Source organism: Crinia signifera, chromosome 12 (assembly GCF_055691185.1).
Source record: "Crinia signifera chromosome 12, ASM5569118v1, whole genome shotgun sequence".
In the NCBI taxonomy this organism is placed as follows: domain Eukaryota; kingdom Metazoa; phylum Chordata; class Amphibia; order Anura; family Myobatrachidae; genus Crinia; species Crinia signifera.
Window position 1 is genome coordinate 14,296,516 of NC_139228.1, and position 72,089 is coordinate 14,368,604.

The 72,089-nt window shown below is 41.3% G+C and overlaps 3 protein-coding genes across 5 annotated transcripts in view; all 3 read left to right on the top strand.

Annotated features, from left to right (window-relative positions):
- The first annotated feature begins 4,842 nt into the window (after positions 1-4,842).
- On the top strand, positions 4,843-5,778 carry LOC146050347 (olfactory receptor 5V1-like). The gene has a single exon (XM_083167300.1). The coding sequence runs from the start codon at positions 4,843-4,845 to the stop codon at positions 5,776-5,778; it is 936 nt and encodes a 311-aa protein (XP_083023426.1).
- Positions 5,779-6,616: 838 nt separating this feature from the next.
- On the top strand, positions 6,617-23,930 carry LOC146049684 (uncharacterized). Of its 3 annotated transcripts, none has more exons than XM_083166250.1 (6): positions 6,617-6,764; positions 11,956-12,006; positions 16,335-16,369; positions 18,103-18,273; positions 20,344-20,444; positions 22,828-23,930. In XM_083166250.1, exons 1-6 carry the CDS (start codon positions 6,686-6,688, stop codon positions 22,856-22,858), a joined length of 468 nt encoding a protein of 155 aa, XP_083022376.1. In that variant the 5' UTR covers positions 6,617-6,685; the 3' UTR covers positions 22,859-23,930. The 3 variants fall into 3 exon arrangements, with proteins under 3 accessions (XP_083022376.1, XP_083022377.1, XP_083022378.1); XM_083166251.1 differs by having other exon boundaries at positions 23,770-23,930; XM_083166252.1 differs by lacking the exon at positions 20,344-20,444.
- A 45,859-nt stretch (positions 23,931-69,789) lies between these two features.
- The window catches only part of ANP32E (acidic nuclear phosphoprotein 32 family member E), a 12,944-nt gene continuing 10,644 nt past the window's right edge, over positions 69,790-72,089 (top strand). Inside the window, exon 1 of the mRNA XM_083167258.1 lies at positions 69,790-70,063. Within this exon, the coding sequence (XP_083023384.1) occupies positions 70,010-70,063 (54 nt within the window). The 5' untranslated portion in view covers positions 69,790-70,009. The remainder of the gene's footprint in view (positions 70,064-72,089) is intronic.

The window sequence follows — 72,089 nt, forward strand, 5'->3', positions numbered from 1 at the left end:
GAAACGGCCCTTGACACAAAAAAGGTTCCCTACCCCTGGAATAAAGCAATAGCAGCAGTGGGACGTCTGGTCGCTGAAAGACCTGGACTAGACCTAGCCCACACCCAGGGCGGTGAGAATCTCTTGACTCACTCTGCACCTGAAAACTATGCTGGACTATCCTACTCCGCTGTGGCTGTGCTGGAAATACAACATAAACATGGCAGTAACAATAAAATTAAGTGACACATTATTGTTATAAAGTATCCAGCTCACCACGAGTAGTGCCAGAGGACACCGAGGTGCTGGAACAAATCCATATTGCTCCGGTGCTGAGGCAGCTGCACGGAAAAGCATCATCCGTTGCCAATGCCCCTTCCACTGCAAATAAGTTGCTGGGAAAGATTGCACTGAAGGTCAGCGAAAGTGCAGATATGTGAACTGATTTTACAGGGGGGCGGTCGTATGAAACCCCCTTGGTACTCTAGATCTTCTTCCAGGTGAAAGAGGCAAGGCTCCAGCCACTAACACCACAAGTACAGATGGAGCGCGGCTTGTCTAGCGGGGGTCTGGTGGTCGGATCACCAACCGCCGGAAGGGGAAATGCTTGCACGTCCTCTCTTAGGACAGAGCTCTCCCCCCCCCCCCCCGCTCTGAAGCTGAGATGCGCAGGGTTCCCGTCCCCCACCACAAAACTGGGGCGCGCGTGCATGTGAGGCGCTCTCCATTGGGCGGGGACATTCTGGCAATCCCCGGTGCTAAACGAGAGGTGCTCCACCTGTAACTAACACTACAGTCAATTAACACCACCGGCAAATAATACCGCCAACAACTAACACCACCAGCAACTAACACTCTCGGCAACTTGCGCCACCGGCAACTCATATCTCTGGCAATTAACATCAACAGCAGGTCCTACGATAAAGCTTCAAATATGTTTCTTTTGTTTGTTGGCTTGGTAAATATGTGGAGACGATAATAGGGCACTTATGAAGAAGGGGCCCATTTCTTAAAACATGCAGAAACTATTACAAACAAATGGCTAAATGAAACACCCTCTGGCGCAGCAGCCAATTTCATCTCAACACCTGATGGTGAGACACCAACATACAGAAACAACAATTTCAGACAGAGACACACTGGTGCTTATAAAATTAAATATTACTTCCCTAATAGGTCCTCATAGACAAAGTTCTCATATAGATGTGTACACGAAAAAGAAAAATGTGGGTGTAGGAAAGCCTATCAAGGTATCTTTAAGTGCGATCGTACCCCAACTCACAATATGCAACTCACCGTATTTACGCTCCATCTTTGCCTTGGTTTATTCAGGCGGGCTATTGTGTATTTTATTAAGAATATGCATGTATTCAACATTGTTGCATATATATTTATGATGTATAATGTTAGATGAATAATATTTAAACAGGAAGCAGGAAGTAGAATAACTTCCTGTCTATAGGGTATATAAATCCATGCCCTCTCAGCACTCTGCACACCTTGATAAAGATCCTGGAAGGATTAAAATGCATAGGTAAGCAGAGGAGGAAGAAAGCTTTGGATCCAGACTGAGGGACTGTGGCTCTTTGTCAGATGCACTGGAAAAAGAAGTCTAGAGACGACTCAAAGGGAACCCGACAAGGCTTTTTGGGGCACACTTATAAACGATATGGATATGATATGGTGTCTATATATTAATCTTTGTCAGATGCACCTGGGAATGCGATTCTTGACAACAATCCAGGTTGTAGACTTTGCATAACACCTGCCCTATCTAAAAGTCTAGAGGCCATTGCGATATCCTCACTATTCTTTCATTTTATGTTTTATCCTGTTTGTTGAAGAAAGTAAGTGTATTAAAAAGATCGTTTTGACCCTATATCGTGTGGCCTCAAAAATACCTTTATGGGAACGTCAATCCATGCTTAGGAGTGAGTTGTGGTATGCACCATATACCCATTTCTGTTGGTCTTAAAAGATACCTTTATATGAAAGTCCTGCACCTGCATATTGTGAGTTGGGGTACGATCGCACTTAAAGATACCTTGATAGGCTTTCCTACACCAACATTTAATGTGAGCCGGGTACGCACTCCAATCTCCTGATTTTACTTGGTGAAAGGGGAATCAACACAGCCTCTAAATCCAGCAGCACGGGTGCAGATAAAGAAGGACATTGTGTCTCTGTCTGAAATTGTTGTTTCTGTATGCAGAAACTATTGTTCTCACAGATGATAAATCAGGCAGATGATAAATCAGGCTGATGTTCATTATTCCTGATTTTCCGGTTAATAGATCATTACATTTTCCCGGAAGAAATCCATTTGTGAAATATATTGTGGGTGAAAAATAAATAAATAAAGGGAAAATTATATTTACTGCTCTGGTGGTTTTTATTTTTGAATAGAGTGGTATAGGAATTCCCCTTTGCTTAGAGCACACAAACCCAAGAAGAGGAACATGAGAAATGTGTCTTTTGTTTATGCAGAGTATAAGGGGAAACGAAACAGGATTGCTATCACAGGCACGCGACCAGATCATGCCTTTATGAAGCAGAAAATGCTCTCACAAACAGTTATTGCGCTTAGATGCGGCTGATACTACACATGTAAGAACAATTTTAATCTGAATGGGACATGGCTAACCAAATGGGCATAGCCCTTTATACCACCGGGCAAGCCGTACGATCTCACTGGGCGCCTGCTGCAAATTTGCACAAGGGTGATCAGGTCTGAATCGGGCCCATTAGCCACTGGTGACCACCATCGACATGCGGCGTCTACCTCTGAATTAGACCCTAAGTTCATACACATGTTCTTACACATACAACTTCTTGGTTTTCTGTGCAATACGAGGAATCACCTAGTGTCCATTTAGCCAATGTCTCCATTAATAAAGATGTGTAAAAATGTATTGTGGATTCTTCAGCTTCCTTCCCTGTGATAGTGTGTAAGCATCATTAAAGCTAATCCTTCCATATCACCCTGCCCCATCATTTCTATGTACGGACCCTTATAGCAGCCTGTATTATGGACTCTCAATCTAATTTTTCCCCATGTGCTTTCTTATTCGGTTGGGGTCCCCGCTCCACTCCCAAAATAAACTAATTGAAGTGTTTGTGCTTAATGTACTATGGATACCAGCAGGAACACAACTAAATTCAATGTCTCTGCAGCCCCTCATTGTCTCTCCAGTAACTCAGTGTCTCCGCATCCCCTCATTCTCTCCAGTACCTCAGTGTCTCTGCAGCCCCTCATTGTCTCTCCAGTAACTCAGTGTCTCCGCATCCCCTCATTGTCTCTCCAGTACCTCAGTGTCTCTGCAGCCCCTCATTGTCTCTCCAGTACCTCAGTGTCTCTGCAGCCCCTCATTGTCTCTCCAGTACCTCAGTGTCTCCACATCCCCTCATTGTCTCTCCAGTACCTCAGTGTCTCCGCATCCCCTCATTGTCTCTCCAGTACCTCAGTGTCTCCGCATCCCCTCATTGTCTCTCCAGTACCTCAGTGTCTCTGCATCCTTTCATTGTCTCTCCAGTACCTCAGTGTCTCTGCAGCCCCTCATTGTCTCTCCAGTACCTCAGTGTCTCTGCATCCCCTCATTGTCTCTCCAGTACCTCAGTGTCTCTGCATCCACTCATTGTCTCTCCAGTACCTCAGTGTCTCTGCAGATTTTCTCACCTCTCAGAACTCCACCATGGGGAACTTCTGACTTTGCTAGGGTCATCTGCTTTCTCTCGGCACACACCTGCAATCAGTTATCTGAGGATTAAAACTGTTATGTTTCTTATTCTCCTTCCTGCATCCTGTCATAGAATGCATAGAATGTAGACCTCTAACAGTCTTCTGGCATCTGGACACATGTGCTCCTCATAGGAGAATATTTCTCTGCACTTCCACAGTTTCTCCATCACACACCACACTCCTTCCCGATCCCATTTATTGCCACCCTTTTATCCCCAGAGGTGGTGCGTCTTATTAGCCTCTAATAGGTAAATGTCACACTGCTGTCTTGCTTTATCAGACAGGCAACTCTTCCTTCCAGTTCAGTTTCCACCATTGGTATGCGCTAATTCCTGCTGGGTTGGCTTACACTGTATGTATCGGGGGCGTTTTAACAACAAGGCTTTTTAAAAAGGCCACATCCATAATTTTACCCTACTGTGACATTAATTAATAAAGAACATTAGGCAATTGTAATTTATTTTAAGGAACCCTTCAGGGCCAAAAGATCGGAGTTAAGGACTGTAAAACTTTGGGTTAGATAGGATCAACACGCCCCCCCCCCCCCCCCCACACACACACACACACACACACACACACACACACACCCCTCACAATCAACAAATATGTTTTTTACAAAATGGGATGCGGTTAACATCCTGGAAGATGGGATGCCGGTATTCAGAATACAGATTACAAGTATCCCTGTCATAAGCATGCGGAGTGGGTAAGCATTAGGCTGAGGAGGGGGGGGGGGTTAGGTTTTGGCACCAGTGGGGGACATAGGGTCAGGCTGTGGGGGGGAGGGGTAGGTTTAGGCTGTGGAGAGGGAGAGTTAGACACTTAAAAGGGGGGTTGGCTGCAAGGCCGGGGTATAGGCTGAAGTAAGGGAGGGTTTTGGAAGAGCAAGCAAAAGGTAAGTATAGTTACCTGAAAATTGTTGGGATCCCCTGCATCTGGATGCCGGTGTCGGTATTCTGCCCTACTGCCGGTCATCTCTGTTTTTTAACAAATAATATTAGTTAAAGTGATGAACCATTTACCTTGATGGGATAACTGAAAACAGCTGAGTAAAGTCTGAGCCAAAACAAAAAAAATATTCAAAAGTTTCCCAAACTTCCTGTCCATGCAGTTGCAGAAGAGTAATGGAACAAGCTAACCAGACTTCTGTGAGCACATTCGTCCTCCTTGGCCTCTCCAGGATCCCACACCTTCAGGCTCTATACTTCCTGCTCTTCCTAGGGATATATACCATCACCCTCACAGGAAATGTTCTCCTGATTGTAGTGGTGAGAGCCGACAGCCAGCTGCACACACCGATGTACTTCTTCCTCAGCAACTTGTCATTCATCGACATCTGTTTCTCCTCCACTATTGTACCCAAACTACTTGTAAATACCTTATCTCAGGACAGAAGCATTTCCTTCTTAGGATGTGCTTCCCAGATGTATTTTTCCTTAGCCTTGGGAGCAACAGAATGCATAGTATTAGCTGTCATGGCCTACGACAGATATGTGGCCATCTGCAACCCCCTTCGTTATCAGATTATCATGAACAAGACATTGTGCTTTTGCCTGGCTGCTGCTGCCTGGACTGTGAGCTTCCTCAACTCTGTGATCCACGCCACACTCACCTTCCAGCTGCCTTTCTGCAGGTCCAACCTGGTCAATCACTTCTTCTGCGAGATGCCTCCCCTCTTCCGGCTCTCCTGCAGAGACACATTATTCAACGAGGTCGCAGTGTATATCTCCGGTGGACTAATTGCACTTTGCTCATTCGTGTTGACCATTATTTCTTATATTCACATCATTTCTAACATCTTGAAGATCCGCTCTGGCAAAGGGAGGTACAAAGCCTTCTCCACGTGTGCCTCACATATAACTGTGGTTTCTCTCTACTACGGAACTATTATGTTTATGTACCTGCGTCCCCGGCACAGTTACTCCCCAGATCGGGACAGAGCAGTGTCCATACTCTACACGGTGGTGACGCCAATGCTGAACCCCATCATCTACAGTATAAGGAACAAAGATGTGAAAGGAAGTCTGAAGAAGAAATTGTATCCAACGGTATATAAATAGTCTCCGCAAGAAAAATGCAAGACTACTGCGGCCATGTCCAAGTCTGTGCTCACAATTCAAGGTGGAGTCATATAATGTGGAACCATTTGTTACACAACTTACCACTATTGTGTCAAGGTGCAGGAGTTCCCCAGCTCAGGTCAAAGCTATGCCAACTTTTCTGATTGGATGTTACCTGTCATTAATTTAATGCTGTATTCCTATGTATTGGTGGACTGCTTTTCATTAACGTGTTATTTGATTTAAAAAAGGTTATATATAATGCTATAACAGTTATAGTGCTACCAACATAGAATGATTGTCCCTATATACAATACTATAATTAAGAAAACACCAAGTATACAATATAAAAATGTTTTTCATCCAAATACTTATGTAACACGATCATAAGGGATATCCAAATACCCATGATCATTGATGATTGCAGCCCCCAGGCTTCTTGTGTCAACTTATTGGGGATTTTGATTCACCTGCCTCAGGCAGGTGAACTGAGACCCCCCACAGCAGCTGAAAACACACATACGCAGAATGGTACATTATGCCGATCATTGGAAAACTGCGAGTTTTATTGTTATGTGATCCAATCGGAATGAAAAGTAATAAATATAATATTTTTCTAATCATGTAAGAGTAACTTCTGTAACTAAATACACAAATGCAGGGGACTATCAGGCTAATGCTGAATGAACAATGTGTTGTGCCGGATAGTTTACATTGTGTGATTTAGTGGTCCCTGAAGACTCATTTGTACAGTGGTCTGGCATTCGGTCAGAAAAGGCAGGCTTTTTATAGAGGTAGATCCCAATGTTGTACTGTAAAAGGCAGAGGCTCAGCTGTTTCCTGGGCTGACATGCAGAAGTGAAGCCGCGTGTCTACAGACTGTACTGCAGAACGGCCAGTGTTACAGATGAGACGCACATCCTGGGCTAACTGCTGCTTCCAAATGTTACTTCTTCTAGCGTCGGTTCTGCTGCAGATCCTCACAGGTAATGCTGTTATTTATGTATGTATTGATGTATGTGATTAGATTTATTTGCAATATTTAAGTAAATAAATGCAAGGAACATAACTGGGTCATTGAGAGGAGAATGCTACAAGAATTGATTTATTTCACAGAGAACTTAAAATTCACTCATTTTATCATGCGATGCGGACAATTCAATAAAGGTCAACATACTCTAGGTCGATGTTGACACCAAAAAATTTACATTTTAATACTTTATATAGTGCGCCCTGCAAATACAGTCCCTTTTTCTTTTGTCATATACAGTACTCGATCCACACCCCATTAAAATATCAAATTTTAACATGCAGGCACTATTGGTGGATTTATGGAATAATTAGGGCGATGTGATGATTGATCAAAAGAAAATATCCCTAAAAGGAATGGGATCATTCGTCAGACTGCATTTAGGTCTACAGTCATTAGGTCGACCCCACTAGGTCGACTGGCAGGAAGGTCGACCTGACTTAAGGTCGACATGGGCCAAGGTCGACATGACTTAAGGTCGAATTTGCATAAAGGTCGACATGAGGAAGGTCGACTGGTCATAAGGTCGACATGGGTTTTTCACTGTTTTTTGATCCGAATGTCGACACAGTCGACATGGACACAGTTGGCAATGAGAATCGGACCCTCGCTTCGCTCGCAATGCTTCGGGCACGGTGCCTCGCTGCGCTCGGCACACTATTTTATTCTCCCACCACGCCCTAGTGGATGGTAGGGCATGAAATACCGCCTGTCGGCACAAAAAACAGTGAAAAACCCATGTCGACCTTATGACCAGTCGACCTTCCATGTTTTAACACAGTATTAAAAGAGCTAGTATTGCTTTTGATCCATTTTGTTAATATGGGGGAAATGTATGTAGCAATTAAAAGAGTGCAGACCAATCAGCTATTATTAAGTGCATTCTATAAAATATAGGTAGCAGCTGATTGGTTGTCATGGGCAACTTCTCTAATCTTTTCACTGTTTCATAAATTCCCCCTCCCATGTATCTTATCTCTTCATCTATTATGATCTCTATATAGTTTTAGTCTATGTTGTCAGAAAACAGGCTACAGCGGTCACAAGAAATATGACTTATGTTTGGTTTAGGGGGATTGGTACAGTGTGAGTTGCACCCTGCCCAATTTAGCAAATTGCATGCCACAAAAGTGAGCTGAAATAATGAACAATGTATCGGGTCTCTATCAGCACCTGTTAGCCGTTAGCGGAACTGAAAGACTAGTTTTATGTGTTCGTTTTTTTTATTATGATTGTGCTGTTTGTATGCCATTCTGTCAATACAGCAGCCAAAAGATTATGCATGGGGACTTACAGTAGCTGTTGTATAGTATATTACCAAAATCTCTCAGCTATGTGTATTTAACAATAATGCCATGATTTCCTTTAATTTCTGTTTTCGTGTAAGGGAACAGGAATTTGTGAACATATAACCAATATTCTACACCCACTGAGATGGGAAAACTGCCACTCTGGCAATCCAAATATTCCTCAATAGGTTGTTACCCACTCAGCATGGGGCAGGTAGTTTTCAGAGGCAAGGCACAGATTTTTGAGGTTTCAGCAGCAGACCTACGACTGGTTTACTTTATGGCAATAGGAACCAATGCTTTTCCCAGCTAAGTGGGAACCAGCACCATAGTATGGCAGTAATGTGCCCCCCTTCACCCATATACGTGACATCATGAAAAGGGGGCTTCTGTGGCAGAAGAGTGCCATGGAGTTTGGGTAGAGCAGCTCTCGGAAGGGCTTCCGTGGCGGAAGAGTACTGTTGCAGACAACGGGTAAGCCAATACTAGCTCCACTGGAACAGTAAAAGTACCACCCCCCTGGTTCCCACCTAGGACTTGTGTAAGGGTTTTTTCTTTTTGGCACTCTATGCAAAACTTCAGCTCACTGCTCCCAATACCAGCCACACACCATACCAACATTCCAGAACCTCAGGTGAAAGTGTGGAGATGGCCTCTTAGAATTTCAACACCTGCCATTTGCATTAAGTTCAGCAAGGATGCCTCTCTCCGAGTCATCCTGAACTCTGGAGCCCCTAGGAAAACTGCCTATAGCTGCCTAATGGTAGAGCCAGTCTCATTCCCACCCCTAGTTGTGGCCCTGGTGGAAACCAGATGAGACTGTCCAACCTGGTCAGATTGCAAACCTAACAGCTCTCTAGAACTGGTTGTGGGGCTGTGCTGCCTGGTTTTTATACAACCAATATAGAATTGCTTCCCTTAAATGCGCCTTCTTTCCTTTCCACACACCCTCATATTCACAGTAGTGCCACACAAACGCAAATACCTGGGTGTCATTATACCCTCAGAACTCTTGCCTGTACACTCTCAATTTTACACCAGTGATTAAAAGACTTTGCGACCAGTTAACCCACTGGAAAGGGGTCGTGTTGTAGTGATTAAAAGTATCATCTTTCCTAAAATCTCAGACCCTCTCCAGATGCTTCCCAATCACTCTTACTGTTGCTGATATGTTATGCTGTACCCAAGCCTTTTCCAAGTTCATTTGGAAATCCCAAAAACCTAGAATGGCCCGGATCCGCACCTTTTTTTACCTACATTTAAAGGGGATCTTGGTGTACTCAACATTTCGATTTATAGCTGATTGGCAGCTACATACTGAATGTTATTCCAATAGGGGCCAAATTGCACTCTCTTACCCATATGCTTCAGTAGATTTATTGCACACCCTGAAGTCACAACTTCCCCAGCCAATTATCTACAACAGTCTTTTCTGGGATACATATAATGCATATTTTTTCAAAAAATAAATCATTATAACGAAACCCATACTCTTCCTCGCATATTCCTTTATGGGGAAACCCTACTCTCCCCCCCCCCCCCCCTTTTAAAACTCGAAATTTAGAAATTGGTATCTAAAGGGTATTATATCTATAAAAATGTATTCAACCCTGGAGGCCATGTCCTGACATTCACTGCTCTTCAGGAAAAATTCCAACTTCCACGCTCCCAGTTTTACATATATTTACAAGCCCGTCATTATATCCAATCTTTAGATACTCCTCTCCACTGTTCGCTACCATCTCCTTTGTAAAATTTGTTATCTTTATTGCCATCTGGTTGATGATTCTCCCATTAGTTGGGACAGCATTGCCAGGAAGTGGCTGCTTGAGATTCCGGAGTTACCCGAATTTAAATTCTTACTGTCACCCATTATCAGAATACTCCCTTGTCTCAAATCTGCCCGTTTACAAGAAGTTCATATCAGAATCCTGAACCGAACTTAAAATTCACCTGCCCACAGACAACATTTTGTGCCTTCAGATGCAGGGAATTGTGTTAAGTTTGGCCAAACTAATGCTTCTCTATCTCATAATATTTCGTATAGTGGTAAGGGGAATAGATTTTGAAACAAAATCCTTACTTCTCTTAATTCCACCTTCCACCTCGGGCTCACCAGGAAAGCCACACCTGTTATTTGCGGATTTCTCTGATTAGGGTCTTGGTGTGGCCTTATTGCATTGGAAGCCACTCCTCACTGTTTTGGTGACAGTGGCCAAGCCTTCTATTTAAACAATGGATTCATAAATATTCACCTACACTAGGGGAATGAAAGTTGGTGGTCCTAGAGGTGTTATACCATGAGAAATGTGTGGCTACATATAACATTTAGTCAGAGGTTAAACGTTTCTCGAAAAAATAGGAGGCTTAAGCCTACTCGGGACTCAATATGGAAAGTATTTGAACACACTAAATGGTTCTTGCTTAAACAAATCACTTAGGCCCTTATTCTGATTGACGCGGACTTTACCGCATACTTTCGGATCGCGTCTTTACGGCGTCTGCGCATGCGTGGCGAACGCAACGCGCATGTGCCACGCCTTGACTCCGTACCAGTTCGGCCAAATCCCGTACAAAACTGTTCCCCGCAATCATTCGGGAAATATGGGCGTATTATGGGCGTCATGCGGAATGTCACATGGGCGTAGTTTCAAAGTGGGCAAAACGGGGCGGAAACATGGGCGGACACGGGGGAGTACACTTATGTTGGGGGGCGTACATTCGGATAGCACTCCGAATGCACGCGATCAAAAAGGGAAGAAATGTGCGGTGTCCACAAGTGTACTATTGCTTTGCGGACACCACTCGTTCATGCGGTAGGCGAACGTACGCCTAATGACTACAAGCATTAACACCTGAACCCAATAGAATCTACTCCTTTACTCATTACTCACTAATAGGCCGCTTGTCAGTGCTTTAATTGAAACCATTGCTGCTTCAAGGAACCCTTACTAAACACCCACATATCCTGTACTTGTCAGACACTTTAAAACTGCTAACAATGGACATGACAGAATATTAATACTAGCAATACACATGTGTATTCGACATGTTCCAAATAAGCAGTTTTTTATGAGGATAGGTAATTGAATAAGTGGGTCATGTGATGTCTTGCAGAAGATACTTAATAGTGGGTTGTTTGGCGTAAATACTCCGCTTACGGGCGGTAGCACCGCTTGGCTCCCGGTCGGATGCGGTATTTCCGAGCATACTCTGTAATACTCTGTAATACCGTGCAGAATCGGAGTGTTTCTCCCGCACACGCATGGTTTGTATGTCGTCCGTAAACACGCCCTGTTCTTAAAGAGTGAGTCCGTCCGAATGCGGAGGACACGCGGGCGTTTCTACGGACGATGGCCGCATGCGGCAAAACACCGTAGCGTGCGGACCGCTCCGTAAGAATGCGGGAATATCCGCACCAACCAGAATAAGGGCCATAATCTTAATGTGCTTATATATTTTATTTGTATGTGCTCCATATGTACCATACTGTTTATTGGAGCACTGCTTCTAGTTTCTTTCCTGTTTTTCATTATTTTCCTTTTCTTATTTGTCTCTAGGTGCGTACACACGTACAGCTTTTCTGTCTGATTTATTTGGTGCGAACAAAAACCTGGAAATGTATTTGTTTGTTATTTTTATAAAAACTCACAGCAACTAGTTTTGATCAATATGTCAGGATACCTCCTAATTGATTTTATCTGTGTAATACTGGATTGTTTCTTGACATGTTTTTTGTCCTTAAACTTATGTACTCTCTTTTACCTGATTTATAGATTTAAAAAAAATCTAATAAGCTGACAACGTGTATTTAATTGATTACATCATTCACAGTTTTTGAAATGTATCTTTTTGTAGTGAGCTGTGATGAGGAGCTGGAATCTACAACACCAACCTATTTTACTATGGGTAACTGTCATTTCCATACCAGAATAAGGCAACATTCATGTTTGTACACAATCACTGATGTTCACAGAATGGAGCGATTATCAGCAGACTGAACCATGTTTCAAGATGCCGCGGAGATCCTGCTCTCACTGAGGATTTCATGGAGAAGTAATTGGCAGGAAATGATTCAGGAGGATCTTGCATATAGGTTGGGATTGTGTATGAAATTAGAAATGAGTGCTGTGGCAGCAGCTTCACTTGCTAACATTGACAGTTCCGTAGCCTAGAAAATCAGTATTGGGAGGACTGGCATAAGTTCAGTCAGTCCTCCCTTCTCTGCATTGGACTACCAGTGACATCATCAGATCCACCGTGCTACACATACTGCACAAAGAGCGGGTGATGACACCAGGTCCCAGGCTGAAGGAAATGTGAGTGCAGGGAATAAAGCTGGGAGAGATAGGGCACAAAGCATGGCCATAGCTAGACATTTTGTTGCCCTGTGCCAGAAAGAGAATTGGTCCATCTCTTCATATATATGAAACAGGGATAGTGTATGCCACAGGTGGACACCAAATAAAGAGGCATGACTTTATGGGGAAGGCGCATGGCCACATAAAAGTACCAAATCACATTACACCTGATCATGCTGTAGTGTCCATTATTCACATTAAACCGTGCAGTACTTCCTTAATACACATTAAACCAGACAGTAAAGACTCTAATCCTCATTCATCATCCTTTCTCCTCCACATTTCTCCTCTTTCTCATCCTCATAATTCCTCCATATTTCTCCTCTTCATCATTATTATTTCTCCTCTTCATCATCATCATTCCTCCACTAAATTCCTCCCGATCATTCCTCCTGCATATTCATCCTCTTCATCATCATCATTCCTCCTCCACATTTCTCCTTATCATCATCATCATTCCTTCTCCATAGTCCTCCTCTTCATCATCATTGCTCCTTCATACTTCTCCTTCATCATCATCATTCCTCCTCTATATTCCTCCTCTTAACCATTGTTCCTCCTCTTCATCACAATCATCCTCCTCCACATCATCCCTTCTCTTCATCATAATCACTTCTCCATATTCATCATAATCATTTATTGTCAACATTCCTCCTCATCGTCATTCCTCCTCCACATTCCTCATCATCATTCCTCGTCTTCATCATATTTTCTTCTACAAATTCTTCCCCATCATCCCTCCTCCTCATCATTCCTCCTAATACACATTTTCATCATCATTCCTCCTCCACATTCCTCCTTTTTATAATCCTCATAATTCTTCTTCCATATTCCTCTTCGTCATCATCATCCTCCTCTTCATCATTTCTCCCCCATATTCCTTCTCTTCATAATTCCTCCTCTTTACCATGGTTTCTCCTCCATATTCCTCCTACACATTCCTCATCATCATACCTCCTCTTTATCATCATCATTCCTCTTCCAAATTCCTCCTCATCATTCCTCCTCCACATTCCTCCTCATCATCATCCCTACTCCACATTCCTCCTCATCATCATCCCTACTCCACATTCCTCCTCATCATCATCCCTCCTCTATATCATAAACATTCCTACACCATATTCCTCCTCTTCATCATCACTCCTCGTCTCTATTCCTCCTCTTCATCATCATTCCTCTTCTTCACAATTGTTCCTGCTTCCTATTCCTCCTCAGTGCCCCTCCTCATCATCATTCCTCATAATTTATAATTGACATTCCTCCTCTTCATCATCCCTTCTCCATATTCCTCCTCATTGTCATCCCTCCTGTTCATCATCTTTTCTTCTTTAAATTCCTCCATATTCATCATCATTCCTTTGTACGGCGCTGCAAAACACTTGTGACACATATAAATAAAATTATAATAATAATCATTCCTCCTCCACTTTCCTCTTCATCATTCCTCCTCCATACTCCTCCTCATCATCATCGTTACTCCTAATAAACATTTTGCCACAGTAAAGCCACTAATCCTAATTCCTTATCATCATTCCTCATTTTCATTATCATTCATCTTCATATTCCTCATCATCATCATTCATTTACGACATTCCTCCTCACAAACATCCCTCCTCTAGTTTCCTCCTTTTCATCATCATTCCTCCTCCACATTCCTCCCCATCTTTCCTACAACATATTCCTCTTCATCATCATTCCTCCTTCACACTCTTCCAAATTCCTCCTCATCATAATTCATCCTCCACCTTCCTTCTCTTTATCATTATTCCTTCCCATCATCATCATTCTTTTTCTTCATCATTATTCACAAGCAGATGTAATCTATGCCTCCTCCCAGGTCAGATTATCATAAAATAACAGACTGTAGAGTAAAGAAGACAAGATGTCCCCCAAATTACTTTAAAACAGAGATTGACTACTTAAGTTTGCTAAATTACATCTGTCTCCTTTTGGAATCAGTCTAAAAAAAATCCCCAAAAAATAAATAAAAAGCAAATAGAAAGATACCTACAATTAATGTAGCACTTATTTCTGCTGCACTTGTTGGACATTGCTTCATGATGGCTGCCTTATCACATCAGTGTCACTGTATCAGAAGGAAGTCTATGATAGATAATACCCTCTACTGGAAATAGTAGGTTTCCTCCACAAGCACCTCCGATACTGTACTACTGCAGCAGACAAACCCCTCCATGTATGTGCCCCGCGATAGTCATTGGTGAATTCATTATCTATGGTTGCCATTGATCACCATGGTTTCAACCAGCATTACTGTTCTTTTAGTGAATGGCCTTCTGGCCCATCATAGCCTGGGAGTGGGATTTCACAGGTTTCGGGGGCAGAGCTACTCTCAGTGGGCGGTATTCAATGAGGCTGATTCGCCAGGTTTTTATGGCGATTTTGTGCTGTAAGGCGAATTTCTGACTAAAACGGTGAATCACCCTAATAAATGACCAGATGGCGAATACATTTCAAGGTTTTTTTCGCCATGATTCACCGAGTAGCAATCGCTATCTTTTTATGGTGAAGTGGAAGGTGAACTTTTAAAATAAAGTGTTTTGTTTTTTACAATTGGTGTCAAAAAATATGGAATTTTATTCTGAGGAGGGGCATGCTATTTTTTATTTTTTTTACACAGACCAGCCTGCAGGGGGCCGGAGCCGAGCCGCTCATTAAATATTCATATATTCACTTCACCCGATCATTACATATTCATGATCGGGTGTAGTGAATATACCCGGTCCCCTGCTGGCACCCCCGGGGGCAGCCTGTGCTGCCTGACACCCGGGGAGCCCACCTCCCCCCCCCACAAACGTTCTGGGGCAGGCAGGGAGACTTCCATCTCCCTGCCTGCCACCGTCCTCAGGCTCCCTGCAGCATCCGCCGCAGGAGCTCAAATTCGCCGGTCAGCGAATCCTAAACAGGATTCGCTGCACGTCGCCGGTATTCACATTGAATACCGCCCAGTGTCTCACACCTTGCAAAAATAAAATAAATATTGTGCGCAATCGATGGAGGGAAACCATCTGTCGATGGCAACAACATTCTACATCGTTCATAAACCATTGATGATTGATGGATCATCCATATCACCCTAGTTAGAACCCAGACACAAAGGACAGGGGGGGGGACAGAACAATGTGGCAGATATATCGGCGCAATGTGCTGTATGTACGGGCAATCCACCGCACAACCGTGCCCTCGCTGCTCAGACCGGCAGTGGGTGACAGCAGAACTGGGTGGGTGGGGTAAATGCTCAGTAAGTTGAGACATCAGTCATGACTGATCGGGAAGCGTATATGCAGAACAAACTGCCCGATCTGTTTAGAGATATATCTGCAGATCTGGCTTACTGATGTGAGGCCCTTCATGTTACTGATAACTGGCTGACACGATAGATGAACCGCATTTAGTACTGGGGATGTGGGCAAATCCAGGGAAGTGTTGCCATGCCCCCTCTATAAGAAATGAAAACTAGAGCCAGCAGCTGCACAGAGGAAAACATGTCCCTCTTAGCAGCTGACTCAGGTCAGGGTCCCCGTCGGGCAGCTACAACAATTCTAGGATCTGGAAATTAGTAACCCCCACTGATGACTCTAATGTTTTCCAGGGATTGGATAAAGAACAACAACTACCTCAGAGAAAAGTTTTCTTTTCCCTTCATTTTAGCTCTTAGTATGCTGTTGCACATACATATATAGTGTACATATCAATACAATACAGTACCCACACAACCAATAATCATTACATGCTTTAGTTGATATGAAATCAAATATATTCTTTAAAGACATTTATTTATTACAGAATAAGTCTAAGGGTTGGGGATCTCAATCTCATGAATATATGACAGGAAACTGCTTCTCTTGTTGCTTTCAGATTATTCTGATTTTGAAGTGATAAGGCACGATGTGGTGAGTAATGCATTATGTTCTCTTCTGTATTTCACTTCATGTCCCTCAGCCCACTATAGGCAGTGCCCAGAAAGAACAGGCCACCTGACCAGCATGCCCTTATCATAGAGCAACACCAGCGCAGTGACGTGTTCGGCTGAAACTACCAAAGTTGTCCATACTGTATTTCAGTTTGGACAGTTTTGATGGTGTTTACCATAATGGGCCTGATTCTGAGTCGATATTTGCATGAATAATCAATGTTTTTCAACATGACCTAAAAAAAATTATTGAGCCGCACAGTATATGAGCAATGTACTGGAAATGTATTGGGGGTTCCTGAGCTATGACAGGGAGGCGGATAGTCACACCCATAGAGATGGGAGTGTCGTATAACTGATTGTAAACGTGTAATCGCTCACCCTGGAGGTCATTCTCTGAAGGCGATTCTGCACCAATCTAGGGCAGGTACAAGTCTCAATGGTACGTCCAATGGCAGTCTGTAAAGATGTTGTTTACAGAACATATAAGCAAATTTAAAAGTGTTCACAAAAAGGATAGCTCCTTCTACCACGGCTGTAACTAGGTATGGGCAAAGGCTCTGTGGGCACAACCATTCTTCTGACTTGGTATGGTTTGGCACACTACAGCCAATAGCGTGGCAGAAGTACCCCTACAGCCAATAGCGTGGCAGAAGTACCTCTACAGCGACTCAGACTCTGGAGACTTCTGTAGTTTGCAGGTGCCTACGACCCCGCCCCCTGTCTGTGACATTACATTTAAAGGAGGCGGGGCCAGCAGAGGCCATTCTCTCCTCCCTTATTACTGCTTCATAAATCTATCCCTTGGAGAGAAATAAAGTGGATGGAGTTAAAAAAGCAAACAGCCAAGCATGGCTGCCGTAGGTGATTGTGGATTAACTCATGAAGCTGATGCCGCTTCTTATTGCTTGTGCTTATATGGGAAACGGTCATCTGTCAGACCAGACTTAGGTCGACAGTCATTAGGTCGACCCCGGAAGGTCGACTGTCCCCAAGGTCGACAGGGTTAAAGGTCGACATGGCTCAAGGTCGACATGGCTCAAGGTCGACATGACTCAAGGTCGACATGACTTAAGGTCAACATGGGCCAAGGTCGACATGATTTCAGGTCGACAGTCATTAGGTCGACATGAGTTTTTCACAGTTTTTTTGAGCCGACATGTGCCGACAGGCAGTATTTCATGCCCTACCATCCACTAGGGCGTGGTGGGAGAATAAAATAGTGTGCCGAGCGCAGCGAGGCACCGTGCCCGAAGCATTGCGAGCGAAGCGAGCGATGCGAGGGGCTGCGGTTCAACTCCAACTGTGTCCATGTCGACTGTGTCGACATTCGGGTCAAAAAACTGTGAAAACTCATGTCGACCTAATGACTGTCGACCTTGGCCCATGTCGACCTTAAGTCATGTCGACATTTAGCCATGTCAACCTTTAACCCTGTCGACCTTGGGGACAGTCGACCTTCCGGGGTCGACCTAATGACTGTAGACCTAAGTCTGTTCTGACAGATGTACCGCTTTCGCTTATATAACCCAATATACAGAATTATATAAAATTGTGCAAGTTTTGTATCCAGTTTACAATCTGTAGGCAGTCACATCCCCTGCACCCCTAATAATTGTGCTCCTTAGAGTATGGAAACATTGGTGTCTCACAAACATTGTATCAGCACATACTGTTGTTCTGTTCTGCGTAACACTGCATTGATATCTGCAGCATGGATGGGTCTATAGAGAAGATCATGGAGGCGACTATAGAGAAGATCATGTAGGCGACTATAGAGAAGATCATGAAGGCGACTTTAGAGAAGATCATGGAGGCGACTATAGAGAAGATCATGAAGGCGACTATAGAGAAGATCATGAAGGCGACTATAGAGAAGATTACGTAAGTGTTTCGTGTCAATGTATTACACATATCATTGGTCAATATATTCTCCATAGCATAATAGTTTGAAGTAAATGAAGATTTCAGTTTAGAAATCTTTTTCCAAACCAATAATCAACGCTAGATGATTTTTGATGTGCATAGGAACATGCTTTCATCCCAAAATGTAAACCTGCAAAACTGCAACTAAACACTGCGCCAGTACTCCCAAGCCCTGCCCCCATCTGCCCGGAGACACCCACTCTGAGGTCAGCTCTGCAAATCGGGACTGCACAGCCAAAATTGGGACAGTAGGGAGGTATGCTATATGGAATTACAGAGGCAGCCAGGTTTAGCTGAGGCCTTGGCCTCCCTTTGTGAGCCCTAGGCTGATTGCCCATTGTAGCTTTTCCAAATGCTCTCTTTAGCATGATATTGGTTATTTATATATCAGTTATTTACTGTATATAGAGCTTGATTCTGCTTTGTTAGCAAAGCAAAAAGCACACAAATGGGCAAAATCATGCTGTGCTGCAGGTGGGGCAGATGTAATATGTGCTGAGAGAGTTACATTTGAGTGGAGTTTGTTCAAACTGAAATCTGAAGTTCAGTGTAAAGATAAAGCTTTGTAACATTTGTGGGCTACATGCAAAAGCAGCCAGTATTTACCCTGCACATAAACAATATCAATGCATTTACTCCCTTTGCTTATTTAACATGGTTTGCACCAGACACAAATTTACTTGCATTTTTTCTTTTAATGAATCTGGCCCATCAGACACACATTCTGCAACGCTATAAAGAGAAGATTTCAGTCACTCACATCCATCCCTGCCTCAACGGAGCTTACAATCTATATCCATTATCATGGACGCACATACACCCTAAGTATAATTATTTTGCCAGAGGCCAATAAACCTACCAGTATATTTTTAGCAGTGTGTTAGGAAACCGAAATACCCAGAGGAGACCAATGAAATACTGGGAGAACATGCAAACTACATATAAGTCAGGCCATAACCAGAAACTCTTGACCTTAAGCTGGCCATACATCAGAATGACCTCAGGCCTGAATGCACAATTTTGCCAGGTCATGCGATCGATTGTGTGCACATCGTGAGGTCCAGCGGGTTGAGAGGTCACTGAACTGATCAGTCGGGATGGCTTGCGGTATTTTTAAGTTCTCTAACTGTAAATTCATTCCTGAGATGTTCCACCACAAAGATATAAGATTCTCTATGAAAACATATTTGCCAGCCATAAACTGTGACATAAGGTGAAAGGTGAGCACCACCAAGAATCGTAGGACTGTAGGAAGAAGCCTGCCAGGCTTCAGTGTACTGGCTCTGAATGATCAAATGATAGCAGTATTTAGTTCAGTGGTGGATCCACCAAGGGGTCGATTAGGGGCGATCGCCCTGGGGCCCCATACATCAGGGGCCCCCACTCTCCAAGTGGGTGGCAGGCAGCGGGGTCCGGGCAGCACACCCCTGGGGCCCGGGCAGCGTGGAGTAGGCAGGGGGTCCCTGCTGTGGCTGGACAGTCAACGGCAGGGTCCCTGCAGCGGATGGGAACTAGTTCCCATCCGCCACAGGGACCTCGCCACTGCAGCGTGTCAAGCATTGCAGCAGTGCTGGGGGATAGATGCCGTGTTCTCCCACTCACCTGCCAGCCCCGCATCTCCCCGCTGCCCTACTCTCTTGTTACACTGTCTCCGGGGGGACCTACGCCGCTCTCCCCGCCTGATCACCCCAGGCGCAATGAAGAGGCCGTGCCCGTGCAGCAGCGAGAATAACTGCTCTGGTTAGTGCTGCAGGAGGGGGGGGGAAAGGAGGGGGCCCCCCACAGTTTTTGTTGTCCAGGGCCCCCACAGTTTTTGTTGTCCAGGGCCCCCACAGACCTTAGCATGCCCCTGATTTAGTTGATACCAAGAGCTTAATTAAATAACATCTAGGGCACTGGACTAGGCAGAGAGAGAGAGGAAGGGGCACATTTTATAGAGTATTTGCTCTAGAAAGTTTTGTGTGGACTGTGATGTTACTCGGAATGTACAAACTGCTTGACAACTACACATTGTGTGTTTACTGACAGAATTCAGGATCACTCATCCATTCCGGCTACTTCAGCATCATAGTCTTCCTCCTATACCTCATCTACTTTTCATGGCCCCAACGCTTCCAGGTCACTAGAAGGTACAACTTTTCTCTAGAATTTTTTCTAATTGACTGAAAAACATTTTATATTACTTTCATGGCATGCAGATATATATACTGTAAGGTATAAAGTTGTTCGTATTGAAGGTTCTTTGGCTACAGTATATGCTTTAGCGCATCGCTGCAGAGACTTGGAGTAAATACAAATCTGAATTTTAAATTGTTTGTTTTGCATATATTTAAGTTACAAAGCAAACTAGTGTACCAGTCACTGGCAGGGTGCTGGGCAGTTCCCTAGACAAAGACAATTATGCAATAAATAGGTTCCCGAATACTTGCACACCTATTTATTCTTTTTTTAAATCTGGTAAATAGCACCTGTACAATAAAATGTGTAGGTCATGCACAGCCGGCCCTGGGCAATATGGTGCCCTAGGCAAGATAATATCTGTTGCCTCTCTATGCTCCCCATCCTGTACAGCTTCACCCTCCTTGTGCCTTTCCAGCCCTAGCCCAGGCAAGTGTATCTCAAGCCTCAGCCCATGCAAGTGTCTCTGAAGCCTCAGCCCAGGCAAGTGTCTCTCCAGCCTCAGCCCAGGCAAATGTTTCTCCAGTCTCAGCCCATGCAAGTGTCTCTCCAGCCTCAGCCCATGCAAGTGTTTCTCCAGCTCCAACCCAAGCAAGTGGCTCTCCAAACCAAGCCTGTGCAGCTCCAGCCCCAGGCAAGGGCCTCTCCAGCTGACAGAAGGGTCTTTCCAGCCCTAGCCCATGCAAGGGCCTCCCCAGCCTCAGCCCAGGCAAGTGTCTTTCCAGCCTCAGCCCAGGCAAGTGTCTTTCCAGCCTCAGCCCAGGCAAGTGTCTTTCCAGCCTCAGCTCAGGCAAGTGTCTTTCCAGCCTCAGCTCAGGCAAGTGTCTTTCCAGCCTCAGGCAAGTGCCTATCCAGCCTCATTTCCAGGCAAGTGTCTCTCCAGCCTCAGCCCATGCAAATGTTTATCCAGCCTCAGCCCATGCAAGTGTCTCTCCTGTCTCAGCCCATTTAACTGTTTTTCCAGCCTCAGCCCATGCAAGTGTCTCTCCAGCCTCAGCCCATGCAAATGCCTCTCCAACCTCAGCCCACGCAAGTGTCTCTCCAAACCAAGCCCACACAAGTTGTCTCTTCAGTACATTGTTAAATAGTGCAGACTTATATTAATATCTCAAACACATATGAATCCCTGCAGAACACGACCCCAGCCCACACAAATGTCTCTCCAATGCCCACACTTACTTCTTGGATGTCTCCCGGCTGCCATGGCACCTCTGCTTTATCTACCTCAGCAGTGCTGTATGTATAATATTTTGTTAAAACTGTCCTGCATATAAATATATCCCATGCATGGAATATAGTTATTGCAGGCTATGGGTTCTTCAATAGCCCTGATAAACAAAGCCTATCTAATTCCAATACAGAGGAGGTTACTGATTGTCTGTTATTTTTGGATACCCCCTTTTATTCTAATGAGACTATGGGATAAATTCACTGAAGATCGATTTTCATAGATTTTAAAACCAATCAATGTCAGGGTCTCAACCACACATTTACTAAAAGACCATTTTTAACAAGTTTTTACATTTTTGTCCTAAATTTGCCCCTGAAACACAAAATGTAAAATTACAAATCAATCTTTAGCACAGTGGTTCCCAAACTGGGTGCCTGACATATAAACACAATGCTCTTAATTTAATATTGTTTTTCTGAATTTTTCGATAAGAAGCATTTGGCCTAGGGGTGCCTTAAAAATATTTTGATGCTCTAGGGCAGTGTTTTTCAACCACTGTGCCGTGGCACACTAGTGTGCCTTGAGCTGTTCTCAAGTGTGCCCCCAGATCTAGAGATGCCCAAACCAGTTTACAGCCACCACAAGTTCAACTGTTATTTACCGGTCTCTTCTTTTCATGTAAAGGGACAATGTATTTTATTTTTGTTACCTGTGGGGACCAGTGTGATTGTTTTTTATATGGGGGGCAATAGGTTTGGTTTTTTTTTTCCTGTGGGGACAATGTGTTTTGCCCTGTGGCGATCTCATGGTGTGCCTTGGCAATTTTAAAATCTTATTTAGTGTCCCGCAAGGTAAAAAGGTTGAAAATCACTGCTCTAGGGTGCAAAAAAGTTTGGGAACCACTGCTTTAGTACATTTGCCCCTATGCGACCAACTCTGCACTTGGACAACCCTTGCTTCAAGCCAGGGTTGCCAAAAAATTACCAAACCGGCAGATTTTCAAACCACTGGGAAAAAAACTTTATAAAAAATGAGTTGTCGCAGAGAGACGTTTTGTCTCCGTTAATTAGTCATAAAAGAAGATCACATGGGCACCTTTCAATGGGAACTCCCTAGTTTTACCACTTTGGTTCCTAATATACTTTTCATACTTCTATTTTCAGAGCTGACTCGAGAAAATATGAGCAAGAATGAAGAGGAACAAATATTGTTTAGGCTAGGACAGAAGCCCGTTTGTTTTTTTGAGTCCTAAAATAACATTTGACTTTAATGCAGAACACAGATAAAAGTAGCAAGGTTGTTCCCCAATCTGTGATATCTACCCACTTGGATTTACATCCGTTAAGTGCCAAAAGCCCCGATTACAGCCGCCCATAGTTGCTGGTGGTCTTGTCCCGAAACTGTGTCTGACTTCTTCTATGTGGCAATAGTGCCACAAAAAAAGATTGGCATAATCTTGGCCAGGCTTATGGGTTTACCAACCACATCCAAGTAACCTCCCTAACATTATAAGGGCTCAAGCCTAGGGCATGGGACACCCCTTCCAAACTAGCCAAGCCAAACCACCCACAATGAAGACATCACACTTGTGGAGCAAGTGAATTGTTAAAGATGGATTGGAGCCCATTTATCATTGCATATTCGTGGCCATATCCCTGGGAGTTGGAAACAAATATGTTATGTATGCTTCTAATGTAAGAAGGAGAAAACGCACCTCCAATACCTCCTGTGATCCCTCCATTCACACACGCAGCCGCCTCCCCGGTAGTTTCTATGGGGAATGCGATATTGCATGATTTGCCGATATTGGCCCCTGCAGCTAATTGAATACTGCCTTAATGTGCCTTACACAAAAAAGCTGGATCCAAAAATCGCTCTGGCTGTAAAACATATTTCATAGTAATTTGCAAGGACTGCATAAACACAACCCCAGAAGATGGAAACACCGTGCAACTGTTAGCTATTAGATACACTCTGTTAGATACTGTACCTAACCAAAGATTGGTATTAACATTTTTCAAGTCCAATCCTCAATTACCCAACTGGTGGTTATGTTTTATGGATTTATTTTGCTGGGTCAGTAATTATCCCACCTGTTTCCACAGACAGATATCCTGAAACAATGACATGTCGGGGTTACTTGGGCATTGGAACAGAAAACCTCAGCTTTAAGCACTATAAACGTCAACACAGTTAATGAAGTTTATTTTCTTTTGTGAGATGGGGCTGCCACCGTGTGGTCAAAAAATAAAATGCATTGAAAGGCTCCATGGTTTCAAAACTTTCAAATAACCAATAAAGATTTTATACACGCTATTCAGTAGGTTAGTAATTGGTTTCCACATATATTAATGGATTTAGAGTGACACTTTTTTTTATTTAAAAAGAAATGAACACGTGGTTCCCGCAGTTTTTAACCATTTCTGGACGAGAACTTCCTATTGAATCAATAAAGCTTACTGCTATAAATTGAGGAGAAAAAAAATCGACTGCATCCTTGAAAAAGTGGTTATCCGCATGAAACACATTGGAGCAGATTGAGGACCCCACGCTCCCATCACTAAACAAACCCGCTGCAAACTGGAAAAGCACTGAGCGAATACCGGAGGTAGCGGCTGGCGCACACTGCACACGGTACAGCAGGCTTCATACTCTGGTGAGTCAGGGACAGTTAGACATTACTCTGCCTGGGGGAACTCTTAATAACTACAAAAGGAGTGTAAACATTGTTCACTACTGAGAATCAGCCCCACTGGGTCAGGAGGAACACTTCAGTCTATACAAGCCAGGTGGGCACTGGGAGGAATGTTCTGTAATCAATATCCTTGAGAAAGTGGGGGATAAAAAAGCCACAAGGTTGTGGAATAAACCTATTCTGGAGCTAATGCAATAAATACTGTACACAGGAAATGAGGAAAAGGTAAATCCTGAAACACTGAATTGTTGGTTGGATTTCAGGGGTCCCTCAATGCAGGAAGCCATTCACATGATTAGTTGCTGGGGATTGCCCCATACACACTACAAGGACCCTTTTGAGCATTGTATAGTGTGTATGCTCAATATCGTTAACTCATAGCTGCCTACTCTCCTGCAGTCTGCAGGAGACTCCCTGAAATACCAGCAATCTCCCTCTCTCCCTCATTAGTCTAGCAATCTCCCTCATGTCACCTAGCCCACATTACACTGGTACATTTTTAGGGAAAAAAAGGAATGAGAGATATAAACATTTACAATTAATCATCAGTGCCATTTCCCAGCACTTTACCAAGTATAGTAGCTCTTCCTAACTGCTTTGGGGCTCATCTACATTTGGATAGAAGTCATTTTAAAAGATTCCTCTCAGATGCAGCAGTACACACCCACGCTTCTAGGTGCATTGTTCACAATCTCTTTTCACAATCTCTCCATATATGGAACTAGACACGCCTTTTGGGTGGAGCATGACACACACCCTCACTGGGGCGCTGTGCAAAATTCTACTACCAACTATAATTTCCCTGAAACTAGTTTTTGAAAGTAGGCAAGTATGCGTTAACTACTCCACCCCCTTATTGACTGTGCATGCAGCTCAATCCGATTATATCATCAGCGAATGCATTCACAGGGGGAACCCCTAATTGCTGCAGTAATCAGACTGAGGGGTTCTTGTCGGCATACTGGGTGCCGCCATGTTGGAGACCACTAACCAGTCCTCACTGTAATTCTTTGGTCCTTTCCTGGACACTGTTACAGTCATGTGCATTAACATCCACTCCCCAGCCAATTAAGGCTATATAAGGGTCCACAAGCCTCCAGGGCCTTCAACAACTCGTTGCTTCCTTATAATAATTGAATATATTCTATAGACCAGATATAGGTTCAAATACACAATAACATTTCACAAATAATGTGCTCAACATCACTGGTGTATGTAGATAGATAGATATGTTCATCAAGGGCAAAGTCCTTGTGCCTTCAGTGTTAACTATGCAGTGATTAAATGTCATTAAAGGTGTGTGACAAACAAAATTGTGTACTGTACAATAAAATAAATTCCGCCTGTAGCAGTGTCTTTATCCCATCACTCCTCTTAGATGTCTCTTGTTCAGCAGCTGGTAAGCTCATCAGCAGTGTGCATGCACAGGGGGAAAAGTGACATACTGTATGAGTGATTACACAGTTTAGTGACTTGTGATTTTGACTAGTGGTTATTGGTGCTATACTGCCACCATGTGGTTGTGTTTAACTATAGCACACTCAATGTGAATAAGAGAAACATCATTGTTTAGGGGTTCCATGTATATACTAGGACGCCTCTGACGTCCCTGGAAATGTACCTTAAAATTAAAAGAGCATACTCCCACTAAAAGAAAAAAGAACTGATAGGGTGACGTTTTTAAACATTTATTACATTACACACAATAAACAATATAACTGCTTATCCGGTGGATATTAGCCATGGAGAGGTAGCTGCCCATTCCATCCCCTTTTGTAATGTATGGGACTTCCGCAGGGGTCAAGTTTAGGGAGATACAGTATGAATACTGGCAATCCCCAGGAGAGGGACAGCAGCACAGAAAACATACACACATATAGTTGTGAATCCCGCACCAGTCTAAGTTTGTACTTATTTTGACCTTCATTTCTCCAGTCCGTAATAATTGAGATGAAAATAATACTTTTCAAATATTCTGAGGTGCCACCCACTGCTTAGGTACAGACCTACGACACACGTACAAGAAAAAGTAAGCAGTTGTGTGAGTGCACTGGGAGTCATGGAATGAAGAATAAAATATAACTTTTATTATGATTGATAAAATATGTGAAATATTAAAAAGCAGTAAGTGAAAAAAATAAATGAAAAAAAGTGTTTTAAAATGTGAGTAGTCACTGCCTATATTCAGTCTATTAAGGACAATATGCTTCTTCCTCTTTGTGCTTAATGATATATCTTAACCCCTTCCTGACAGAGCCAGTTTTTGCGTTCCTGACAGAGCCCTTTTTTTCAAATCTGACATGTATCACTTAAGTGGGGATAACTTTTTTTTGCTTTTACTTATCCCAGTGATTTTGAGATTGTTTTTTCGTGACACATTGTACTTCAAATTAGTGGTAAATTTGGGTCGATACAGTCTGTGTTTTTTTGTGAAAACTACCAAAATGTCGTAAAAAAATGGAAAATTTAGCAATTTGTAAAATGTTAAATTTTCTGCTTGTGAGACAAATAATCATACCACTCAAAATAGTTAATAACTAACATAGACCATATGTCTACTTTATGTTTCCATCATTATTTCAACTTCCTTTTAATTTTTTTGGACACTAGGAGGCTTACAATATGAATAGCAAATTCTCAAATTTTCAAGAAAATTTCAAACACTGATTTTTTTAGGGACCAGTTCAGTTCTGATGTGACTTTGAGGGACTTGTATGTGAGACACCCCCATAAATGATACCATTTCAAAAACTGAACCCCTTACAGTATTCAAAACAGCATTTTGGAAGTTTGTTAACCCTTTAGGTGTTTCACAGGAATTAAAACAAAGTGTAGGTGAAATTTCAAAATTTCATTTTTTTTGCAGATTTGCAATTTTAATAAATTTTTCTATGGAACACAGTACATTTTACTAGAGAAATGTGACTAAAAATTGATTCCCCCAATTCTTTTGTTTTCATAAATATCCTATATGTGGCCCTAGTGTGCACGTTGACCAAACCACAGGCTTCATAATAGAAGGAGCACCTACTTGATTTTGGAGCCTCCTTTTTATGAGATTATTTTTTAGGCACCATGTAGGTTTCTAGGCACCATAAGATGCTAAAATTTAGGAACCCCCCCACAAGTGACCCCATTTTGCAAACTACACCCCTCAGGGAATTCATCTAGGGGTATAGTGTACATTTCAAACCCCCAGGGGTTTCACCAATTGTGGTACAACTGGGCAGTGAAAATTAAAAATTAAATTTTTTACACAAAAATGCAGTTCTGGCTCAAAATTTTTCATTTTCAGAAGGTATGAAGGAAAAAAAAGCACCCCAAAATCTGTGCCCCAATTTCTCCCGAGTACGGCAATGCCTCACATGTGACCAAAAAATACCATTTGGGTGCATGGCAGGACTCAGAAAGGAAGGAGCGATTTTTGGATTTTGCAGCTCAGATTCTGGTGGAATGTTGGTGGGTGCTATGTTGCATTAGCAAGACCCCCCAAGCACCAATACAGTGGAACCCCCCCACAAGTGACCCCATTTTGCAAACTACACCCCTCAGGGAATTCATCTAGGGGTATAGTGTACATTTTTTTAAACCCCCAGGGGTTTCACCAATTTTGATACAACTGGGCAGTGAAAATGAAAAATTACATTTTTTTACACAAAAATGCAGTTCTGGCTCAAAATTTTTCATTTTCATAAGGTATGAAGGAGAAAAAGCACCCCAAAATCTGTGCCCCAATTTCTCCCGAGTATGGCAATGCCTCATATGTGACCAAAAAATACCAGTTGGGTGCATGGCAGGACTCAGAAGGGAAGGAGTGATTTTTGGTGGTGGAATGTTGGTGGGTGCTATGTCGCATTAGCAAGACCCCCAAAGCACCAATACAGTGGAACCCCCCCACAAGTGACCCCATTTTGCAAACTACACCCCTCAGGGAATTCATCTAGGGGTATAGTGTACATTTCAAACCCCCAGGGGTTTCACCAATTTTGATACAACTGGGCAGTGAAAATGAAAAATTACATTTTTTTACACAAAAATGCAGTTCTGGCTCAAAATTTTTCATTTTCAGAAGGTATGAAGGAGAAAAAGCACCCCAAAATCTGTGCCCCAATTTCTCCCGAGTACGGCAATGCCTCACATGTGACCAAAAAATTCCATTTGGGCGCATGGCAGGACTCAGAAGGGAAGGAGTGATTTTTGGATTTTGCAGCTCAGATTCTGGTGGAATTTTGGTGGGTGCTATGTCGCATTAGCAAGACCCCCCAAGCACCAATACAGTGGAACCCCCCCACAAGTGACCCCATTTTGCAAACTACACCCCTCAGGGAATTCATCTAGGGGTATAGTGTACATTTCAAACCCCCAGGGGTTTCACCAATTTTGATACAACTGGGCTGTGCAAATGCAAAATTACATTTTTTACACAAAAATGCAGTTCTGGCTCAAAATTTTTCATTTTCACAAGGAATGAAGGAGACAAAGCACCCCAAAATCTGTGCCCCAATTTCTCCCGAGTACGGCAATGCCTCACATGTGACCAAAAAATACCATTTGGGTGCATGGCAGGACTCAGAAAGGAAGGAGTGATTTTTGGATTTTGCAGCTCAGATTCTGGTGGAATGTTGGTGGGTGCTATGTTGCATTAGCAAGACCCCCCAAGCACCAATAAAGTGGAACCCCCCCACAAGTGACCCCATTTTGCAAACTACACCCCTCAGGGAATTCATCTAGGGGTATAGTGTACATTTCAAACCCCCAGGGGTTTCACCAATTTTGATACAACTGGGCAGTGAAAATGAAAAATTACATTTTTTTACACAAAAATGCAGTTCTGGCTCAAAATTTTTCATTTTCATAAGGTATGAAGGAGAAAAAGCACCCCAAAATCTGTGCCCCAATTTCTCCCGAGTATGGCAATGCCTCATATGTGACCAAAAAATACCAGTTGGGTGCATGGCAGGACTCAGAAGGGAAGGAGTGATTTTTGGTGGTGGAATGTTGGTGGGTGCTATGTCGCATTAGCAAGACCCCCAAAGCACCAATACAGTGGAACCCCCCCACAAGTGACCCCATTTTGCAAACTACACCCCTCAGGGAATTCATCTAGGGGTATAGTGTACATTTCAAACCCCCAGGGGTTTCACCAATTTTGATAAAACTGGGCAGTGAAAATGAAAAATTACATTTTTTTACACAAAAATGCAGTTCTGGCTCAAAATTTTTCATTTTCAGAAGGTATGAAAGAGAAAAAGCACCCAAAAATCTGTGCCCCAATTTCTCCCGAGTACGGCAATGCCTCATGTGTGACCAAAAAGTGGCAGGACTCAGAAGGGAAGGAGTGATATTTGGATTTTGCAGCACAAATTCTGGTGGAATGTTGGTGGGTGCTATGTCGCATTAGCAAGACCCCCAAAGCACCAATACAGTGGAACCCCCCCACAAGTGACCCCATTTTGCAAACTACACCCCTCAGGGAATTTATCTAGGGGTATAGTGTACATTTCAAACCCCCAGGGGTTTCACCAATTGTGGTACAACTGGGCAGTGAAAATGAAAAATTACATTTTTTTACACAAAAATGCAGTTCTGGCTCAAAATTTTTCATTTTCAGAAGGTATGAAGGAGAAAAAGCACCCCAAAATCTGTGCCCCAATTTCTCCCGAGTATGGCAATGCCTCATATGTGACCAAAAAATACCAGTTGGGTGCATGGCAGGACTCAGAAGGGAAGGAGTGATTTTTGGATTTTGCAGCTCAGATTCTGGTGGAATGTTGGTGGGTGCTATGTGGCATTAGCAAGACCCCCGAAGCACGGTGAAATGATGAACCTAATAATCCATAGATGTGTGGTATATTTTAAAACACTCCTTTATACATAGGCCGGGTTTGTCGGGGCAAGTTTCACAGTGGAAAATAGTTTCCTTTCTTATTCCCTTTTTATAGCAAACTTTGCACCTTTTTTGTGTCCTGCCCTTTCTTGCAGTGGAGGGGATTTCGTTCGGAAAATGCTGCCCTGGTACAATACGGGGGCCAGTACTAGAAGTACTGGGGCCCTCTGCCTGCTGGTTCCCAAATACTAGGCCCTTTATGACTTCCGCTTGAAAGTGCATAAATGTCCCCCTCTGGCCGGTAGAACGGAATAGCACGTAAGCGTTATACAGTGCCATCTGGATGATATACACGGCTAGCTTCTTGTACCAGATTTTTGTTTTCAGCAGGGCACTGTACGGCTTCAGTACCTGATCTGAAAGATCCACTCCGCCCATGTACCTATTGTAATCCAGGATACAATTAGGTTTTGAGGTGTGGGTACTGGTACCTCGTACAGGGACGGAGGTGGTACTGTCTCCGTGAATTGTTGTCAGTATAAGGACATCCCTCTTGTCCTTATATTTGACCAACAACATATTTTCGTTGCATATTCCCCTGCTTTCACCCCTTCTCATTACTTGGGCAATGTGCGTTTTTGGGAGGCCTCTTTGGTTCTTGCGCACAGTACCGCAAGCTGCTGTACCTCTTGAACCAAGGGCCTTAAACAGGGGGATGCTAGTGTAAAAGTTATCCACATAGAGGTGATAACCTTTATCCAGGAAGGGGTGCACTAAATCCCAGACAATTTTCCCACTAACACCTACGAGGGAGGGGGGGCATTCTGGCGGTTCAATTCTTGAATCCTTCCCTTCATATACCCTAAACCTGTGAGTGTACCCTGAGGTGCTTTCACACAGCTTATACATTTTTATGCCATACCTTGCCCTCTTACTGGGAAGGTACTGGCGGAATTTATCCCTTCCTTTAAAATGTATAAGGGACTCGTCTATGCAAATGAATTTATCTGGGATGTACATCTCTTCAAATTTGGCACTGAAATGATCAATGACCGGCCTGACTTTGAATAGCCGGTCAAAGGTGGGATCATCTCTGGGTGGGCACTGTGCATTATCGTTGTAATGCAAAAATTTAAGGATCGTCTCAAATCGAGCCCGGGGCATGGCCATACGGTAAAATGGGGTGCTGTACAGAACATCTGTACTCCAATATTGCCTAATTTCTGGCTTTTTTACTATGCCCATATGAAACACCAGACCCCAAAACGTCATCATCTCTACTGCATCTACAGGGGTCCACCTAGCAAATGATGACGTGGGGTTTTGAGCAATAAACTGCTGGGCATATAAATTACTTTGGTCCACCATTAAATTTATAAAATCATCAGAGAAAAATAATTTGAAAAAGTCAATTTCTCTGAGACCTGTGGAATCAAATTGGATTCCTGGCATGGCCAAAAACTCAGGAACCTGGGGCTCAAAATTGTCTGGTGGTGGGGTCCATACGAGATCAATTATTGGGGGGTGGGTCTCAGCTGCTCTACGGGGGCGTCTTTGAGGGGGTCCCTCATCACCAGAGGAGGAAGAGGAGCTTAAGACGAATCCTTCAAATTCCCCGCTTGCATCACTGGCTGTGTCAGAGTCAGAGGCAAGCATGGCATATGCCTCCTCCGCTGAATACATTCTTCTGGATGACTGGGATGACATTTGGGATGACATTTGGGATGACATTTGGGATGCCATTTTTATTTTTGTGTTACTGGTAGTGAAATGTTTCAACACATGTATAGTGTAGGGGGGGGGGTACAAACTTTATTTCAACCCGGGGGGTATGTAGTGTGTAGTGTGTATGTAGTGCAGAAAAAAAAAAATACTTTATACAAAAAAAAAAATTGAAGGGGTTAAAAAAAAAAAAAAATTGAAGGGGTAAAAAAAAAAAATTGAAGGGGTTAAAAAAAAAAAAAAAAAGGTCCTGCGCCAAAAATTGAGCACAGATGTTGGTCAGTAACGTCCGTCACTGAACAGCGCTCAAAGGCAACAGGAATTTGATCAAAAAAAAAAAAAAAATAGATCAACCCTGTGCCAAAAAAGATGATCAGTGATGTACGTCACTGATCAGCGCACAGTGGCCACAGGACACCCACAAAATCACAGTGTGTGTAAAAAAAAATTAAAAAAAGACCCCACAGCACCCACAAAAAAAAAAAAAAGGTGATCAGTGATGCGACACTGATTACCAGTGAGGGGCAGCAGGTGCACAACCTTTGGTGCAACTGACAGTGCAACTGGCAGGTATATATAAAAAAAAAAAAACCTCTGCACCCCCAAAAAAGTTGCTGATCACCTCAGATATAGTGATCAGCACAAAAGGCGGGGGCAGCAGACACAAAATTTAGCACTCTCTATCACTCTCTGTCACTATCTCTCTATCTCTCACTATCTATCACTCTATGACACTGCAGCAGCAGCACTGACAGTTATATATATGAAAAATAACCCCTGCACCCCCAAAAAGTTGCTGGGGGTGCACAAAAGGGGGGCAGCAGACACAAAATATAGCAGTCTCTATCACTCTCTGTCACTATCTCTCTCTATCTCTCTATCTCTCACTATCTATCACTCTATGACACTGCAGCAGCAGCACTGACAGGTATATATATATATATATATATATATATATAAAAAAAACCCTGCGCCCCCAAAAAGTTGCTGATCAGTTAATTTATACTGATCAGCACAAAAGGGGGGGCAGCAGTCAGTTATATAAAAAATATATAGCACAATCTGTCACTATCTCTCTATCTCTCTCTCTCTATCTATAACTCTATTACACTGGAGCAGCACAAAATATAGCACTCTCTGTCACTAGGCCTCTCTATCTCTCTCTCTCTATCTAATAACTCGCAGCAGCACAACACAGCACAACACAGCACAGGATGTCACAAGAAGAAGCAAGATCCAGGCAGTGATCAGGTAAGTATTTAGCAAGGTTCTGGTCAGTAAATGGCGGCAGCTGGGCACGGTGACCGCACTGCACGCAATTCCAGACCGGAATGGCGTCTGCAGTGCAGTCACCGTTAGTTTAAACCCCCCTCCATGGCTGTGATTGGTCCGTCGGTCCGACGAACCAATCACGGCCTTTGGGGGCGGGCGGGGTGAGGTGGGGTGACACCAGTGTCACCCTTACACCCCGCGGTGATTGGTGCTGTACTTTACAGCACCAATCACCTCCGATCCCGTGTCACCGGCGAACGTTATTCGCCGGTGACACAGAAAACGCTGTGAATGGCTGTTCACACTGAACAGCCAATCACAGCGATCGCCGACGGGGGGGGCGGCATCGCAGCCCCCCCTGGGCATGCAGGGACATGTCTGCTGTCAGGGACAGCAGACATCGTCCCTCTGTCACTGCGTCTCTAGACGCAGTGACAGTTTGAAGTCATGACGTATATATACGTCATGTGTCGGGAAGTACTTCCCGGCCATGACGTATATATACGTCAAATGTCGGGAAGGGGTTAAATGGTTAGTAATTGTGCAGGAGTACGCTGCATCCTATGAATGTATCGGATGCAGTGTCTCCTCATACAAAATTGTATCGAGATGACTGTATCCCTTTCAGACAGGGTACCTAGCACACAGCTTGAATGCCAGCTAAGTTATTACTAAATAAATTGTGTTCAAACCCACATCTCCCCACCTATTCCTCCCACAGCAGCGGTATTATGTGGGATGAGTATAAATATCTTATTTATCTACATATAATCGTAGCCTGTTAAGTACTATGTCTTATATTCCGATACACGTGCAAAATGGCAATGGGTTTGATTTATATTTAGTATATTTTTAGCTAGGTTCACCAGATTATATTAATTATTACATATGTTCTTAATCTGTGTAGAATCAGCGCTTCAGTAACATACCCACTATATGCGCTATATCCATTCTCCTACTGGTTCATTCTTATCATAAGTGTGCAGCGGGGTAGAGATAATTCAGCTTTTTGGCAATCTCGCCTGTTATATAGTGAGCTGTCTCCTTTACCCCTTTTCTTCCTGTCTCTGTGGGGATTACCCCATTATCCCAAGTCTGGCAGTGTCTGTATCAGGGAGATAATTACTGATATCACAGCTTTTTTATGTATTATCTCCGTATCAGTATGGCACCATCTCCTCCGGTGACCTGTATATATATATATATATTCCAGGATGCCAAATCCTGGTTCGGGGGAATCCTCGCTTCAAATAACCTGTTACATGAACATAGGGACCATTACCCAGGTCAGTAATGCCAGTCATTGGTTTCTGGAGTGATAGATGACCATTGAATAGGAAGTTAAAGAATCAAAGAAAACGCTATGTGCACATAGGGACCATCACTAAGGTCAGTGTGGTCCAGTGGGTATCCACGTGGACCCTTAGAGAAAACTCTGTGGAGGTCCAGGAGGAAGTTATTTACAAATGGACTTTCATTCAGTAGAATAGATCAGCGCTTGGTTACTGTCTTTTTTGTTGGACACTTGGATATTTCTGTGGAGGAGTGGTGCTCCTTTGATAGGAACCGGGCGCGGTGGAGTTTGGAATCTTTGTTTTTCAATGATAATATCAACTGGAACAGCCTGACATAGCACGGTTGATCTCTGTAAAGATATTTCTTGCTGTATTATTTATGAATGTATTTGTCTGTATATTCATTTTTTATTGCTCAAACATGTTCCTGTATTCTGATTCGTATGGTCTCTTTGTGGTTGCATCGATAAAAACCTACAGTTCTCAACGAGTCATTCGAATGATCATCTTGTATGAGTTTTAACATACTAGGCGCCAGGAACTCCTTCGTGTTTTTTGCCCTTCTAAAAACAATCCTAGTTTGTTCGGGTAACACTTCTTTGAGGATCGTATCTAATTGTACAACGTTCAAATATTTCTTCAATACCTGTTTAAGATGATCCTCTTCAGATTTGTATGTTGTGATGAATTTCAGGATTTGGTTATTTTCCATGTATTTCACTTTATAGGTAAGTAAATCACTATTTTTATTCCTAGCGGCCTTTGGCAGTTTATAAGAGTATTTGGGTAGCCTCTTTCTGTGAATCTGGTAGCGTAATGTTCCAGTTGATGATTAAAATCTTCCTCCTTCTCACGATTTCTTCCAAGTCTGCAGAACTAGGAGTATGGGATATTATCCTTCCAACTTTTAAAATGTTCACTATTGTAATGAAGGGAACTGTTTTTTATCTACAGCCTAAATAAAGTATTTGGTTGTAATTTTTCTTTCATTGGCCACAAGTACTATGTTGAGATAATCAATGTCTATCTTGTATGTTATGGATAAATTCTACTTATTCTCCTTGATGTTTTCCATGAACTCATCAAACATTTCTTTGTTTCCCTTCCATAATGACCTATGTATCTCTAATAATGCTCTATATAATTAGAAAATAGGTAATTGGTATATATGTTTTTCCCAAGAACCCATGTGCAAATTTACAAAACTTGGGGCGAAAGCAGTCCTGCATACTTGTAGGTATAAATCATTTAGGAATTTAAAATAGTTATGTTTTAAAATGTATAAAATGAGTTGGAAAATAATTCCTTTATAGCTATCTTCTATGTTGGAGTCAGTATCTAAAAACTTTCGAAGTGTACAGGGATTGAACATCGACTGTTGCCCATAAATAATCATCTTGCCATTATGAATTGTTTACACTCTGTAGGACTTTCACAAATGATTCTAGTTCAAGTACGTGCTTTTGTAAAAATATCTCTATGTATTCTGATATATTATCTGTTACGGAGTCTACTCTATTCCTACAACTATAGGGCGGACAGGTGGGGTTTTTAAATTCTTATGAATTTTCGGAAGAAAATAAAATATTGGAATGGTTGTATTATTATTAATTAGACATTAGAATTGATCTTTGTTTATTCATTCTTTAAACCCTCTAAGAGTATGATTTGTAGATCTCATTTAAAATTCCCTCATGGCGTACCACTCAGCAGGTGGCGCTATGACTGGACTGGGAAGCACAATGCAGCGTAGATGGCACGCACTGGCCAACTGAGTCTGGGACACAGAGGGGAAACGCCAAGCTGATTCTGATCGACTCTCTCCCTTTGTACTATGCTCGGGCTCTACTCGGCAGGCTTTTTCTCCTTCCATGTTCTTTTAGCAGGATGATGGGAATCTGCGGCCTCTGTCAGGGAGCTGAGATCACTTCCCCAAGCCACTGCAGGTGCACCCGGCCTCATGATTTACCCAGCTCCCTGGAATTTGACTGATCCGGCTCCTGCCCCTGCAAACAGAGAGCAGCATGAGCATTGCTGCTGTTGGCCATGGAACCTCCATTTCCTAGCCACAAACTGCTCAAAATGTGTATGCGCATAGGAGGAGAGCAGAGGAGGGGGTCTAACTGAGCACAGAGAAGTAGTGTTGAGGGGACAGAGGAGCACAACTAGGGACAGGGAGCATTATACATAATATAGCATTTATGGTATTGGAGACTTAACAGTGGCTGCTGGCCAACCTGCTTTCCAGACCTCTACAGCTACTGATTGCTTTGCCACTTAGACTACAAGATTTATTTTACCAAGAAGTCTAATGGTTTTGGCCCCATTGCAGTTTCAATCTGTATATAGGTGTGTCCCAGAGTGGTTTCATTGCTTCCACACATCTTTGGAATACTTAGCGATACATTGCACATGTTATTCAGGTTGCACAGTGACTGTTGTCCAACCTGCTTTCCATACCTCCACAGCTAGTGTTTGTTTTTGCGCGTGGACTACAAGATTTTGTCTGCCTTTGCCTCCGCCGGGACATCTAAAGCATCAAACACAAGTTCTATCATCAACACCATCCTTCATAGCATAAACACCTTTTACCGTCCTCAAACAAGTATTTTTCTGTCTCGTTGAAATACTACCTCCTGAGCCTAGTTTATTCATAGGGTTTAAGTTATGTTGGAGCTACTTTCAAATTTAAACTGCAGTGGATATGAATGTGTCGACACAGAAGTTAAAGATAATGCAGAAATTAAACATGCCCAAAAAGATTTTTAAAAAATAAAAAAGATGATGAACGCAGGAAGGCCTGATGGATTAAATTATTCAGTGTATTGTAAAGAAAAATTATGGAGATATATTGCTCAGATGTTAGTGCTTTAGGCACATGTGCACGCACATCTACAGAAAGCCGAAAGCGTCACCTTGATTGCATAAGTACTGTTAAAAAGAAGATGATGCCTCAGGCACTGGAGGAGGAAGTGCCAAAATATTTGCGTATAATAATTGGGAATGAAAATTACAAGAAATAATAAAACCATCTACTGTGTTTGGAGTGCCAGGTGGATTGGATAATGGGAAAAATATCCATATATTAGATCAAATACAGATGGCTTACACTAAAGATGAAAAGGAAATACCTAAAGTTAAAAAAGCCAAAAAACAAGAAACACATTAGAGCAGCAGAATCTGAGCCAACAAGAACAGTGCTTTAGCTGTAGCAGGGGCGCAGGTTATAAATCTTCAAACAAAGAAGAAATTATTTTTGAAAATTAAGGAACTTTAAAAATGTAATAACTTTAGATGATTTCATAGAGTCAGAAAATTCTGTGTCATCAGAAAACAGTCCTCTCACAGATATATGGTGTAATACTGATGCTTCAAATGTATCCACTAAAATATCAGTTGATAATAGCATAGAAAATAGTTCTACACAGCAACCATTACTGATATTAATGATATCTATTTAAAATCAATTTTTGATTTTAAAGAATTTTTTCAAGTTGAATTTACTTCTATGGATCAAATTTTTCAGAAACTAAATAGTACTTTAGAAAAAGTTACTGAGATTTTACAAATACCTATGAGCTAAATTCAACCTTAGTTTCAATATTTAATAGTTAAAAAAAAAAATGTAATTAAAATGTCAGAAACTGCTAAAATTCAGGTCCCAAATGCAAATGAAGTCACTTGTCCTGATAATGAAAATGATAAGCCAACACAAATACAAAAATCACCCCCCTTTTAAAATAAAATAATAATCATGAGACGCATTTGCAAATTTTAAAAGCTAAAAATAGGGAAAAAAATCTATTTTTTCTGTAAAAAGTATACAAGTATATTTCAGATTTTAAATCTGATTACAACAATAGTTAATGTTTTCACCTACAGTATGTATGTTGAATATACATTTTCATCAAAATGATTTTAATATACCACACATATAATAGTATTTAACCAGTTTAAAATTTGACATTTATAAATGTTATATCAAATTTGAGATAATACTTTTTTTGGTCTAATATTTTTAATTGCGCCACCAGATGTTCACATCCACCAGAAATGTATATATCACTTTCCTTTTTCCCTTTCAAATAAAGGTTTTCGAAATATGATTCTTGAAGTTCATATACTGGGTCTGAAAGCTTTAAAGAATATTGATAGTGCAATAATGTCTATACACCATAGTTGTAATTGCTGGTTTTGATTTCACACTCACAATTTTGACTTTTTAAACTCGCATGTAAGTCCACCATACGTGGATATTGCAGAGTATCGTTCCCTTCCGTATAGGTTCTGTAAGATCTCAAAAAGACATATCCATAGTGCAATACTGCTGTATCATTTATAAAAAATATTTTATTGGACAATTACACTCACATTTCATATATAAAAAAATCGCATATCACCATATATGGTTAGAGCCCATCTGCGGAATTCACCAGTCAGGATGTTCAAGTTATGATATAAGGAGACAGCCTGGTTGCAGTCCCGGTAACTTACACTCCAAGCTGCGACTCCTTACTTGTAGTCCTATCTGGTAACTCAGGTGTGGGTCCAGTGACTTGTAGCCTTAGCGCTTTCGGACGTGTTGTCCTTCCTCAGAAGCATAAGTCACTAATGCCAAACTTTGCTATTTATCCCCTCATTAATCACGTAAATTACCCATGATTCATTACCTAACTTCCCGCCCTCACAGTTGTCTGGGAGATCGCGTCTATACGCGACTCCCGGAAGTTTACAATCCTTCTCCTAGGAGATCGCGGTACTGCTGTATTCTTGGTGACGTATCCGACGGAAATGACGTTCCTTCGCTATGCCGGAAGTGACGTTCCGTCTTTCTCCGTATTGTACTGCGGTTCTCATGGCAATTCACCCGGATGTGACGTGTTTGTTGTAGTTCACTCCGGTTCTTATGGAAACCCTCCACATCATGTGTATTTTTCTCGGAAGTAACATTGTGGTTGTAGTGATATGCGTTCCATTTATCACTTCCTGCGTTCCATATACCAGGAAGTGTATATCCGATCAGGTATATATATACACCAGTGTGTGGGAATCCATCATAAAGTGCATGAGAGAATAAATACAAATAAAAACAAGGTTACCATTCATTTAAAAACAACATATATGAATTTTAAGAACATACTTTAAAAAAGGGTATAATATAATTTTAAAAGAATTGAAAGGATTATAAAAGCATCATAAAAACCACTTGAGCTCAAAGTCAGAAATCAGACCGAGTGGGATAAGTGTTTTAAGTTTAAAAATCCATTTAATTTCCGTTTTAGCCAGTCTTATATCCACATCTTTAGTTTTCCATGTGGGTGTAATCTGTTCCAATGCCCAAAATCTTTTAATGCAATTTGGGTTGGAATTGTGTTTTTGTTTAAAATGAGATGAGACTGGATGCATTTCTAATCCCCGTTTAATATTTCTAATATGTTCGGCCAGTCTGACCTTGAGACTCCTAGTGGTTTTACCGATATATATCAAATTGCAGTCACATTCAAAAGCATATATGACATTCTTTGTGTTGCAAGTGATAAATTGTTTTATCAGATATGAAGTATCTTTCACTTTAAACTCCTTGATTTTACTGGGCCCTTTAGTGTGTTTGCACATCATACATAGGCCACATCTATGGAAGCCTTGGCTTCGGATATTATTTCTTTTTACTGTGTCTAAAGTGCTTTTTACCAATTTATCTTTTATGGAGGGTGTCCTCCTATAAATAAATGTCGGTTTATTAGGAATTACAGATCCTATCACTGGATCTTGTTTTAAAAGTGACCAGTGCTTGTAAAATATCCTTTCAACTTCTTTATGGTGAGAGTGGTAACCACTAATGAACGACCACTGTAATTTTTCATCTTTCTCAGGTTTCTCTTTATGTTTTAACAGTGTTGTTCTTTCAATAATTTCAACCTTGTTTTGTTCTCTGTCTATTAGTGATTTTTTATACCCTTTTTCTAAAAATCGTTCTCCCATTTCCGTAATCTGAGTTTTACATATCAATGGGTCCGAACAGTTTCTTTTTACTCGAAGAAACTGGCTGTAAGGAATTCCATTCAGCCAGTTATCATGATGTTGACTGCTCTTTTCAATTATGTTGTTAGAATCTGTTGGTTTCCTAAATACTTTAGTTTTTAAAACATCATTCTCAACATATAAAGACAGATCTAAAAAATTGATAGAGTTTTTACTTATATCAAATGTAAGATTAATGTTAAAATCATTTTGATTTAAAAGTGCGCAAAAAGATGCTAATTCCTCAGATGACTTATTCCAAAAAAAGATCACGTCATCTATATATCTTTGCCACAGCACCAGGCCCTCCCCCAGCTCATTGTTATGCCAAATCTTATGGTCCTCCCAATAGGACATAAATAGGTTGGCATAGCTGGGGGCGAACCTGGTGCCCATAGCAGTGCCAATGCGTTGTACATAAAAATGTCCATTGAAATAAAAATAATTAATTTAAAATGAATTTTATGCCTTCTAAAATAAATGTTTTAAGATCTTCTGTATACTCTGTCTTGTTTAAAAGTAGGAGACAGCTTCTATTCCTTTGTCTTCTCTTATAATTGTATACAGAGTGGATACGTCTGCACTTATCATATAGTATTCTTTTTCCCATTTGACTTCATTTAAGATATTTAAAATTTCACCAGTGTCTTTTAGGAAGGCTTTCGTAGTTCTTACTATCGGTTGTAGATAGAAATCTATTACTGCAGATAGATTTGAAGAAATGCTGTTACAGCCCGATATTATTGGGCGGCCAGGGGGGTGGAGGGGGTCCTTATGGATTTTAGGCAAGGTATATATTGTGGGTACTGTTGGATATTTTATGTTTATGAAATCACATTCATTTTTTGTGATCGCACCACTCTCTACCGCTTTAGTAGTGAGATCTAATAAGGCTTTTGTTATTTTTAGGGTGGGATCCATTTTGACTTTTTGGTACGTGTCACCATCTGTCAAAATTTTATTAATTTCTTCTATGTACCTTTCTTTATCCATAAGGACTACCCCTCCACCCTTGTCTGCAGGTTTGATGATTATTTCGGTATCATCTTTCAATGATTTTAATGCACACCATTCTTGCTTAGTCAAATTACAATTTTTTCTCTTTTTCTTAATAGCCTGTTCTACCTCCTCTAACACCATTTTATTAAAACATTCGATAAAGGGTCCTTTCTTGTGCGTGGGGTAAAATGTGGACTTTGGTTTGAAGTGGGATTTAGGAAGAGTACTTTCATTCTCAACCTCATCTTTGTTGTCTTTACTCTCAAAGAATTTTTTGACTGTTAACTTTCAAATATATTTTTGTAGATCCACGTAAAAGTCAAATGGATCTATAGTACTGGTCGGAGCGTATTTCAAACCTCTTTTTAGTACATTTTCTTCTTCTTTAGTTAACAATCTTTTACTTAAGTTGAAAATTTTTGTTTCAACGGAAGTGTTTGTTTTTTTATTATTAACATCTTTCTGTATTTTAGTTGTCTTTTTTGCTCCTCCCCTTTTCCCTCTGTGTGTTTTTTTGGTTTTTACTGTTATCTTTTTATTGTCCACTTTTTTGGGCGTTGTCCTAAAAAAGTCTCTCTATCATCTCTCACATGATTATATTTGGAGTTATTTTTGTATTTATCATAATTTTCATCCTCCCAACTGTCTAGCACTTCAAATCTATTTATCGAATCTGCTTCCTCTTTTGTATGTAGTATCTTTCCTTTGTCTCACTGGATTTTTTTGAGAATTATTTTGAGGGGACGTGTTTCTCTGTCTCCAGTTTTTAGGGTTGTTTCTCATCTCATGGTCTTTCCAACTTTGATAATTATCAAAAGTTATTTTGTTATTATTAGTATTGTTTCTTTGTTTGCTGCTTTCTAAACGTCTTGATCTTCTTGTGGGACTTGTTTTTAGATTTTTTCTTCCCTCTTTTTTAAATTTTATGGGGGAATTAATTTTTTCTTTTTCTCTAATTTCATGGGGAACTATTTCAATGTCACTTTCAATGATTTTTCTATCTCTTTCGTATTTTTTCCTTTTTTTATCTTTTATTTCCTTGGTGTCTTTTAATTTTTTGGTACTTGTGAGTTATCCGGGCGCCCGATTTTTGATCGGGTCGCATCGCGTGTTAACCAAATGGCATGCGATGCGACGCGACCAGAGCAGCACCCGATTTTAGCAGTGGACCCGATTTTAACATTGGAATCAATGTAAAATGGTCCCTGAGACCCGATTTTACATTTATTTCAATGAAAAAATGCCCAAAACCACCAAAAAGTGACAAAAGTGAAATCCCATCCACATTAACCCCACTCCACTAATGACGCCAACCCGAAGCGTGGCGAGCGCAGCGAGGGGCGGCGGTATGCGTCCTCCGACCTTTTCATACCCCCACTATCCACGTCGGCGTGGAGTTGAGAATATAATAGTGTGGCGAGCGCAGCGAGCCACCGAGCCCGAAGTGTGGCGAGCGCAGCGAGCCCCGCAAGGGGACGCAGATACCTTCACAGGTAAACGCGTCCCTTCGCGGGCTTCACAGGTATCCGCTGCGCTCGCCATGCTTCGGGCTCGGTGGCTCGCTGCGCTCGCCACACTATTCTATTCTCAACTCCACGCCGACGTGGATAGTGGGGGTATGAAATGGTCGGAGGACGCGTACCGCTGCGCTCGCCACGCTTCGGATTCACGTTGATAGTGGCCTAGTTGTGAACATCCAATATCATTCATCAATATCACATTAAGGACAACAGAATTTAAGGAATAACTGTAATTATCATATATCAGCAATAAATTAGAACAACAAGAACACATATCATACAATAATTAATAGGCGTAATTACTTAGCCAACAAACTTAGTGCATGTAGAATGCGGTTAAATGGGCTGTCACCCGCCAGGCACTTTCGCCACACAAACTCTTGCATATAAGAGTCAAGGTGATGGCGGGCTGTGCCCCTCTGGCGTTTGTTCCGCCACTTTGCACATCCCCATAGTCTTTCTATATTTTGTGTGTGTGCTCCAGTGTCCGGGTCCACAAAGTTATATCTATGATTGACCCTCAAGTGATTGTATCCAGCCCGCTCCAGTTCTGCGGTGTTGTACGAACGCCAGCAATCGCTTACAATTGTAGTGCCAGCCTCGATGTGCTCTGCAATTGCGGTCATCAGGGTCGTCGCATCTCTCTTTTCCACAGGCAACATGAAACATTCCCCTGTTTCGCGACACACTCCTCCAAAGACCCACTGCTGTGGGAGAACTCTGCCGACATTGGCTTGTCTCTTTGCGAACAGCGACTCATCTATCTCCACAATTTTGCCTGCTCCACCAATCCGGCGTTGAGGCTGGGACATGAGGTCGCATTGACATGCCTCCCGCATCAAGGCGTTGTAAAAGATAGCTGTCTTATTGCAGATGTTCAAATGTTTGTCGCAAAAGTCTATGGATGTCAGTTCCTCACACCAGCAGAAAATAAATCTGAGGATTGTCATAAATGGAAGTCTGCATCCAGGGTAAAATAGTGAGGCCCGCAGACTTTGCTTTTTGCCACAGCTTTTTATATAGCAGCGCCATTTCCGCTCTTTCACGGACAGGCGCATTGGGTGTCCATTTGGACAGGTAGCTGTGGATGGAAGCAGCCCATTGTCCTGCATGAACTTCAAAGTATCCTCTTCCGTTTTGGGGAGGCTGAAGATACTGGCCGGCAAAGCCATACTGTGAAATAGGATGTAAGGGGCAAAATGGGCCAATATCCAAAGAAATTGAAAGCAAATTTCAGAAAATTCACCGCACAAAAACTCTCATACACAGCAACACAGCAAACCACTTCTTTTCTCCTGTCAAAACTCCCTCAGAGTGAAATTGTGCCAGATGTGGCAGAGGGCAGGATTACAATTGGGCGGGATGGGTTAAAATCGCGTCGCATCGCGAGCCATTGTATACCATACAATTGCATCCAATGCGACGCGTTTACGACGCAATTTTGGCTACAAGGAAATTTCAAGGGAAATCGCGTCGCATCGCATCGTATTCTTAATGTACTGACATTTAATTTCAACATCGGGTGCCCGGATAACTCACAAGTACCAATTTTTTTAAGAGTTTCTTTTTCAGCTTCTTTGAAGTCCTCTAATTCTCTAATGGGTTCTGTTTTTTATATAATTCTTCTAATTCTTTATTAATCAAATATAAATCATTTCTCCTTTCTTTTATTATGAGTTCTATTAATTTTAATGAGCACTCGTCTAGGATTATATTCCAATCCTTATAAAAATCAGCATTTTTTTTGTATTAAAAGTTGCTGTTTTTTTGGATTTTAAGTCCTTTAGGGACCATTTTTTCTTTGAGATATTTCTCCAAAGTACATATTTCCCACCACAGGCGATTTTCCCGCAACATCAAATTTTCTAATTTTTGGAGTATTGTGGGCAAATCATCCTCATAAGCATCAATAACAATTTCATTTGAAGAAAATACATCATCTAACAAATCCTTTCTTTTTTCTCTAAATGAGAACATGATATGCAGCCAGGTATAAACAGAAGTGTAGATCTTTAAATCTTCTAATTTTCACTAATTCAAAGAACAGGTCTATTTGACTGCTTTTTGATTGTAGTGGAAACCTTTTCTTTAGAAGAGAGATTTCAGTCATCAAGTTTTTTTTGTTAGAGATGTTAAATATTCCATTATCTTGTGGGTCTTTTAGTATTGGTTTCTTTTTTTCTGACTGAGGTTTTCCTGCTCTTCTTCCTCGTCTTCTCTTTTTAAGTCTCTTTAGTGGTGATGCAATATGTATGATTTCTTTCAATGTATGTTTCCTGTACCTGTCTCTCCAATGGGGTGTACTTCCAGATAAAAAAAAAAATCACTTTTGAATTTAGAGGTATCAATACCGATATAAATATGACCAGATGGACAACAAGTGAAGTGCGCAGCTTACGTACTCTGTCCGTAAACTACTAACCCTTTACTCCTAGCTACATGCGAACAAAGCGTAAAACAGCGTAGCGAACCTTGTACGTGTATGATACACGCTATACCGATACTTATAAAACAGTATCTTTCGCAGTACTTAGTACCCAACTTGAGTATACCTTTAAAGGGCAATGTCTGTATTACACCTTTGTCGTTAAATGCAAATAAAAGCCAAGACTCAAGTATAACTCAAGGAAATAAGGAGATAGAGTCACCAAATAATGTATTTAGTCCCTAGCGGACAGCAGGGGGTTACAGAAAGAGAAATACAGTATAACACACAGTACAGTTGTCTAACAATACAAAATATGCTTTACACTACTAGGGGGGAAAGAATCAGATATAAAATACAATCAGCCACACTACATACAGGGATACAAATGTTACCGTCTCATCTAATAGCGCAGCGCAGTCCGGTCGAGCTCACTAGGTTCTAATAGAACTTAGTCCGGGCAGGATGGAGGGGAAAAAGAAGTGATCAATCCAGCCCAGGGGTCGCTACTTTATAGTGTCCAAACAAAGAGATTAAGGGTCTCCATTGGTTAAAGAGTTCAAAAGGCAGGTCCTTGTGGATTGGTGCAAGGGAATGCACTTCATGAGAATTGGAGCAAAGGAATGCACTTTACGTGGATTGGTGCAGAGGGAATGCATCTCGTTTTTTTTGTCTTCAGGTATCACCCTAGGTTTTCATGGCTACATCTACAGGAATTCATCTACAGGAATGTAAAGAACTTGAAGAGGAGATAGAAAATAATGCTATTAAAGTGGAAAAGACTATAAAAGAGAGAAAAATTAGAAAATCCCTAAGAGACAAGAAACTACTAGATGGAGATGCACAAGAAGAAGAAATAGTAACAACCACACCAAAGGTTACAAAACGGAAGTTCCGGAACAATAGATATACATCAAATCAGAGGAAGGACTATCGTCCTCCCTACGATAGAAATAGATCACATTACCCAGAGGGGGAAAGGTTCTCTCGGGATAGAAATAGATTCCACGACTATCGACACTCATCTTACGAAAGAAAGAGGGCCAATTATAACCAGCGTGAAAATCAGCTAACTTGGAGAAATAGAAAAGAATCAAAAGGAGAACCATGGCAGCAGAGACAAAAATGGAGAAATGATGAAACAAACTCCACTAAAACTCATAATAGATTTGATCAATTAAGAGACCGCCAATCAAGGGCACCGAGGAGGAGTTTTTTAGAGAGAGGGAGGAGTCCCTGCCACATTCGCTAGTCCGCCGGAGACAAAGAGGAAAGCGAGGAGGAACAAAAAACAATCCGGAATACGTAAAAAGAAAAATAGAAAAAGAAAAAGAGAGAGAAAAAAGATAGTGGACAAAGAAAAGGAAATGGAAGCGAATCCACAAAGGGGGAAGGTGAAAATCTTCAGCCTCGGTTCACATATCCTAACACAACAGGAAACTAGAGTACTCGAAAAAGGACTCAAATATGCTCCTGCAAACAAAATAAATGAATTTGAACTATATGTGGACGTACAAAAATACATTAGAAAACTTACGGTAAAAAAATTCTTCATCATAAAAGAAGAGGAGAGCACAACCAGACCAAATGAAAAAGAACCCATTCCGAAGTTCAGACCTAAATCAACCTTCCTTCCTGCCCATATAAAAGGAAGCCATATATATGTGTTTTCAACACAAATACTCGAGGAATTGAAAGATGTAAGGAAAAAGATCAAATATAACTTTACTCGGAACGAGATGGCAGCTTTGGAGACCCTCAAAAAAGATGACACCATTACCATCAAACCTGCCGATAAGGGGGGGGGGGGGATCGTCATCATGGACACCAGTAAATATGTGAGTGAAGTACTACGACAATTAGAAGATACATCCACATATAGAAAACTGAAGAAAGACCCCACAATGGAATATCAAAAATTACTTGAAATATTAGTAAAAAAATACGAATCAGAGAATACCATCAAAACAGAAGAATCGAGATTCTTATTAATAGAAAATCCCCAGATTCTGGGAATTTACATTCTGCCAAAAATACACAAGGATCCCACCAATTCTCCGGGACGTCCAATAGTCTCTGGAGTAGATTCCTTAACCGCTAACCTCTCGGAGCTTATTGATTACCACTTACAAACATTGGTATTAACAAACAAATCGCACTTGAAAGATACTAAGGATGTTATCAACAAATTAAAAGAAATAACTTGGGAGGAAGATTACATCTTAGTAAGTGCAGACGTAAGTAGTCTCTATACGATAATAGAACACTCCAAAGGTTCACTGGCAGCTAAAGAATATTTGAAAAAGACAAGTCTGGACTCTTCTCTACAGAATTTTATTTTGGATGTAATACTGTTTATTTTGGAACATAATTATTTCATTTTTAAAGGAGATTTTTACCAACAACAGAAAGGCACAGCGATGGGCACCAGGTTTGCCCCTAGCTACGTGAATATTTTTATGGGTTATTGGGAAGAGATGACAATATGGAACAATAACCCATATGGGGCAAACCTGGTGTCATGGTTCCGGTATATAGATGACATATTGTTTATTTGGAACAGAATCATGGAAAATTTGGAATCTTTTTGTACCTTTTTAAATCAAAACATTTTTAATATCAACTTAACTTTTAACATTGATAAATGCACTTTAAATTTCTTGGACCTCACTATTTATATAAAAGACGGGAATATTTGTAGAAGGACATTCCAGAAACCCACAGACTCTACTGCATATATATTTGCGGATAGTTGCCATCACAAGAACTGGCTTAATGGGATACCTGGAGGCCAGTTCAAGCGGATAAGGAGAAACTGCACAGAAGAAAGCACTTTTTTAGAACAATCAACTAAAATGAAAGAAGCCTTCGAATCATGTGGGTATTACACTGTGAATATCAATCAAGGGTTAGAATCTGCCCAAAAAACTGAGAGAGAAGAATTACTCAGACCTGAGAAAAGAATCAAACAAGGAAATAAATGGGCATTCGTTAAGAAATTGAGAAAGCTTTTAAAAAACATTGGGCCATTCTTAAACAAGATCCAGTTCTAGGAAAGCATCTGCCAGAATGACCTGTACATATCTATAAACATTCCAATAATTTAAAGAATAAATTAGTGAAAAGTTTATGTCCAGGAGACTCCGTAAGACAAAGCTATAATAGATCTAAAGGCTTCTACAGATGCGGAATGTGCCAAGGATGCCGCAACACCCCGAATCCCCAAGTATCAAAATTTGAGTCCATTACCATCAATGGTCAACAAGTAAAGATCGACGAGTTTATTACTTGTAATACCTCAAATGTAGTATACGCAATCCAATGCACCTGTAATAAATTCTACATTGGACGCACATCAAGATCTTTGAAAACAAGAATAAGCGAACATTTACGCAATATCAAAAAGGGACTGAAGATCCATTCCTTGTCTGCACATTTTAATAAATATCATAAGCGTTCATTAAATGATATTAGAGGTTTTTGGGGCATCAAATTAGCAAAGACCACAGAAGAGATAAAAATCTCCCGAAAATGTTAGCAAGAACAGAGATGAAATTAATTTTTGATCTAAAGACACTTATACCATCAGGCCTCAATCAAGATTTTGAGATTAAGTGTTTTTTGTAACATTTTAATATCTCATGTATGTTTATTTTTATCTTGCTGCCCTCATGTTTTATATGGACACCTTAGATCATTCTAAATATCACTTATATTTTATCATTGTTCTTAAGAAATATTTTAAGATAAGACCGATGCTGCTAACACATTCTCCTTTTTTTAGAAAGGATATAAAATTGAAAGCTGGCACTTGTTTCCATCAATAAAAATGGACGCCGGATCACAGAATATAAAACTGGAAGCTGGCACCATTTCCATCAATAAAAATGGCCGCTCAATTACGGGACTAGATCACGTGACCGGAGGTGATTCAGTGCGGTGGAGTGAGTGGAGGATTGAACGAGAGACTTGCGCCACACGTGGCCAGCGCGTGCAGCGTTGAGAGAAGGAGACGCATGAAATTGCTAGAAGTGACGGGCCGCACGTGGCCAGCGCGTGCAGCGTTGAGAGAAGGAGACGCATGAAATTGCCAGAAGTGACGGGCCGCACATAGCCGGAAGTGACGGGCCGCACATAGCCGGATGTGACGCTACGTGCACTTCCGGAAGCCACCAAGACCCGGAACATGTAACGGACATAACTGCAAATCGGAACTTAGTATTTGATTTTAGATTATACCTGGTATTGGGTCCAGGATAACAGCTGTATGGTATTGTAATTAAGGGGCTATTTAAACCCTGAATGGAAGAGTATCCATACACCTTGAAAAAGATCTAGTTTAGATCGAAACGCGTTGGTGGAGACTCTTCCATTATTTCCTGCGGTGGGGACTGGCTCAGAGGGTGGACAGAAGGGATTCCTCTTTGGATTGTCTGGGCCCCGTCTTATCCTTTAAACATCATAGGAACCCTGGTCTCAAAATACTTTTGAAGCTACAGTAAGTGTACCCACCTTTTATGTTTGCTGTAAGTTTTGTGCTGTGATTAAAGATATTTAAGAACTTTACACAGTGCTTCCTTTGTGTATATCATTTTCTAGTGATATTGCATGAGGAAGTGAGGAGAAAACGAAAATCTGGAGAAAAGATCCATCCGACATGCAGTTTTACAAGTGATAGCTTGCAAGTAATTGTTATAGGGGACCTCCCCCAAACCCTATATTCTTCGAGATAAAGCCTTTTTTTGGAAATTACCCTTGTTTAATGCCTGTTGAAACTATTTAACTTTATTGCACGAGGAGAAGTGTGTATTCTCTCTTTTATTTTACATATATCCTTGAGACCATCTCGAGAATCTCAGAAAGGGGACCGCTGTAAGAGCACATTCACAGGGGAGTATTCTTAAGGATCATTAATTCAATTGAAGCGCTATTGTCTTTAGTGAGATAATTGTACTTGTTCCAGAATTTTGTCGGGTTAGGTGATACCCTTTTTTCTCATTGAAACATAAGCGATTCATACTGAGCGCAGACAACCTTCAATCCAAACTTTTTTACATCCAGTACTGCCTTTTCACCAAGGATTGAAGTGTCTGTAGCATTTGCGATATACATAGAAATATGTTTTCGTTCAGAGAGGATAGAAAATTAAAATTAGCGTCCCTCTTCAACCTGATAGAAGATAATTATGATCATCTGGATGATGACCTGGAACATATCATGAAGGGACTGGAAAAAGATCTAATAAAGGTGGGAAATCGCAACCTTAGAGAAATATGTAGCAAGTAAGATCATACCAAAAGTTTTAACCATAGAGAAAAAGGCATCATTCACTCATTCATCGGATGAATTCAACAGGGAATGGGAAAATATAATCAAACACTGTTCCCTGACGTTAATGGATCTAATCATTAAGGAAAGAAAGAGAGAATTGAAAATCCTGGAAGGGAAAATAGTACAAACAAAGAAAAACATCACACCTTTCAGTCATCTACAGGAATGTAAAGAACTTGAAGAGGAGATAGAAAATAATGCTATTAAAGTGGAAAAGACTATAAAAGAGAGAAAAATTAGAAAATCCCTAAGAGACAAGAAACTACTAGATGGAGATGCACAAGAAGAAGAAGAAGAAGAAATAGTAACAACCACACCAAAGGTTACAAAACGGGAGTTCCGGAACAATAGATATACATCAAATCAGAGGAAGGACTATTGTCCTCCCTACGATAGAAATAGATCACATTACCCAGAGGGGGAAAGGTTCTCTCGGGATAGAAATAGATTCCACGACTATCGACACTCATCTTACGAAAGAAAGAGGGCCAATTATAACCAGCGTGAAAATCAGCTAACTTGGAGAAATAGAAAAGAATCAAAAGGAGAACCATGGCAGCAGAGACAAAAATGGAGAAATGATGAAACAAACTCCACTAAAACTCATAATAGATTTGATCAATTAAGAGACCGCCAATCAAGGGCACCGAGGAGGAGTTTTTTAGAGAGAGGGAGGAGTCCCTGCCACATATGCTAGTCCGCCGGAGACAAAGAGGAAAGCGAGGAGGAACAAAAAAACAATCCGGAATACGTAAAAAGAAAAATAGAAAAAGAGAGAGAAAAAAGATAGTGGACAAAGAAAAGGAAATGGAAGCGAATCCACAAAGGGGGAAGGTGAAAATCTTCAGCCTCGGTTCACATATCCTAACACAACAGGAAACTAGAGTACTCGAAAAAGGACTCAAATATGCTCCTGCAAACAAAATAAATGAATTTGAACTATATGTGGACGTACAAAAATACATTAGAAAACTTACGGTAAAAAAATTCTTCATCATAAAAGAAGAGGAGAGCACAACCAGACCAAATGAAGAAGAACCCATTCCGAAGTTCAGACCTAAATCAACCTTCCTTCCTGCCCATATAAAAGGAAGCCATATACATGTGTTTTCAACACAAATACTTGAGGAATTGAAAGATGTAAGGAAAAAGAAGATCAAATATTACTTTACTCGGAACGAGATGGCAGCTTTGGAGACCCTCAAAAAAGATGACACCATTACCATCAAACCTGCCGATAAGGGGGTGGGGGGGTCGTCATCATGGACACCAGTAAATATGTGAGTGAAGTACTACGACAATTAGAAGATACATCCACATATAGAAAACTGAAGACCCCACAATGGAATATCAAAAATTACTTGAAATATTAGTAAAAAAAATACGAATCAGAGAATACCATCAAAACAGAAGAATCAAGATTCTTATTAATAGAAAATCCCCAGATTCCGGGAATTTACATTCTGCCAAAAATACACAAGGATCCCACCAATTCTCCGGGACGTCCAATAGTCTCTGGAGTAGATTCCTTAACCGCTAACCTCTCGGAGCTTATTGATTACCACTTACAACCATTGGTATTAACAAACAAATCGCACTTGAAAGATACTAAGGATGTTATCAACAAATTAAAAGAAATAACTTGGGAGGAAGATTACATCTTAGTAAGTGCAGACGTAAGTAGTCTCTATACGATAATAGAACACTCCAAAGGTTCACTGGCAGCTAAAGAATATTTGAAAAAGACAAGTCTGGACTCTTGCCATCACAAGAACTGGCTTAATGGGATACCTGGAGGCCAGTTCAAGCGGATAAGGAGAAACTGCACAGAAGAAAGCACTTTTTTAGAACAATCAACTAAAATGAAAGAAGCCTTCAATCATGTGGGTATAACACTGTGAATATCAATCAAGGGTTAGAATCTGCCCAAAAAACTAAGAGAGAAGAATTACTCAGACCTGAGAAAAGAATCAAACAAGGAAATGAGAAAATGAAATGGGCATTCGTTACAAAATATAATTCCCAGTATCAAGAAATTGAGAAAGCTTTTAAAAAACATTGGCCCATTCTTAAACAGGATCCAGTTCTAGGAAAGCATCTGCCAGAAAGACCTGTACATATCTATAAACATTCCAATAATTTAAAGAATAAATTAGTGAAAAGTTTATGTCCAGGAGACTCCGTAAGACAAAGCTATAATAGATCTAAAGGCTTCTACAGATGCGGAATGTGCCAAGGATGCCGCAACACCCCGAATCCCCAAGTATCAAAATTTGAGTCCATTACCATCAATGGTCAACAAGTAAAGATCGACGAGTTTATTACTTGTAATACCTCAAATGTAGTATACGCAATCCAATGCACCTGTAATAAATTCTACATTGAATGCACATCAAGATCTTTGAAAATAAGAATAAGCGAACATTTACGCAATATCAAAAAGGGACTGGAGATCCATTCCTTGTCTGCACATTTTAATAAATATCATAAGCGTTCATTAAATGATATTAGAGGTTTTTGGGGCATCAAATTAGCAAAGACCACAGAAAGAGATAAAAATCTCCTGAAAAATTTAGCAAGAACAGAGATGAAATTCATTTTTGATCTAAAGACACTTATACCATCAGGCCTCAATCAAGATTTTGAGATTAAGTGGTTTTTGTAACATTTTAATATCTCATGTATGTTTATTTTTATCTTGCTGCCCTCATGTTTTATATGGACACCTTAGATAATTCTAAATATCACTTATATTTTATCATTATTCTTAAGAAATATTTTAAGATAAGGCCGATGCTGCTAACACATTCTCCTTTTTTTTAGAAAGGATATAAAATCGAAAGCTGGCACTTGCTTCCATCAATAAAAATGGACGCCGGATCACAGAATATAAAACTGGAAGCTGGCACCATTTCCATCAATAAAAATGGCCGCTCAATTACGGGACTAGATCACGTGACCGGAGGTGATTCAATGCGGTGGAGTGAGTGGAGGATTGAACGAGAGACTTGCGCCGCACGTGGCCAGTGTGTAAAGGAGACGCATGAAATTGCCGGAAGTGACGGGCCGCACATAGCCGGAAGTGACGGGCCGCACATAGCCGGAAGTGACGGGCCGCACATAGCCGGATGTGACGCTACGTGCACTTCCGGAAGCCACCAAGACCCGGAACATGTAACGGACATAACTGCAAATCGGAATTTAGTAATTGATTTTAGATTATACCTGGTATTGGGTCCAGGATAACAGCTGTATGGTATTGTAATTAAGGGGCTATTTAAACCCTGAATGGAAGAGTATCCATACACCTTGAAAAAGATCTAGTTTAGATCGAAACGCGTTGGTGGAGACTCTTCCATTATTTCCTGCGGTGGGGACTGGCTCAGAGGGTGGACAGAAGGGATTCCTCTTTGGATTGTCGGGGCCCCATCTTATCCTTTAAACATCATAGGAACCCTGGTCTCAAAATACTTTTGAAGCTACAGTAAGTGTACCCACCTATTATGTTTGCTGTAAGTTTTGTGCTGTGATTAAAGATATTTAAGAACTTTACACAGTGCTTCCTTTGTGTATATCATTATCTAGTGATATTGCATGAGGAAGTGAGGAGAAAACGAAAATCTGAAGAAAAGATCCATCTGACATGCAGTTTTACAAGTGATAGCTTGTAAGTAATTGTTATAGGGACCTCCCCCAAACCCTATATTCTTCGAGATAAAGACATCTTTCGGAAATTACCCTTGTTTAATGCCTGTTGAAACTATTTAACTTTATTGCACGAGGAGAAGTGTGTATTCTCTCTTTTATTTTACATATATCCTTGAGACCATCTTGAGAATCTCAGAAAGGGGACCGCTGTAAGAGCACATTCACAGGGGAGTATTCTTAAGGATCATTAATTCAATTGAAGCGCTATTGTCTTTAGTGAGATAATTGTACTTGTTCCAGAATTTTGTCTTGGTTAGGTGATACCCTTTTTTCTCATTGAAACATAAGCGATTCATACTCAGCGCAGACAACCTTCAATCCAACCTTTTTTACACCCGGCATTCTGTTTGGTTTAAGACCTTATTCACTAATGAGTGGTAATCACTCAAAGGATGTCGGCTCGTTAAAATCTTACCCATCGACTGACATCTCTGGATGCACTCCATCTTCATCTCTGGTTGGCAATATTTACAAACACAGTATTCACCAGACAACAACTCATCACATCGCCCTTGAACTACATATTCCTCATACCTCTTACCATCTCCAGCACTGATTTTTTTTGCTTGAAGCAAAAGGTGTTTCTTTTCAAGTTGTGCTCAAAAAAAGGGGAAACAAAACAAAAAGTGCAATATGTAGATCTGTTGTGTGTAAAAAGGACGTACAGGATTATGTGTGAGGAGCTGGATTAGTGTACCTCACTCACCAGAAAGTGAAGAATAAAACATATATAAAGGTTTCTTTTACAGAAAAATGGGCGTACCCCAACTCACGATATTCAAGATGTTATTCAAGCACATAAGGGTATCTTTTGTCTCCTCAAGATGCTGTACAGATGTCCCTCGATTTATCTCGGAGAAAAGTTTGATATACCAAATATCAAAATTTATCACAACTACACACTCTTCGCTTAGGATAAAAAACAATTTTATGGGGTGGGCGTACCCAAACTCACACTTTGTGTGCTGGGCAGTCCACTCATAAAGGTTTCTTTCAATTCACCAGGGCATAAGGCTGATGGACACTGTCACCGTATGTCATCCGGGGAACATATAAAGAGAAAGTATATCCCCAATGTAGACACCACCTCAATATATGTAGGTATAAATACAACCAAGAACTCTTGGCGTACCTTACTCACCACTTTAGGTGGTGACACCAAGCCTGTAGCGGTTTCTTTATAACGTTCCAAAATACCAGATGCCAATAGACGGAGTTTTTTTTTAAAAAGTATGAAACGAGCTTTAATCCAATGTATCCAAATAGAACAGGAAAGCCCACCATGGGCTCAAAAAATGTTAAAAACAGTCCAATGTAACACCAAAGGGGTGTAAAAACACAATTTAAAAACAAAACAGAACTAAGTCTTATACATACATCCGGGGGGGTAGGTGGCTGTTCACTCCTCTCCAATATCATCATCGCGTTTCGGTCGAAGACCTTTCTCAACATCCTGTACACCATCCAGATCAATATACCTTTTCTCCTGCCTGACGGCTCTACAAGCGCTGCTACCGGCAGAACAATACCCTAGCTACCTAGTTCCCTCTCCTGAAACACTGGTGAGATCTCTACTTGTCGCTCCGACGACGACACCTGCTGCGGCTTATTGTCGCCCCGACTCCCGGTCACTCCTGCCCTGCGTGATCAGCTTCGATACACGGAGCGCATCATCCTGCTCCCGGTCGGTGAAGTGGGCAGGGGGGGTGCGTTCTGGTGCTGTCCCCGGAGCACATTCGCTGGAGAAGCGGCTAGCGGTCTTAGCTGAGACTCGCTGCTGCGGTCCGCATGGGGAGGGGCCGGCGCCATCTTGCCTGGCTCACGAAGCCATCGGATGGCGCAGCAAGGTGGGATCTCCTGTACACCCTGCCAATCCAGGAGTGACCCTAACTCCGCCTTTTACCATACAGCAACGTACATTTGGCAATTCAAGTGGCGGTGAGTGGGGACGGTGGCTTTTCTTGGCACGCGGACGCCATCCTACATGTCTAGTCGATTGGCTGCAGCAATGGGAGTGGAGACCATGGATATGGACTCCTCTCTACAACATATCCTGCAAGAAATCCAAGCCTCTTCCATAAGGCTATGCAGGCAGCTGGAGGATTTGCGTGGAGGTGATTTATCCTTTCTATGTTCACCTGTAAATCGGGACATGGCTCTGAGGGGAGATACACCAATTAATATCGAAGCTGAGGTGCCTCCTGTTAAAATCCTGCCCAATCCCTCGTGATGACGGGAAGCGAGATTCTCTTTTATCCTCCAATTCAAGTGAAGGCAGCCGGATAAATGTCTGGGTTGCTTACCTATCTACACCTCCTTTGGCCGGTCCAGATGTGGGACTGAATCCCTTAATAGACTCATATTATCCTATGGACCCACACGAATCTAAGTGGACTGGATACACTCTGCTTATATACTTCAAAGTTGATGCAATATGCCTCCAGATCCCTGACACTACACTGAAGCTTCTATTTCCCTTTCTTATGAGGCACAACATGTCCCCTGGATGCTACTTCAATGGCCAACATGTAACTGTTCCTACCTATGAGACTCTCCATTTTCTTTACAACGAGACTGAATACCGGCCAGATTAGTGATTCACATACATCAAACTGCTAGCATTGTCTATGTATACCTTGTTGACTCTGATAATGCCTGTTTACGACGGTAATTTGGGTTTTTTGATTGACTACATGGTAAACATCTCACCATGCTCTAGTATAAAAGAAGTTATTCTTTAGAAATATATATTAGGAGACATTTTACTGTTCCATATATGTGTATGATGGGTGTCGGCTAGATCTTTCTTAGCTCAAGTACTTACATATCCTGGTATATTTGCCCCTGATATTATCCGATGACTCTCCTTCTTCAAGGGTTTAGTTAGATATCTAGGGGTGGGTTGTACAGGGTGGGGGGTTATAGGGGAGGGTTGATTTAGGTTTTTTTGGGTGGGTTTTGTTAATTTTATTTCACTCTACCTCCTCGGATGGACTGGATAACTGACTATGCGACCTCATATTCTTCACTACTTAGTGCAGTGGTTAGTTCTCTCTTACTGCTGTCTGGTAATAGGTTATAGGACCCAACTCGGACATGTTTTAATGTGGACGCTTACTTTAATAACATGGGTTTTATATACTTTCTATTCCTGGAGATCCTCTCTGACACTTCCACACATGCTCCCTTTGCCATTTTTACAAATACTATTCTGCTATCAATGTCATCTTATGTATTACGTGCTGCACAAATATCCTATGTCCTTCCTCTGATTGATATGACAATTGTTGTCTAGTTCGTTATATATTCCACTTATATTGCGGGAATTGTATGTCTGTTTGTTTTGAAAATTTACAATAAAAATTACAGAATTTAAAAAAATAAACCTAATACCTCACAATAGGCCCAGTGGGTGAATTGCATTCAGGCTGATTTTGTTTTCCTTATAGCGAATCCTTAACTATTAATATATACAATCAACTATGTAATTAAACATTATTCCAGATACTCCTGTACATTATGAGGTAGAATATACTTATTATTATTTTGACTACTGATCAATATAATTATTATTATTATGACATTTTAATTTTAAGGCACCACAAGTGGTTGGCAGTGCCATACATAGGGCAAGTAAGGATGCCTGCTGACATGAAGTGAGCATGGCAGTGATGACCAAGACATGAGGCGGTTGTTAGTAGGTGTGAGCGGCCTCAGTACTAGGTTATGCGGAAGGATATGCTTTGATGAGCTGTTGGGTTTTAAATGCCGGTTTGAAGCTTTGCAACATTAAGAATGTAATAAAGATAGGGAGGGGGCGCGGTAGCAAAATCTTGGATACGCACAAGTTGTGCAGTGACCAGATTAGAGGAGAGGCCACTGTCATTGTATATAAACAAACCAAACAGTAAGTTCTTAAACTAAAATGAAAGCTATAGCCTAGACCTAGAGACTATGTGGATGATCACTGTGCTACTTAAGACAAGGGAGATTTATATTGTTGTGTGGTCCCAAATTTGTGGTCAGTATTTGAAATATCCTGCTACGTACATCTGACTGTTTCTTAATCTCTCTAGTTTTTCCTGGTCCAAACATGATTTAGTCAGGATATTAATACTATTATATCTTCACTATTCATTATTTATTTTACATCTGTTCTCAATACATGATACCAAATAATAAAAACCCAATACTTATTTAACATATATTCCAAATTCAGAAATATCCACACATCTAATTGAAACCTACAAATTGCATTCAGCTAAGATCTACATTCTAGTACTGTCTGCAGGCCATAAGTGTGGTGTACTTAAATGTGCTTCTTATGGAAACCCTATTGCCATATAGTATACTAAACACAAAAATAAATGTTTTCAATTGCGCAATTCAAAAAGCAGCCTACCTACCTACAGGGGTTATCGTCCTGTCAATACAATTATTTAGACACAATACAGAATATGGTGGGTGAGCGCTAAAATAAAGGGTTTTTGATCTAATAATGGATAAATCTCACATAAGATGATCTTCTGGTTTCAAAACAAAGTTCACAAACTCCAGTATTCTTCCTTCCAGATATTTTCCTGAGGATATGAAAACATAAAATGAAAAGTACATATAAGTGAAGTACGTCTGGATAGTCGGAATCAAAGGGGATGGGGTGCTTTAAAGTCCTTTCCTATGGCCCTTGTGCAGATGATTTCTTTATGGGGATCACCACGTGTGTAGGTTTCAAATGGTGCTTACAATCAAGCTTACATTGAGGAGTTGTTACCCCCACATATAAAGGTTTCTTTATACTGGTAGAAAATAATCAGAAGGTGACCGGTAAGGTAGAATGATGCTCACTTGTATGCTTACATATAAAGATGTCGATCCACTCCCATCAAGGTTTCTTTTGTAAAAAGAACGGCTTCTCAAACACGTTCAATTAAAATCCAAAAATTGTATTTATTGACATTTAATAAGAAAAAATACACACCATGGGGTGACTGGTGCCAGATGTATATACAACAAACCCACCGAGGATGAGATGGAATACCCGGGGAATTTTACCTCTGGAAGGTAGTTGTTTAAGGCTGCCAGTACCTCCAATGGATAGATAAGACAAAAAAAATGGACACCGCACCAACGAGTTTCGACCTTCACTAGGTCTTTATCAAGGTGGTGTCATTCCTAACTCTGCTGGGATTTAAGTACCCACTCCTCAGAGGGGCAAACCATGTGGGCGTGTCCTCAATTTACTCTAATAATCTCTCTTTTAGAAAAAAATAATATAATACATGACTGGATGCAATCTACATAACATACAGGTATATCAGCATTACATACATATAAAAACGATGCTGTAAAATATGATTTTAATCACAAAATTATAACAGACCGGAAGTCCTAATATGGGCATGACATCTAAGGTGGATCCGTTTGTGTACCTTTTCTAGATGCAGTACCAAATACTGGTGCCCTCTACAATCAGTTCCCCCCTGTGTGGGACACACCTAGCAGGATGCGGCATGTAGTGTACATCCAAACACTATCGCCGTCTAATCCGGCGCAGGTGGAACGCAGCGCCATTTTGGATGGCGTCACGTGATGTGCCTATGACACGCACGGCCATCTTTATTGGCCGGCGTTTTTGCAAACATCAGTTTCCTATCTGGTGGAACGCACCGTGCTTACAGACGGTGTCACATGATGTATACGTGACACGCACGGCCATATTTGTCTGCCTATCTATGTGCATACGAGATAGGTGCTGTGTGAAACACACCACCATAAAGGGAGGCATGATATGGTAGCTTTATGGAACATGTAGATAGGTCTTATGTACAAAATTAAAATGTGTAAGTATGGTGTATAAAATACAATTGAGCTTTTAACAATGGCATCTATAAAATAGGTATAATACCTGGGTACCACATCATTTCTATTATATGCAGAAATAAGACAGGCATATATATAAAACTTAGATGGAGCGGTCATATAATACCAAATTGAAATATATAACATAACCAAGACATGAGAATGTGCGGAAGCATATATAATACAATCTATCCTGATATATTGCCCATATATATATAAGGGTTCGTCGCACTCATATTCCTAACTGGTAAAAACAACCACAATTTTATAATCTAAAAATTACCCTATAGGTGGACAGTAGTAAAGTGTGAAAGAAGCACACTACGTGAAAGAAACAAGCATTTGGGAGTTTTAAAACAATGTGACAGCAATTTGGTTACAAGAACCATTTAAGTTCAAAATCCCCGTTTAGGCCTCTTGGGTAAGGGTGCTCATATTATATATGTATTTCATTTCGGTTTGGGCGAGTGCTGTTTCACAGCCCTTCTGGCACCAGTTTCCCCAGACTTTTTTAATACCTATAACTTTCACAATATCTTCCGTGGAACAATTATGGTTGTTTTTAAAATGTTCAGACAGATGGTGTTTCTCCATGCCTTTTTTGATGTTCCTGGCATGTTCTGCCCATCTTTCACGTAGAGTCCTTGAGGTTTTCCCTACGTATTGTAGGCCACATTTACATTCAATCACATAGATGCAATTTTTGGAATTGCACGTGATGAATTCCTTAATCGGATGGACTGATCCATTGGCTGTGGCCACCACTTTTTCCACTTTTATAGGTGTATCTTTATGAATCTTGCACATGGGGCAAGTTCCACACCTGTGAAAACCCTTTGTCATGATACGGCCTGATCTCTTCTCCGGGGCTGCACTTTTGACTAAACGTGTTTTTAAATTGTCCGCCTTTCGATAGATGAATTTTGGCTTCTCTTGGATGTAATCTTTGAGCAGAGGGTCTCTGACTAGAATATGCCAGTGTTTTCTTACGATCTTCTCTACTTCTTTATGTTGATTATTATATTTTGAAATAAAGGACAGGGTTGGTTTTATATCTTCTGTTTTGTCTTTATATTTTAACATAGGAGCCCGATCTTTTTTCATCAGAGTGGTAATGGTTTTTGTGATACTCTCTTCTTTGTATCCCTTTTCCACAAAGCGTGTCTTCATTACTTGGGCTTGTGTCTCAAAAACTTCTAGTTCTGAACAGTTCCTTCGAATTCGTTGTAACTGACCTGATGGGATATTTTCCAACAATAATTTATGGTGGTTACTGTTCACCGGGATATATGTATTGTTGTCAGTTGGTTTTGAATAATTTCTGGTGTGTATCCTGTTCTCTTTTATATATATGTTGAGGTCCAGAAAATGTATCTCTGTTTGACTGATATCGAAGGTTAACTTGATGTTCCATTGGTTTGAGTTTAAACCCTCACAGAAATCGTTCAGGTCATTTTCATTGCCTCTCCAGATGAACAGGATATAATCTATATATCTCTTCCATATTAAGATGTTCTCCATATATTTGTTGTTCTGCCAGATGGTGTTTTCTTCCCACAAGCCCATGAATAAATTTGCATAGGCTGGTGCGAATTTGGTACCCATGGCTGTACCTTGGACTTGTTTATAAAATCTATCTTTAAACCAAAAGAAGTTATGGGTTAATATGAATCCAATTGCTTCTATCAGAAAATTTCTTTTTGTTTCTGGGATTCCTCCTTTTTCCAAAAAAATGATTCGCAGACTCCATTCCTTTCTGATGGTCAATAATGGAATACAGTGATCCAACGTCTGCTGTTACTAGAATGTCCCCTTCTTTCCAAGTTATGGTCTCCAAAACGTTGATCAAGACCTAGTGAAGGTCGAAACGCGTTGGTGCGGTGTCCATTTTTTTTGTCTTATCTATCCATTGGAGGTACTGGCAGCCTTAAACAACTACCTTCCAGAGGTAAAATTCCCCGGGTATTCCATCTCATCCTCGGTGGGTTTGTTGTATATATATATGACTGGCACCAGTCATCCCATGGTGTGTGAAAAAAGAGAAAGGAAGTGGCGCTGGTTTGATGAAAGGTATAAATGTTTAATAACAATTAAGAATAATCAGTACAATTGCACAATATAAACAAGTAAAAAATGAAATAATAAAATTAATTGGGAATCAAGTGGATAAAAACAAATTAATTTGTTATGAATGGACCGGAGGCTGAAATGATAAATGGAGTAATATGACCAGTTCCGTGGAATATAGGGGTATAATGATGCAGATAATCAAGAGGCCCACTGGGCTGATAGTTACCACACGATGTCTCAGATGGTCTAGTCCCAGATACAATTAGGAGAGTGTCCTCAATTGAATGCGGTGGTGGGGCCACAATGGGCAATGACCCGATGTTTGCGGGGGCTTAGATGGTATATAGCCAGATACTTCCCACTCCGCTAGAGGTCCCAATTAGCTGTTGTTGAGAGGCAGGTTTCCTCAAGGTTGGTAGACTTGGGTAGTAGATGATGTAAGTAGCCAACCTCGATTCCTGCGCTCAGTGTGACCAATATGTCCAGCTGGGATGATGACCATTGGTAGTGGCAAACTGAGAGAGCGTGGGTGATGAAACAGGGGTGATCCAGATGGTAAGGGTGGGCGATGGTATTCAATAAATACAATTAGTCCGGTCCAGAGTAACTCCTAACGCGTTTCGCTGCTTAGGGGTGCAGCTTTATCAAAGGTGGAGTGTGTACTGTTAGCCATGGGGTTTTTATACCCATGGACAAATGAGTGAGTCATAACACCTGTGGTGTAATTAACAAACAACATAATCTATATAAAAAATGTTTTCGTATCAACAGAAGGCAAAGCAATAGTAATATACACTAGGTTATTAGTATAAAGCAGGGATGTAAAAACGAGTGTTGTAAAACATATTATCAAATAATAATTGTAGTGACAGGAGAAATGTATGGAGACGATAATAAGCCAATCAGTATGAGAGATACTAGTTTTTGCATAATCTTGTGAGTCATTGTCATGGTGATCGGCAGCCAGTCCAATCAAGAGTCTTAGCTGTCCGATCACGTGACAATAAGCAGCGTGTTGCCGGGACCCGGAAGTGTCAGGGTCCTGCGTGCGATACAAGCCTCGTTTCAGGCTCCGTCAGTGAGAGGCTTCAAACACGTGACAGCGTGTCAAGCCTCATATTGGTATTACACAGAGATTGGTCAAATTTCGAAACATATTAAATCATGCTCTGTTTGTGGGTCCGTGCGGGAATCTATAATCAACATAAGAGATGAGGGACACTGGGACTTATGAATAAGAGCTGACGTGCAAATTATTAAAGAAACGGGGTCAAGATGAGAAGCCTGAGGTGTGTGTTCTTATATAAACACGAGGCAGTATATTTTTAATTAGACACATCTATAGAAGATTCAAACATATAGCATATAATATAAACGGGCAGAGAGATAGCTTGGATCGGTTGTCATGGTATTCGTTGGGATCACGTGATGTTTATCAGAAACACAGTGTATAAAGAGCTATTCTGTATAAATCTGTACATGATATCAATTCAAAAAGCATATGTATATATACATCATAATAATAATAATAAAATTAATAGTGATAATAAATAATAATAATAAAATATAAAATATATAATATAATATATGGTATTAATAATAATGAGTAATCAGTAGATAAATAAAAATAAATATGAAAAATGATAATAATAATAATAATAATAATAAAGATAAATATAAAAATAATAATAAAAATAAATATAAATATAAAATAAAAATAAAAATGAAAAAAATAAAAAAATACATATAAATGAGGTCTGGTATATAACTAAGCTTAGGGACAATGAGATGCATCTAGTGCTCGATAGAAAAATAGAGTCACATGGAACACGTTAGGTAGATATCTAGTATCTCATAACATATATGGTTTAAGTTGTGAGGGACCCAGAGAGATATTTTGGAGCTAATGGAAGCTCAACTAGATAACGCTATTGAGCTCCACGGCTTCATTTAGGCCATTCGGGAAAAGGGAGTCCATCCGATACATCCAATGGACTTCTTTCCTGCATAAAGATTTAAAGTGATCACCACCCCTTGTTGTTGTTGGGATGGATTCAACTCCTGTTAGGGTTAGGGAGCCAGGATCTCCATTATGTATATCAGCAAAGTGTCGTGAGACACTATGTGTGGATATCTTGTTTAAAATGTTCCGCCTGTGTTCCAGGAATCTCTGTTTGAGGGGACGGGTAGTCCGACCCACATAACAGAGATCACAGGCACAGCGCAGAACATAGATAACATAGCAAGTATTGCAATTTATAAAGTTTTTGATATGGTAAGTGAGATCCTCACCATTCATATAGATACTATTGCATTTTTTGGGCACAAATTGACATGTGAGGCAACGGTTTGCCCCACATTTGAAGAAGCCATTGGGTTTGGGTTTTAGCCAAGTGAGTCCATTAGGGTTCTCTTTCTTGGGATTGGAGGAGGGAGGTAGGAGACTTGGAGCGAGGAGACTTTTCAAAGATCGATTCTTTTTGAAGATAAATTTAGGTTTTTGGGGTAGTGTGTCATCCAGTAGGGGGTCGTTTTTGAGTATATTATAATTTTTTGAAATAATGTTTTTAATTTTTACGTAATGGTCATTGAATTTTGAGATGAAAGCTAATTCGTTATTGTTTTGTTTTGTTTTGGTAGTATTAGTCTCAGTTTTCTTTTTGAGGAGACTTGATCTCTCTATTGTGCTGGTCTCGGAAAGGGCTTTTTTCAAAATAAAATCAGGATAATTTCGATCCCTAAAAGCGCCGGTTAAATCATTTGCTTGTTTTAAAAAAACAGAAGGGTCAGAACAGTTCCTTTTTAATCGTAGTAGTTGACCTTTGGGTATATTGCGTTTCCATGCCGGATGGTGCGAGCTGGAAAAATGTAAGAAGTTGTTTGTACTCACTTCCTTAAAGAATGTGCTGGTGGAGATTAGGTTATCTTTAATCTCAAGGGTCAAATCCAAAAAATCTATTTTATGGTGATCAAATGAGTGGGTAAAATGTAAATTAAAAGTATTCGTGTTAAGGTGCTCAACAAAAGAAAGTGCTTGTGAAAGGTCCCCGTCCCAAATAATAAACAAATCATCAATGTAACGGCCATATAGGACCAGATTCGCACCGAACGGTCCCCCCCATATGAGACTATCCTCCACCTCACCCATATAGAGGTTTGCGTAGCTCGGCGCGAATCTGGTCCCCATGGCCGTACCCATCACCTGTAAATAAATTGTGTCAAGAAAAGTAAAATAATTGTGGGTGAGGATGAACTTAATAGAATCCGTGATAAATTGTCTATGTCTCTCCTCAAGGTCACCATCTCTGTTGAGTTTGGCTTCTATACACTGCACCCCCAAATCATGGGGGATGTGTGTGTACAGGCTCTGTACGTCTAATGTTAGGAAGGCATATGTGTCCTTCCATATTATAGTTTGTATTTTTTCTAAGAAGTGGGTAGAATCTCTGATATGGGACCTCAAGGAAGAGACACGTGTCTGGAGGAAGTGGTCAACGTAAAAGGATAAATTAGAAGTGAGGGAATTTATACCAGAAATTATAGGACGACCGGGGGGTGTCGTGAGGGACTTGTGTATTTTGGGAAGGTGATAATAAATGGGAGTGAGAGGGTGTTTAATATATAAAAAACAAAATTCATCCTTGTATAGGACCCCATCAGTTTTGGCAATATCCAAAAGGTCAAAAAGTTCTTTTAGAAAGTGGGCGGAGGGGTCTGTAATAAGTTTCTTATAAAAGGTGGAATCGCTCAATTGGCGTAATGCCTCCTCTATGTAGTCCGGGCGGTCCTGGATTACTAGTCCCCCCCCTTTGTCTGCTTCCTGTTCTCTTTTATATATATGTTGAGGTCCAGAAAATGTATCTCTGTTTGACTGATATCGAAGGTTAACTTGATGTTCCATTGGTTTGAGTTTAAACCCTCACAGAAATCGTTCAGGTCATTTTCATTGCCTCTCCAGATGAACAGGATATAATCTATATATCTCTTCCATATTAAGATGTTCTCCATATATTTGTTGTTCTGCCAGATGGTGTTTTCTTCCCACAAGCCCATGAATAAATTTGCATAGGCTGGTGCGAATTTGGTACCCATGGCTGTACCTTGGACTTGTTTATAAAATCTATCTTTAAACCAAAAGAAGTTATGGGTTAATATGAATCCAATTGCTTCTATCAGAAAATTTCTTTTTGTTTCTGGGATTCCTCCTTTTTCCAAAAAAATTATTCGCAGACTCCATTCCTTTCTGATGGTCAATAATGGAATACAGTGATCCAACGTCTGCTGTTACTAGAAAGTCCCCTTCTTTCCAAGTTATGGTCTCCAAAACGTTGATCAAGACCTAGTGAAGGTCGAAACGCGTTGGTGCGGTGTCCATTTTTTTTGTCTTATCTATCCATTGGAGGTACTGGCAGCCTTAAACAACTACCTTCCAGAGGTAAAATTCCCCGGGTATTCCATCTCATCCTCGGTGGGTTTGTTGTATATATATATGACTGGCACCAGTCATCCCATGGTGTGTATTTTTTCTTATTAAATGTCAATAAATACAATTTTTGGATTTTAATTGAACGTGTTTGAGAAGCCGTTCTTTTTACAAAAGAAACCTTGATGGGAGTGGATCGACATCTTTATATGTAAGCATACAAGTGAGCATCATTCTACCTTACCGGTCACCTTCTGATTATTTTCTACCAGTATAAAGAAACCTTTATATGTGGGGGTAACAACTCCTTAATGTAAGCTTGATTGTAAGCACCATTTGAAACCTACACACGTGGTGATCCCCATAAAGAAATCATCTGCACAAGGGCCATAGGAAAGGACTTTAAAGCACCCCATCCCCTTTGATTCCGACTATCCAGACGTACTTCACTATATGTACTTTTCATTTTATGTTTTCATATCCTCAGGAAAATATCTGGAAGGAAGAATACTGGAGTTTGTGAACTTTGTTTTGAAACCAGAAGATCATCTTATGTGAGAGCTATTGCCATATACACAGATTCCTGTGTGAGTCTACTCAAGGTGTTCTCTTAATGACATGCGATACAAGCAGTTGTGATGAGGAGTGGTTCTTAAAAAGAACTGAGATTTACATTTGGTTGCTGAGCGTGAGATGCAAATAGGTTGAGTCTGTACACGTATAGAACCATGATATGTACATGGGCGTTAAACAAGTCTCAGGGCCTGTTATATCATTTCCTAGGATTAATTATATTTAATTTTTCGCTACTTTAATTTGTACAAGAAATAAAATATGGCATCTATTTTACTATTGATTTTCTTTGGTCAATAACATTTGGTACCAATAAGTGATTTTTCTGGGCTCTTGACCTGGTTCTGTGCCCGTTGGCTCAGGGTTGTGGGCTAGATTCAGTAAAGCAAAGTAAGTTTGTGCCCATTTCACTCTGGCAGGAGGAGTATACCTGATCGCAGAGCTCTGTAAATTAGCAGAGAACTGATCAGGTCTTAATAACCCCAGTGTTTATACTATGGGTTTCTAAAATTGAGTTTATTTCAAATGTGTGACTTTGGGCCTTATTCTCTTAATGAAGAAACTTGGACTTGGACTAAATACCAGTATAATTTTGCCAGCAGAGACATCGGTTTATAGAATTTCTCTAAAAAAAAGCTCAATAATTGGTTAAATAATGTGGGACAGGTACATAGAGCTTCTGTATTCCTATTAAGAATATAAGCTCTCACGAGCAGCGCCCTCTCTGCACATTTGCTTTTCATGGAATCTATAAATATCTCTGCAACCTTAATACAGGTTGAGTATCCCGTATCCAAAATGCTCGGGACCAGGAGAATTTTGGATAACGGATTATTCCGTATTTCGGAATATTTTAATATTTCAATTATGTATTTTGAAGTATCTTGCATGTATGCTGTATAAACACATAAAATACACACAAATATATTTTATTACCACATAAAATACACACAAATATATTTTATTTGTTCAAAAAACAAGGTTTCAAAACATGAAACAAAATTTGTGTACTATCTCAGATATTGAATTTGAATGCCAAGCAATCATTTTCTTGCACATATATAGTGCCAGTTACATATCATGTCACCAGTAGTGCTGTTACAAATGTCCCCAGTGAGTTTTTAGCAAAAAAAATATTTTTTATTCACTTTCTGGAATGTATGGTTTTCGGAATAATTCGGATAACGGATACGGGATACTCAACCTGTAGTAAGTTTGTGAATGAGTGCCATAGCTATATATAATAAATTTACAGTACATTGTAGAGTTAAGGTGCCCATACGCGGTGCATTTTGTGAGTGCGATGTGCACTCCCTCGCATGGTTCAAAAAGTGTGTGCTGCAAATACTTTTTGAAATGGCTTCAAAACGAATAGCTTGCAGTGCGATCTAGTTCAAAATGCATGCAATAATTGTAACGTGTATGGGCACCTATAAACTGTAGATTATGCTTAAATTTATAGTATGTGTGTATAAACTAGTTTTTACTGTAGCTTTTAATATGCTTCATAACATATTTACAGTATTTTGTATTGTATCATTTCTATTTACTTAAAATGTTGTGTATTTATGGTGCAACTTTTCAATCTTAAATATTTATATTTAGATTTTCCAGTATCTTTAATTTTTGGTATATTTTCAGTATACTGTAGCATTGTACTGTAGCCCATTGTTTTAATATAAAACATATACAAAAACATTCTTTCTGTACAGACATAAAGTGTAGTTTATACAGTGTGGCATTTAATTATTTTACTCTTGTTGGGTTTTGTTTTACTCTATATATCATAGAGTATTATTCACTCAATTTATGGATAGTTGCAGTTTATACCCCACAGTAGCGGGAATTTCTCCTCATGTACAGCCCACGGAGATGCTAATACACCCGGCTTCCCTCACAATAATTCCGCCCGCCCGCATGGAACTCCTCACGGCCGCCTCACACACTGTGGCTACCATGACGTGCCGAGTCCCCTAGTAATAACGCGCCCGCCCGCAAAGAAAACACATTCCTCTCACAATAATGCCACCTGCCCACATGACACTATTGCTCCCCTTACAATAACGCTCCCCTCATAATAATAATCCCGCCCGACACCATTGCTCCCCTCATAATAACAAGACTGCCCGCTTCACGCGGCTCCCTGACCTAAAATAAAGCGCGAAAGCGTAGAAAACAAAGACGTGACGCCAGGGTCAGACAGCGGCGGTTGAGACGCTCGAGTGGCAGCCTCGACAGCCAATCATAATTAACTGCGCTCATACTTCTAGCCAATGGCAGGCAGCCGCCGATGGAAGCCCGGCGCATGGCTATGATCGACACTACTGCAAGCGAATGGCGGTGCAGGCGGCGGCGTGACCCTCCAATGAGCAGCCCCGGGGGGCGTTCCCCAAGGAAAGGGATGCTGGTTCCCGTAATGGAGTCTCTCAGTTGGTGAGCGGCCATTGAGGGAGTAGGGATCCCTGTAGAGCGGGGTCAGGGGGCTGGTGACAGAGCTCCGTGTATCGCTTTTCCTCCATTATCGCCTCTCACCGCCGCGGTGTTTCCGAGTTCGCTGCGCATCCCACGTTTCCTCACCGTGACCGCAGCAGCCTGACCCGGGAAGATGGAGATGATGAAGCGCATCACCCTGGAGCTGAGGAACAAGTCTCCGGCGGAGGTAAGGCAGAGCCGGGGGGACAGCGGGAGCTCCTGTGCATGCTGCCGCTCGCGCTCGCAAAGTTTTCGTGTGGAGGGAGGGGAGAGGGTGCTGCGGCCCCACCTCATGGCTGACGAGGGGCCCCAGGAGCCGGCAGAGCTGTGTAGCGCTGTGCTCAGCAGGAGCAGTGTGTGTGTGCTGTCACTGTGTGTGTGTGCGGGAGTAACCCGCCGGCTGCCAGCACGTGTGTGATACCGCCGTCTGTGTACACCGGCAGCGTGGGCAGTGCTGGTCTCCGCTCTATGGTTCTACATAGGGGGGCTGTATGGCTCTACATCGGGGGGCTGTGCTGCTCTATGTAAAGGGGCTGTATGGCTCTACAGGGGGCTATAGATAGGGGGTGGCTTTATAAAGTAGGCTGTATATGGGGGGCTTTATGGCTATACAGTGCCCTATACACGGGGTGGGGGGATCTGTGGCTCTATACAGTGGTCTATATTTGGGGTGTGGGTCTGTGGCAATACATTGGGCTATATATGGGTCTACGCAGTATATAGTGCGGGGATCAATGGCTCTATACAGTGGGCTAAATGTGGGGGGGTCTGTGGCAATACATTATATATGGGTCTATGCTGTATGCAGTGGGCTATATATGGTGCTGTTGATTTGTACAGTGGACTCTATATAGGGGGCCCGTGGTTCTATACAGTGGGCTATATAGGGGGGGGGGTGTCGTCTGTGGCAATACATTGGGTTATATATGGGTCTATATAGACTAGTGCAGGGGGTCGTTGGCTCTATGCAGTGGGCTATATATGGGGGCTGTTGCTCTATGCAGTTAGCTGTATATGGTGGGGGGTGGCGCGTGTGACTATACATTGGGCTGTATTTGGGTGGGCTGTGTGGTTCTATGTAGGTGGGCGGTATGGCTCTATACATAGGGGGTGTAGCTGTCTGTACAGTGAGCTGTGTGGCTCTATATAGGGTGGCTTTATGCATGGTTCTATACATTGGGCTATATTTTGGGGGTGGCTCTATACCTGGGGTGGGGAACCTCAGGCCCGGGGGCCGTATGCGGCCCTCTTAGCCGGTCTGAGTGGCCCGCCCGGCTGCTTTGCCGGGAGTCAAGTACAGGGGAATTCTCGTGAGAGGTCGGTAGTTCTTAATCAACAGCAGCCGGAGACTGTTGGTCCTATTCAGCGGCAGCCGCCGGTGCGTGGGACGGCTGCAGCAGGACAATTTGCAAGAGACATTTTTACATATGGCCCCCAAAGGCTTTTTTCCCCCCATACAAACGGCCCTTGGCACAAAAAAGGTTCCCCACCCCTGCTCTATACATTGGGCTATATATGGGGGTGGTCCCTATACATTGGGCTATATATGGGGGTGGTCCCTATACATTGGGCTATATATGGGGGTGGGCCCTCTGTGGCTCTATACATTGGGCTATATATATTTTTTTGGGGGGGGCGGGTTTGTGCCTCTTTATATTTGGATATATGGGGAATGCTGTGTGGCTCAACATTGGGCTAAATATATGGGGGGGTGTCTATACAGTGGGCTGTCTATGGGGGAGGAACTGTGTGGCTCTTGGCAGGGGCCTGCACATAGGCTATTGTATTGCTCTATATGGTATCAGGATGTCTAGGTGGACATGGTCAAAGTGTCTAAACAAGAAAAAGTTGGCACAAATTTGTTTTTCCTTGTTCCCAGGTGTTTACATTGACACACAAAGTATAGACGGTTATGTTAGGTGATGGATGGCTCAGGCCACCGATTGGTGTTGGCAGGGAGTTGTGCACAGTCTGCTGCTGGGCGGCTTCCACTGGGGAGCTGTATGTTCTGACTGGTGATGGACAGTATATGGGACAGTATGGCTATATAGGGAGCTTTACAAAGGGTGATTGCTGGCTCACTGGTTATTTATATCTTGTGGTAGTATGGCTCTCACTGGTGGTGGTGGTGGTGGTGTGTGTGTGTGTGTATATAAGGAGCTATATAGCACTAGCTGAGCAGGTATACAGGTATAGCTTTTGAGGGGACAGAT

Excerpts from the sequence above, each read along its gene's own strand:
- LOC146050347 (XM_083167300.1), top strand. The coding sequence starts at position 4,843 with ATGGAACAAGCTAACCAGACTTCTGTGAGCACATTCGTCCTCCTTGGC.
- LOC146049684 (XM_083166250.1), top strand. The coding sequence starts at position 6,686 with ATGAGACGCACATCCTGGGCTAACTGCTGCTTCCAAATGTTACTTCTT. Across the intron at positions 12,007-16,334 it reads ACCAACCTATTTTACTATGG|ATTATTCTGATTTTGAAGTG; the intron begins GTAACTGTCATT and ends TGTTGCTTTCAG. Across the intron at positions 20,445-22,827 it reads CGCTTCCAGGTCACTAGAAG|AGCTGACTCGAGAAAATATG; the intron begins GTACAACTTTTC and ends TTCTATTTTCAG.